We start from the raw sequence: 72,089 nt of genomic DNA, 5'->3' as shown, positions 1-72,089 counted from the left end.
AAACCCATTGCCCTGGCCTCTGTTATCATAGCCTGGAGTATTTGATCCCCACCTATTTATATTGGGCCAAAGTGGCCCTGGTGTTCTGGCCATTGGCCCATTCGGGAAGTTGTATTGCCCTAACCCACGGCTACTCATGGGGCGAGAATGGTTGTTGTTAAATCTGGGCCTTGTTTCCCCACCCCAGTGAGCAATTCTAGCGTTCCTTCTAGGCCTGGAGATGTTGGAAGAAGTCGCCATCTGGGTCTCAGTGTAAAAGAATTTCAGGGTAAGGGGAATTATGGATCCAGTTCTACGTTGTGGTGGGAGGATGTTAGCAAGAATGTTAGGGAGTACTTCTGCGCTAGCAAAATTTAATATTACACAGTCCCCATTGAACTTCTTAGTCTTATTCCCAATCCATGATACCCTCCTTGCCATGACAATTTCCCCAGCTAGCTGGTCAGCTCCCTGGTCTGCCATGCGCATATTATTGGTAAGCCAATATAAAGCTTTGTCCTTTAGTCCTTGGGCGGATTCTTTTTGCTCCTGAGATAAAACAGGGACATTCGCCAAAACCAGGACTAATGGTGAGGCTTCCAAAGTAAATTGTGAGGAATCATCCCCTAAGTGCAATGGGGTTGGTGCCATAGGTTGTGACGTGGGGGGCTCTCTAGTTACATCATGGGTGGGCGCAGGTGGTGGCAATTGGCCTTCCAAGATGGGCTGTTGTTGAATATCCGTAGGGCCTGGAACGACACCCAGATCTTCCTCCACAGCAACTACAGGTTTGCTAACTTCGTTGACTAAATTCTCCAAGTCATTCACCAACTTGCTTTGCAGCCCTCCCATCTTTTTTATTTCGGATGTTAATTTATCTATCTTCCCGATAAGAGGCTTGATGATAGTTTTAATTTTGATGTCTATCATGTCTGAAATCCTATTAAATAGATCATCATCGATGATTTGTCTGAGCTCATCAACATCTTCGCGCTCCACATTTTTTCCTTTGTGTCTAGGGGGTGAGGTAATCTTTTTCTTTCCTGGCTGTTTCCCCCCCCGTTTGGCTTGAGCTTTTCTACAATTTCTCACAGGGCGCATAACAGGGGAAGAAGATGAGGGAATTTCTGCAACAGTATTTTGCTGCTGCTCAGAGTCAGACACAACGTTTGTTGACTGATCAGCTAACAAATCGGAGTTTCCGTCATCTGTTTCCAAATTAATTAAGTTAGCATCAGGTATGAGAATTGTGGGGTCAGGCAGTGGGGTATCAGGAGTTTGTGCACTGGGGTCGGGACTCAATGGAAGCAAAATTGGCGATTGACTCAAACCTAAGGATTCCCTTCTGTTGTTATTTATTTTTTTAACCACTTGTACTAGGAAGGAGTCTAGGGTTTTAAGTGGTGCTGGGGTGACAGAGGCCGATTTTTTAGACATGATTACAAGTGAGTGAGAGTAGGTTCAGAGGTCACGAACTACACAGGTAAGTAATATAGGGTGATAAAAGCAGGCTACAGATCTAGCAAGACAAAAAATAAGACAGTATCATACAACATGTACAGTTTATAAGTTATATAAACTCAGATCCTGGGTCAATTAAAAGAAATGCTAGGGTTCAGATATGTGAAAATCTCAAAAGTAGCCTAAAATCAATCCCAAACGGTCTCAATGAGCCACCTGTAAGGCAAGATCATTCAACAAAAACATCTAGTTAAGACAAGGTATTCAAAATCTAGTCCTATTCTGTAGCGTTTACCCCCCCCCTACTAGACCTTGTACCTGGGCGATTCAGTAAGGGCTCCTAAAACCCTACTGACCCCCGTCTGGTAACGAGGAGAAGAATGGAGGGTACACTATAGGTAATGGACCAGGCAACAGTGTTCAGGGGCAGACAATATCGAAAGTCCGCAAATTTTGTCTCATAAAAAACAGTACCTTGGCTGTTCCGTAATGTGGGTGTTAGGGAGTGGGCCCAGCCCGGCCTCCTTCGGCCCCTGACGGCCACAGACGGTCCCGCCCTTGTCCCGGGCTTCTCCCGGCGCTATCCCACGCGCTCCCGCGCTGCGGGATTAACACTACCCGTATATAGCTGTGTGATTGGTCGCTGAGAGGGCGGGGCCGGCAGGGAGAGCAGCCCAGCTGGATACGGGCGCGCGGGGACTCCTGGTCCTTGGAGTCCGCCGCTCAGGCTCGCAGCCCTGCCGGTCTGTATGGAGCAAGGCCCTTGCAGGTAGTAACTGGCCGCTGCACACCGCGAAGCGGGACCCGCGAAGCGGGTCCGGCGAGGAGGGGCGGCTGCAGCAGGCTAACTCGGCGTTCCACGAAGTGCTCCTGTCCGCTTGGTCCTTGCGGAATTTGGGCGTCGTTTGTCTGGTAAGGCACTCCACTAAGTGATCTGGGGAGCGCAGCTTTAACCAGAAGGTGAGGGCAGGGCCGGCAGGGAGAGCAGCCCAGCTGGATACGGGCGCTCGGGGACTCCTGGTCCTTGGAGTCCGCCGCTCAGGCTCGCAGCCCTGCCGGTCTGTATGGAGCAAGGCCCTTGCAGGTAGTAACTGGCCGCTGCACACCGCGAAGCGGGACCCGCAAAGCGGGTCCGGCGAGGAGGGGCGGCTGCAGCAGGCTAACTCGGCGTTCCACGAAGTGCTCCTGTCCGCTTGGTCCTTGCGGAATTTGGGCGTCGTTTGTCTGGTAAGGCACTCCACTAAGTGATATGGGGAGCGCAGCTTTAACCAGAAGGTGAGGGCGGGGCCGGCAGGGAGAGCAGCCCAGCTGGATACGGGCGCACGGGGACTCCTGGTCCTTGGAGTCCGCCGCTCAGGCTCGCAGCCCTGCCGGTCTGTATGGAGCAAGGCCCTTGCAGGTAGTAACTGGCCGCTGCACACCGCGAAGCGGGACCCGCGAAGCGGGTCCGGCGAGGAGGGGCGGCTGCAGCAGGCTAACTTGGCGTTCCACGAAGTGCTCCTGTCCGCTTGGTCCTTGCGGAATTTGGGCGTCGTTTGTCTGGTAAGGCACTCCACTAAGTGATCTGGGGAGCGCAGCTTTAACCAGAAGGTGAGGGCGGGGCCGGCAGGGAGAGCAGCCCAGCTGGATACGGGCGCGCGGGGACTCCTGGTCCTTGGAGTCCGCCGCTCAGGCTCGCAGCCCTGCCGGTCTGTATGGAGCAAGGCCCTTGCAGGTAGTAACTGGCCGCTGCACACCGCGAAGCGGGACCCGCAAAGCGGGTCCGGCGAGGAGGGGCGGCTGCAGCAGGCTAACTCGGCGTTCCACGAAGTGCTCCTGTCCGCTTGGTCCTTGCGGAATTTGGGCGTCGTTTGTCTGGTAAGGTATAATGGGCCTCATTTATGAGGCTGTGCGTCACTTTTACGCCGCTGGTGTGTCACTTTTTGTGACGCACCAGTGGTGTAAAAAATGCGCCTTGTTGCGCCATATTTACAAAGTGACGCATCTAGGTAGTTGCATCACTTTGTAAACCCCTGCGCCACATTATACCTGTGCCAGGTATAATGTATGCAAGGGGGGGCGTATTGACGCAAGGAAGGGTCGTAGAAGTGACGTTGTGAAATCTATGAGATTTCACTGTGTCACTTTTAGGACGCCGTTGCGTCAAAATCTTGCGCCTGCCTCACAGCAGGCGTAAGACTGACGTAGGCCCTTTCACATGGAGCTTGCCCCATGTGAAAGGACGCATTGCTGGAGTTGAGTCACTTTTGTGACACACTCCAGCAATGCGTCACTTTTGCGCCTATAGATCCGTCAGAAATACTGAAGTATCTGTAACTCCTTGCAACATCATGCGCCATATTATAAATATGACGCATCAATCATGACGCAAGGAGTGCGCACTGAGAAGTGACGCATCGCTGCTTTCACGCAGCGATGCGTCACTTCTCATAAATAAGGCCCTAACAATCTCTGTGACATATGGGACTCTCAGGGGACCCTTAACACATTCTGCAGTTTGGTGGTACATCATTTTGTGTTACACCACTGGATTTGCGTTAGTTGTTAGGCCTGACGCTTGTGTGCACAATTGCTCTAGCCCGGAAATGGCTCATTAAAAAAAATAAAGTGAGTCAAGAGGTACCCAAAGCCAATAATCTGTTTTTATAGGTATTATTGACTATGCAAAAAAATACTTCATGGAGATCATTTCTTACAGAATTAAACTCGTGTCAAACATTAAAAACGAGTAATGGTCCTTCGGAAACTCACGAGGCAGAACAATTTACCGATACACGGGCTGTTATGTGAAACCTGTCAGGGACCTCTGGCAGGGCCGACAGATCATCCATACAGCCCTGAAGCAGGCTTTGCGTCCATGAAACGTAAATAGCTGGGAATGAATTACGGTCCCGAAATTATTCCTGGTTTGGCACTCTGCGCAATTTACTGGAGAAATAAATTCTCCGTTTTGAAAAAAATAAGTGCTTACTGAAGGGTGAAAGACAGATGGTATATTTTATTGTGCAGGAGCAGACAATAATTTCATTGTTCATGAAAGCGGATCATAAGACAGGCAAAATTAAAAAATGAATAGTAATGCACCTGTGACTAACTGATTCACGGTAAGGAATATTGTAGGCATTAATGAACTGAAGCAAGCGGAATAATCGGATCTCAGGTGAACAAACATTATTAGGCAATACAGGGGAATTCATTTTATCTGCTTTAGGAGAATGAATTGCTGAGCCAGCATTGCTTGGAGTCGAGCCTGTAAACTGCAGGTTACCCACTCATCTCTGAAGTGGGCTGATTTAGTTTGTCATTCAGTGAAGAGAAAGAAATTCCTATAGAACACACATGGTGTTTCTATAAAACACAGCAACTATATTTAAAGCTATTCTTCCTCTCAGTCAAATGTGTTTCTATAGAAACAGCAACTTCTTTGGAATGATGCACCCCCGCTTGTTGCTCGTGATTCACTGTTTAACATTGCAGGTTTTCGATAGCAAATGAAGGGGAAAAAGGATAGGGTGAAAAGAGACAGGATTGGAATTTTGATAAAACCTACTGCCAATTGTCTAATGACATTTAAAAAAAAACGCACTGACAAGGACAATATTTCGGGAATGAATGTGCTAAGACGCATTCAAAGAAACGAAGCTGTCCGCGAGAAATGCAATGTACCAATAGCCGCTGGCGTTAGTAGCTGACCAAACTTTTTCTCTGAATTCGGAAATTTAAAGTAGTAGACATTTTTTAAGCACCCTTAGAGCGCCGAGTTATGTCAGAGCATTTCGAAAAGTGTGATGTCTAGGTTGTAGTGGCGCAAACATGGTCTTCATCAAATGAAACATGTGGGCGGGGAAATGCTCCACTTCTCTCTACAATGATGCTGTGTGCTTCATACCTGCTGCCAGACAGCCAGGGTATCAAGAAGTACTGAGGGAAATGGGAGGGGCTCTTGCCTAATGCAGCAGATATCTGCCATTACCCCCTACGTCTGTCCCCCTCGTCATAGCCATTACCTATAAACAGGGCCACTGGAATTATGTGGTAAGAGAGGGACAAACTATGCGGCCGGGTTGATTAAATTATGCGCCAAGAAAAGGTCAATTATGCGGCGTATTGCACCACATTTTCTGATATAATTACTTAATTGTTTTGCTATTTTCACACTTGTTACCACTGCCCAGGCATAGGTTACACTTCATTAGTACCAGTTTAACACCCAAACATAGCAATAAGCCACAGAGAGTGTCCAGTGAACCTTTGTAAATGGCCTTCCAGTGTGCAGGAACACGTGTTGCTGAGATTTTAGTAGGGACAACTTCCTGCACATAAGTAATCAAAGACAATTTTATGTTTCTATGTGTGCTGCACAAGGCAGAACACATGGAAACTGCAAAAACGAGGAGAAATAAAGCATTTCTCCTCGTTTCTTCTGTTTAAGACCAGGTTTTCCCTGGTCTTAACTTTGGCGCTGCCTCCTCTTCATGCTGCCTTTGTATATAGGGAACAATGTCAAAATCAATGGGTGTTTCAGTGGAACGCCTACCACAACACCCACTGGCCACCCCTTTCACACTAAGTATAGCATGAAAGGTTGACTTATTTACAAGGCAGCGTTAAGCCATGCTAAGTGGCTTAAAGCTGCCTTGTAAGTAAGGTGAGGGCCCTATCGCCATCGCAACGTCACCAAAAGTGACATTGTGGTGCTGATAGGGGCTTGTAAATATGCCCCTTAGTTGTGAGGCAGCCAACTTAAACAGGAAGAGGCAGCTGGAGTGCATCTTCCAAAAACAATGGAGTTGATGTCCGTTTCTACGCAAGACAGAGTGCTGATGATAAAGTGCTCTCTGTTTCCACATGCGACTTGCTGACCATCATTAAAGAGTATGTTTTATCCGCCTTGGCTTATTCAGCTGCTAAAAAACAAAAACTGTCACCAGATAGTGAAGGTATTGAGGTTTCAAGACATGTTAAAACATGTAGGGGAAATGCTAGTGCACATGTGTGTACTGGAAACAGTGCACGATAAGCAGTATGGGCTGACATTCTGCCAGCCTCATTCTGCAATAATTGGGGTCCTAAGGGACCGCCCACAAGTGAAGCAAAAAAGCGTAACATTATGACGCAGCCCCCGGCATGTACAGTATCAGCCCTATACTCCAAGGGCAGCTTTACTATTATCATCTGCCTATTACCACCCCTCCCTTTCCCAAGTTGTCACAAGGTGATGACTTGGAAAGGAGAGGTTGCAGCATTTGCAAGATGTCTTGACATCACAGAGTCATGAGCCTCAACTCATGGCTCGGTGGTGGTCATGTGCTCTAAACCGTTAAACTGTACATACTTCTGTACCCCACATATTCTGTTTAGAGCAGAGAGGTGAGTTCAGGAACTGCAACTGGACCTCTTTGAAATGAATGAAATGTTGGTGTGCAGTGTCTCAGTCTACTGCGACACCGGAACACAGCACTACTGGGGAGAGTGGTCTTAAATGCTTCATCTTAAGTGTCATTCAGTATGTCTACTATGCTGTGAAACTGAAGCCTGGCCGACAGCTAAACAGGCCTTCCTGCTGGCCTGAAAGAAATGCAAATGTGGCTACAAATTAATCTGTGAATGTAAAGGATAATCTGCAAATGTAAAGGATGCTTTGGAGCCGGTAGTGACTTTAATTGATCAAATCACTCAACGGTTTGTGATGACAAAGATGTATTCTTTTTGACCAATAGAGCAAAGAATTAACAACTGAGCTGTGTAGTGTGTGCTTTGAATTGAAATTGCATTTATATAGTGCTGATGACCACAGGAGGTGTTGAAGGGACAGTTAGGTAAAAAAATTGAATTACATCAGTCTCTGTATTACTAAAACCTATGTTTTGGAAGCATCATGTTATCTTAAAATGTTTTGCACATTTTGTAGCAGTCTCTCTCATGCTGTGTGTGATGCAGGTTAAAAATAATGACTTACATTTTCACAGTGCTTTCTTTCATAAGCTGTGGCCTCGTAGCGTTAAAAATGCACAAATCACTATTCTCCACTGCACCAACCGATATTTACTTCTGTGGCTCTCTGGTTACACACAGACCTCTGCAATGTATTATCTAATAGACTTTCAAAATGTTCTATAGTGCAGTTGCTACTGGGTACCAACTTTTTACATTTATTTTTCATTTCAGTTGCACTTGATATTTTAAATGTAGATACCTGACAGTGAAACTTACAGAATATATTTCTTTTTTAGCCACACCTTTTGTATTACTAAAATTCTGAACTCACAATTCTATTAGTGCTTTCGTACGTGATAAAGAAGAAACTAGATTTTTGGTGAAATAAAATATTTGCGTAAGATCACACATTTTAGGTGGGGTAGATGTAATTCATCAATATATTCTGTATTCACTTTGTACAAATCAGCCACTAAATGGGTACCTATTTGTCTTTCATTATTAGGGCTTTGTTTTGAACCTCTATGTGCAGTTTTTGCATAGTGCAATCTTGACCTGAAGTATTTTAGCACTTTCATGAGCATCAATTACATTACACAAGACCATATTAATTTCTTATAGCCAAATGTGAGATTAAGTGATATTTCAAGATCCACAGGATATTCGCTCAGACAATTAAAGCTGGTTCCCCACTTCCTAAGTCACCAGCTCTAGCTGTAACACCACATCCTGGGAAGAGGGAGGGTGGCAAGCTGAAGTCAGTATAAGAACTCCTTTTTATGTCCATGTATTACAGAAATATTGCTGAAATTGCACCAAAATACATATATTTTCCAAACTTTCCTCTGGGGAGCCCCCCCCCCCCCGAATCCTTCCCCCATGAACATTGGTCTTGCTTGCGCTACAATTCATTCACTTGTTTTATGCCTCACCCCTTTAAAATTCCACCAGCTGCCACTGTTGTGCTAACATAACATTTATAGTTCTTTTAGTTGGAAGGAGTTGTACTCCAGAGATAGAAATACTTGGATCTACGCTTCCACCTACATCACCTGCACACACAGTATATGAGAAGAAATGAAAAAGGTTACTTTATAGATGTCTCAATAGAAGATTTTTCAATAAATGTTTATTCTAGATTACTTCAAGAATACACTCAAGCTTTATATACTAAGGATTGTTATATTTGCACAAGGGTACCTTCTTCAGCTGCAGAAGATGTGATATATCACCATATACCTATTTCATATCTAATTACATGCAGTATTTTACGTAGTTTATTTTATATATATTTCCTAAGTAACAATCACTATTGGAGTCGTAGTAAAAGCAGTAACTTGGACTGGCCAAGATTGCCTTTTTCTTACTCACAGGAACCAGACTGGGAAAATACCACAGAAGGTTGCACTCGTGTTTGGCATGCAAGGATGAGTGAATGCAGAATCAATGCAGATATGATCCTTATGATCACAAGGTATAATTAGCTAGTGTCAGATTCTGATGGTCCTGGATAAAGCCAGAGAGACCCGTTGAGAGCAAACTAGGGCTGAAACATGTAGACCAAAGTTGATGTGGGGCACTTAATCGAAACTCTCCAGACATCAACAAACCTGTTTTCTAACCTTGTCTAGGGGTCTAGAGAAATAATGAGACTACAAGAGCATACAGATCCCCCTTCCTAGAAGATAATTGACAATATAAGAGCTCTCTTGGATTAGCCCAAGGTTGAGCCCTCTCACATATATGTAGAATAGGTGTGACGAGGACTGGATGATGAAGTTTGACACTGGAGTGGTTATACAGTGGGCAAAAGTCCTTAACATAAACCAAAAGGTGTTCCCGGAAGAGTCATACTTTATGAAGTGCCTCCTTTAATTCATGGGGACACCTTTGTGATTTTAATACTTCAGGTGTGGAAAAAGGGTGTATCCAGGTATTGGCTTCTATTTCCCTCTTGTTTGAATAAAAAGGTAATATGTCAATACTTCAATTAATATTGCAATGAATAGCCTTATTGTACTCCTGGCTCTAGGTGGGATTCCCTGACATGTGGTACATTAACCAAACAATATTGCACCTCTAACCTCGGTACAAGACTTGCCCTTACCAGGCTTGCTGTTGTTTTAGTATGTTTTGTTTTCTATATTATTATGTCATGGATGACAATTTTCGATGTATCTAAGTTATTTAACTGATGCCATTTGGTGTCGAAAACTGAAAACACTGATTTAAAATTTCTCTTAATCAATGTTTCATTACAGTTATGTATAGGGACAATGCCCCAATGATTTTGCTATGTTGCCATACAGTGTTCTGTAGATGGAGGTAAAAAGAAATGCATAATAAAGTTTGTTTTAAAACAAAAATGATGCAGTGAGACGAGACTGTGCAATGGGGTTTAAGAGGGGCTACTGCCATTATAACCAAGGGCTAGGAAGGTGAGGAAAAGTGTGTCTTCTGTCAGGGGGTACAAAAGAGTAGTCTCTGAGTAGTACCAATCTGCAGATTGACTGTAAAGGGGGTCCTAAAGAGGTCCTGCATTGAAGCTACATACAGGGGAGTCAAATTATGGGTCTTACCTCTTGAGGCACACCGAATGCATTTTGAGTGGTCCCTTTGAATCAAAAGTATAAAGTGCCACTGTCAAGTACAAAGCAAAATTGAGGGCTTGGCACAGATGGACAAGCTGTTTGAGGACTCATCCTTACACTCAAACGCTGGAATTCAGTTCCCTCTCTTAGCTGTATATCAATTTGCATTCTTTCATTACAAACATATCAGTTTTTTCCCTACCTCTTCCTACATATGCCAGACTATTTTGAATTGTCACTGATACTCTGTCCTGATGAAAATACTGACTAAAACCCTGATTGGGGTTGGAAGTTTAACAATTGAAAGTAATGTTTGTTCTGTCCTTTCCCTGTTTACAGTCCCTGACAGAGTAGCTATAACGTATTGCTGATCTTTGCGTTTGTATTCTTATCTCTATGTCAATGAGCGTAGCAACACGTTTTACACTGAGCGATGCCCCATCACTTTAAATCCAATTTAATTATTGTTCCTGTAACACTATTGTTCTTCAATCATATGAAACATATGAAACAATAGTAGCAATATTTCCAAACACCTACCAAGGGGCCAAATCAGCTGTCATTCCTTCATATCAAACAACACTTGTGGGGCCTCCATTTTAATGTGGGTGCACCAAAGATTGACCAGTGCAGATGACATATGTTGAAGACCATGCTGCTGTAGAAAAGGCTCGAAGTCACGCATAACTTGCCAAATATCCTCAGCACTATAGAACTGATTAGTGACCAACTGCATAGCCTGTCTTGCTAGTACATCCTTCTCATCTGCTCCTACTTCAGAACATACCAACGGACCCATTCGCTCCCTGAATGTCACCAAATCTCTATCCTTAAACCCACGCACTGGCGTCTCAGCAGTCAAGAGTGTCGGAGGATGAAAAACCACAGGAGAAACAACAGGTGTAGCAGGTACAATCGTCGTTAACTACTGCACTGGAGGAGAAAGAACAGAAGACACAGGAGTTGGAACAGTAGATGTACTAGAGGTCACAGTCGTCAAAGAGGGCGAGGAGAAAGAAGGGGCAGGAGGTGCCATAGCCAAAGCCATCAAAACAACAGCCATTGATACGGGAACAGCCAAAGCAGATAAAACAGGTTGCTGTGTCTGAAATGGAACAGTGGGGTATATCCTCTGCGGGGCATAAGGAGGTGGAGGTTGAGTATCTAACAGTTTCTCCACAAAAGTATAATTTTCCTCTTTGGCCAAATAAGATTTATCAATGTGCAGCCGAAAACTTCAATTTTCACATTCAACTCCTACCTCCTGTTTTTCTCTATCATATGCTACAGCTTTCTGTGTCAATGTTTGCATTTTCCCTTTCTGTGCTTCTTTTTCCTTCTTAAACTGTCTCTGTCTAGCCTCCTTCTGCCATTTTCGAGAGGAATCAAACATCACCTGCCTACTCCGTCTCCTAAACAACTAATCCTGTAAAAATCCAATCTTTTGCTCATCAAAAGTGCCCCCCAAAGGCCATATCTACTCTGCTTTTTACCTCGTACATTTGAGCCATAATGTACTAAACATAATAGGGCCAAGACCATGTTACACATAAATATCAACATTAGGGCTGCCTTCAGAAGGCGCCGGCTGAGCCTCTTCCAATTGAGCATCAGCAGAACAACAACAACAGCACAAATTCCAAACTTTACTGAGGCCAGGCATTTTCAAAAGGATTAGTTATTTTTACTTGGTAAAGTAATTACAAATACTTTTTCTCAAGAAAATCCTCAGACCGTACCAAACTCAAACCACAATGGCACCATATCAACAAAGAACCCAAACAAACTCACCTGATATCAGTAGTACAAACAAACCATTTCTCCACTGCTGACTCTTTAGACCAAATGGTCAGAACCAAGGGTTTTGCTGTTTAGGACTCCAGTCGGGATGACCACTGGGCGAGGTGCCAACTGAAGGAAGTGACCCGTTTGGGGACACCAGGGTCACTAATGACCACCTCTCAGCCTTCCATACCAAATGAAGTGTCAGTCAGACAGTAGAGAATACAAACCAATAGCTATTTATTAACCTACACTCAGAGCTGAGCCTGGTCTGCCCAGTCGCTGGGAGTGCTGCAGAGAGGACTGAAATTTTCAAGCATAAAGATACATCATGTACGTTTTGTAACTGGGCTAAAAAACGCCCACAGTGGAATTTTCAAAGCAGTTGTAGCTAAAACAGTAAAATATAGTTTCAGCACTTCAATTTAATACAAAGTATTGTAATCTAAGGTCATTCCATCAGGAGCCTACGACCATACAAGCGGGAGAAGGCCTCTATCTAGTGGGAAAGCTATGTGCTAATATGAACGGCATGCTTATTACTAAAACACGACACGGAGGAAGAATCAAAACTTACAGGAGGGCATTTCTCGGAATTGAGCTGGATCTGTTTCGAACAGCCTAAAATGCCACCCGCAAATAAAATGGTGCAGCGAATGCTAACTTACATAGAGCAATACGTAAACATAAACATTTCTATTCTAACATGTCCTCTAGAGTTGGTGGTGTGTGTTCTGCTCACCTGCCAACAATGCGATACAAAAGGGGATTATGGACGGAGCGTTTGAGCAAATCAAATACTCACCCCCACTCAACTGATCTGGGTTTAATCCATCACCATTCTTTAGCTCACTCAGCCACCCTAGTTTAGACATGGCCATATGCAAATCAGTCTGACCCTGTGCCTCATGGGAACAGTTCTGCCCGAACTGCCAAGCCATGTCTTCCATGGACCGGAAACAAGCATCCTGGGACCGGTATCAGATTCATAATCCTCATCAGCCAGGCTATCTTGAATCCAGTGGCCAAGTGAGCAAGGGACTCACGGTTGAGCATACCCTGCCAACTTAGGGCGAACAAAGCAATACAAAAGTGGCTGATGGACGGAGCGTTTGAGCAAATCAAATACTCATCCCCAGTCAACTTATCTGGGTTTAATCCATTACCCATCTTTAGCTCACTCAGCCACCCCAGTTCAGACATGGCCATATGCAAATCAGTCTGACCCTGTGCCTCATGGGAACAATTCAGCCCGAACTGCCAAGCCATGTCTTCCCTAGACCGGAAACAAGCATCCTGGGACCGGTTTCGGATTCATAATCTGATTTGCATATGGTCATGTCTGAACTGGGGTGGCGGAGTGAGCTAAAGAATGTTGATGGATTAAACCCAGATCAGTTGACTGGGGGTGAGTGTTTGATTTGCTCAAACACTCTGTCCATCATCCCCTTTTGTATCGCTTTGTTCGCCCTAAGTTGGCAGGGTATGCTCAGATGTGAGTCCCTTGCTCACTTGGCCACTGGATTCAAGATAGCCTGGCTGATGAGGATTATGAATCCGAAACCGGTCCCAGGATGCTTGTTTCCGGTCCAGGGAAGACATGGCTTGGCAGTTCGGGCTGAACTGTTCCAATGAGGCACAGGGTCAGACTGATTTGCATATGGCCATGTCTGAACTCGGGTGGCTGAGTGAGCTAAAGAATGGTGATGGATTAAACCCAGATCAGTTGACTGGGGGTGAGTGTTTGATTTGCTCAAATACTCCGTCCATCATCCCCTTTTGTATCACCTGCCAACAACAGCTTGGATACTAACAGGAATTTGTGCCATGTTCCTTTCTCCAAGGTTACTTTCACCTTCCACAGTGTGTCGTCAGCGTCCATAGCTTCCAATATGTCTTACCGGGTGACGGCCAACGGACAGTCATGATTTTCCACCATGTTCACAAAACATTTAGTGCGTTTTTCATCCAGGGCTGTCCTCTCAGCTGCTTGTTGACTGGTGGTGCGATAGAAAATCTTTTGGGTTGCTGACATAGGGCCTGTAGTCGAGTATGCTTGGATCTGTATTGCCCACTGTTCTATACTTGGGGGGCCCAGGCGAGATGATCCACTGAACAGTGCCAGGAATGGCTTGTGATACATCACCACCCTGAACTGATGACCACAGAAGTAGAGATGGGAGTGCTGGCAGGCCCATCTGATGGCTAGTGCCTCCACTTTTACTTGGGCATACCTGGATTCCTTCTGAGACAGTGCCTGACTCGCGTAGACCACTGAGATGTACTCCCCTCAAGCATCCTCCTGCAAGAGGACGGCTCCCAGCCCCACAGAGGTGGTGTCTACAACCAGCTCGGTTTTTTTCAGTGGGTGTAAGTAGGCCAATGTAGTCTGCTCTAGAAGAAAGCAATGCTTTCTTGATGTCTTGGGATGTGACCCTTTCCTTTGGACCCCACGACTAAGGTACGCTCATCATCGTGAGTTGGCACAGTAGATCTGACAACGTGGCCAGGCTTGGTATGATTCGCCTGCAGTATGATACCATGCCAAGGAAACTGCACACTTCTGTTGTGTTTTGTGGCACAGGGGCGCTCCAGATGGTTTCTGCTTTCCTGGGATCAACTTGGAGACCCTCACAGGAGAATACGCATCTGAAGAAATCAACAGAATTCTGATATAATGAGCACTTGTTCGAGTGTAGGGTGAGGCCACAATCTGTCAGGTGCTGTAGCGTGGTGCACAGTCGCTCCTGGGGTTCTTCTGGACTCTAGGAATATATGAGAATGTCATCACTCAGGTTTATGATGCCCACCAGCCCTGAGAGGGTTTCTCTGATGGCATTCTGAAACACCTCTGCTGCCGATGAGATGCAGAAACTGACTCTGGTGTATCGCTGAATTCCCACATGCGTTGAATAAGTTGTGATGTATTGTCTTTCGGAGGCCAGCTCCAGCTGGTGGTATCCAGAATTGAGATCGAGCTTGGAGAACCATTATGCCCGGTTTAGATCTGCCACAATGTCATCCATTGTGGGGTTCACATGTCTTTCCCTCCGAACGTCCTGGCTGGGAAGCCTCATGTCTACACAGAGCCGGTAGCCCCAGGCTGCTTGGGTTTTGGCATGATGACCAGGGGTGAGACCTACGGGGTAGGCCCTGACACCTTCTTGATTACCCCTTTGTTTTCCAAGTCCTGCAACTCCTTCTCAACCAGGGGGCGGAGGTGAAATCGGACACGCCTATGCCTGAGGAGGTGAAATGGGACACGCCTATGCCTGAGTGCAGTGGGCTTTATGGTCTTGTCGATGTGCAGAGTTAGCTTGTGGTCCTTCAGTTTCCCTAGCCCTTGGAATAGTTGAGGGAACTCGCATAGCAGGGATTTTGTGTGCAAGTCGTGGATTTGCTTTGTGAAGAATATGAGTTCCAAGTCTTCAGCGGTGTGGCAACTGAGCAGCGTGGCAACAGTGGTTGGAGCTCCGTACCCCTCATAGGTATTCAAATTAATTACATTTACCGGTACCCAGTGTCAATTAGAGACTATCAGACATTTGTTACGTGCACTGTGCACAAAGGTGGGGGACGCCTCTTGTGACCAGAGTGTCCAGCGAAATAGATCACAAAGATGTCGTCCCTGTCATCTTCGAAGTGTGCTGAGGCTCCTTGGGAAGAGGATGTCCCTGGATTGATGGGGTCTTCTAGTGTCAAATGGTGGAGGTATGTGGTGAGCCCTCTCGAGCTGCCTCCTCTCAGCCGCCCTCTTCCACCACATCAAACACTAAGGTAGTGGTTGATCTTGCCACACCTTGTTGGGCAGTGGTCTGTTGGCTTGTTGTCAAAACCACAGTCATTTTTGGGGTGTTTCCCCTGAGAGCTCCGTGGTTGAGATGTGCTTGGGTGCCTTTGAAAGGTGTCTACTGTTGCCTCTTTAATGGTAGTTGTTGTTGTTGCCTGTGTTGCATTAGCATTCCTGATCCTTCCATTTTGTCTGCACAGCTGTTGGAGAGTTCATGCGACCTTGCGAGGATCAAAATTTCATCCCTGGATGTCAGAGTATTTGACATCGGAGCCAGAGGGATTTACATACAGGAATGATCTGTGTTCGGATCTCCTCATAGTGGTCAATGTTCATGTACGTGCGCACAAGCTTCCACAGCCTAACGTAGAACATGTCTACTTACTCCGCGCCTGTCTGTTTGGCTTGGCACAGCTTGAAACGCTAATAGTCGAGATTCATCTGCAGGTCAAAGCATCTATCTAGGGCTTCCACCGCTGCTTCGCAGTCACCATCTTCGTCTGTGTTGGGTAGTGCCTCGAAACGTTCGTACAGCTCATCGTCCCTGAAGTGCATCAGTAGCAATCGTTTTACAGCCCCATCAGTTTCTTGTGTGCTGTGAAAGTAGTGATTGAGGAGGCCTAGCCATCATTTCCATCAAGGTGCAGCTGTTGTGGGTCAAGCTAGCTGTCTGATGGTGGCAGTTGGGTGACAGAAGCGTCTGAATGTGGCCCAGGTGGTACTTGGGCCATTGCTGGTCTGGTGGTTTAGGAGGTGGTGTGTCCCCCATGGATGCTGTGGCTCTGGCAGTTGGTGTGCTTCAGACGGTGTGCAATGGGGTGCAAAGGGTATGCTGAGATCGGATCTTGCTGTGGTGGGTGTATGAAAGAGTGGTGTCTTTTCCTTGTGTCCCTTCATTTTTGTCATACCCTTTTCACTTCCAGGGGCAAAACCCCAAATTCGAGGTGTCACAGGCAGAGGAAGGAGACCCCTTTTGGGAACAGTCCTACCATGAATTGTTTCTCTACCTTCTACTTTCTTCTGCAGGAATCAGGTGTTCCTCTTTTCTGCTCTGTGAAGACCCTCTCAGGAACTCAGCGTAGGACAGCCTCCAAATGCCTCTTGCCTCACCTTCACTTGCTCCAGGAGGAAAGGAGACAACCACACGTCCATGCCAGGCAGCGCTGTAGGCCAGGGATAATGCCGCCTTTCGGGAGGAGAAACCACACCCCCTGTGATGTGGCTTTTCCCAAGGCTGTAGGCAGCCAGCAAACGCTGCGGGATGGAGCAGGAACGCAGCTGGTGTGTTTGTTCCACGCGTTTTCTCAGTGCTGAGTGTGTCTCTTCTTGATCAGTGGTAGCACCTGGTGGAAACCTGGGCTGGCAAGCGATATTGCCAGCAGTGATGGGCGCAAGAACAAGATAGTAGCTGGGTGGCAGCGAGGAGTTGACAGTCTCTCATCGCCAGTGTAGCGAGCAACACTGGGCCAAGGTAGGCCTGAAGCAGCGCAGCAAGGGCACTCCACACCAATACTGCGCTGCTCGACGAGTGATCACATGCGATCACCGCCTGTTTATTATCCCCTCGGACCGAGCCCGGTCTCGAGGGGTGTGTAGTGATACAAATTAGCAGAGAGGTCGGGTGGCTCTCTATATCAGATGAGAGATATCTAACAAATGTCTGCTCTATTTTGAGTGGATAGGGGCCAAATGCACCATAAATATGGATGGTCACAACAAAGAGCAAAATATTTAAAGGGAGGCAGCACTGGAAATGAGAGTCGGAAAGAGAAGATCTAATTTTACATCTGCTGCTATAAACAGGGGATTCGAATAGTCAGTACACCAGGCCCATGAGGAAAACAGTGTAAATTAAGGAAGCCGGCGTAAACACACAGAGGCAAACAAGATAGTGATATAGCAACAATTCATCAATTAAAACAGTGCCTTAGCATAGTATTCGTTCTGTGAGAAATTCTTGCATGAGGTTAATATTTTACTAAAATGCTGGTTGTTCTGTTTTGAGTTGTTGGTTCCTATCCAGGAATCTGCTGCTGGTTCGTAACATTTTTCAGGCTGTGACAATGAGAACTGATGATTTTACAGAGTATGCGCTAGTGACACAAAAATAACAAGGGGTGCAGTCCTGGTCCTGGCTGGGCAATTCTAGCCAGGCACAAAGGGTGCCCAAATTTTAGCGGGTGCCAGATCAATGTCACCAGCTGACCTAGCTAACCCAAACAAAGATGTTTTTAGACCTAAGCACAACAAAGCTTCTTATGGAGCAGAGGTTTGCTCAGATTTTAACAGATTAGCCGCACAAGTCATACCCGTGTGCCAAACACAAATAGGTGCAATCTGACTAGAAACTGAAAAGACTGAACACAATTTATACAAATTCAGACCTATCTGGGGTGATTACTTTGGATGGGAGTAGTTGTACTAGATTAATTTTAGTTTTTTTCCCATAGGGCGGTTTACGGTTGCGATGCTGGGAAGGACCAAAGTTCAGTCCAGAATGAATGATCCTGGCCAGAGTTGAGCTGTATCAATCACTTTTCCTATGAATCAAGGGGCAGATTTACAAGCCCCTTGCGCCACGTTTACGCCGCCTTGCGTGACGCAACAGCGGCGTAAACGTGGCTCACCCCTGCGAGGCATTTACAACATGACGCATCTAGGGAGATGCGTCACGTTATAAAGCCCAGCGCCACAATGGGGGCGTTCCCACGCAGGGTGGGCGTTCCGGCGCCTTACGCCTCGCAAAAGTGCCTGCGTGAAATCTACAAGATTTTATGCAGGCACTTCCGCGACGATGCTACGTCAATTCCTTACGCCTGCTTGAAGCAGGCGTAAGGACTGACGCTGCATGATCTGTATTGGGCGGCCCTGAGCATTGCTGGAGCTGTTTTGCGCTTGCGACGCGACTCCAGCGATGCGCCGCCCTTACGTTATAAGATGCGTCACGCATCTGCCTACCCTTGCGTCACGGCGCATTGCATTGTAAATGCGGTGCAAGGGTAGTTTTGCGTGACGCATTTGTTCTGGCGCATCTCTGCTGATATGCAGAGATGCGCCAGAACTCGTAAATATGCCCCCATGTGTGGGGGAATTTAAGCATGTGAAAATTGTCTGGTTAGAGGATCTATTTTTGGGTCATTGGGTATCTTGGCTGCAGAGGTACGTCAGAGGGTGCATTGTTCTTTTAATTGATTGGCATGCTACTTGTATGTTACCCCTGCCCTCACTGGTGCCAAGGAAGGTATCACCCAAAAGGAGCAATGGGCTCCCTTTCCAAAAGTCGAATGATGAGTCAGTCTGCATTTTGAAGAAGGTTTACTTTGGGATGGTAGTAAAAGTAGAGCTTTGGTCTTACATCGAGGACCCACTGACAGGGGTGCGAGTTCCTGAGCATTACACAGGAGGACATATCAAGGAGGGGGACAGACACCCTGGTGGCAGAAGATTGGGGTGGGGGTGGCATATTAGACTTGGTGGTACAGGTCCAGAGAAACAGATACATAACTCTGGAGGATACTGTATTAGAGAGCCCCCCAATTTCCACATTGGCATGTTGGCTTCAGATTTGAAGACTCCCACACGTCACATTGCACGGCAGGGTATGAAGGGGTTGTGCTCCTCATTCTGGCGGGCACAACCTGGGTTTGGGGAAAACAGTCAATGTCACAGTAGTACCTGCCTCATGAAAATGTAACCTGTCCAGTCAGTTCAATGGTCGACAACATGTGATATACTGTATAAATCACGTTGCATACCGCTTCCTGGTTGACTTTGTTGATGGCAGATGCAGCCTAAATTTTAACTATTAGAAACCTGTGGCTTCTTTGCCTCCTCACATTCCTCTGTGGTCCTTGAAAATGTGTTTAAGCTCTGTTTTCAGTTGCTCATTTGTTTTGGGAATTTGTGTAATCCAGATTTATTTGTTGACCTGACTCGATGGGTTCAGCAGGGTTCCTCATTCCTGTATAGCAAATATACACTCTAAGACACTTTAAACATGCCTAGGTGAAAGTGGAATACTCTGCTAAAACAGTTACCATTGATTTAAGGCTGTGAAGGAATGAGTTTGAGTAAAATAAAGGCCCAGAGTCTGAACACTGTCACGCAACATGTGTTGCATGACAAAGAGAGAGCAGTAGAGTGAGATATTCACAGAGAAATGGGATTCCTAGCATTGGTGCTGTGCACCAGGCTTGCCTAAGTCTAGCATAGGTTTTGCAGAGGAATACTACCCTTCCTGTACAAAATACCATGCCTAGACATGTCCAAAACCATTTCCTACTTGTATTTGTGTTGCACAGTGCAGCACGCATGCAAATTCGAAAATATAAACGTTTTCCAGTTTAAAGCCTGCTTTTCAGCTGCGTTGATTTTTGGCGCTAATCCTTTCCACTGATGTTAGTGAATAGAGTTTAGTGTCAAAAAGCATGCATGGTTGCATGGGACTGCCTGTGTACCACTCATGCAGCATCCCATTGACGCAAAGTAATGCAAAGCAGCGTTTCGTAATGTTTTGCATTACTTTTCCGAACAAACCAATGCAAATATTTATTTGTGTTGGTTTGTGAATCCCAAAATAGGTTTAGCATTGGGATAGCGTTAAAAAAGTAATGCTAATCCATTGCTAAACCTTTCAGTATCTGGGCTAAAGTGCCACAATAATGTCGCAAAATTGCCATTTTCATGCTGCAAAATTTTGCAAATCTATGCCGCAGGATCTTGGGGGACATGAATAAAGCCCTGAAATTCACAGCAGAATCTGAACCACCACTATGAAATCAACTGCTACTTAATATATGATCTGAGTAAAACATTTCCGAAAATTTTAATTATGCTTGAAAATCCAAGTTGCTAATGTCCTCCAAGAAGCATCAGATTCCTTCACCTAATGATGCTTAAATAAACCTACATAGCACCACATCTGAAGGAAACAACAGCTACACCTCTGTTTCATCGACCTAAAGGCGGCCTTCGACAGCGTGGACCGTAACATCCTATGGGGAAAACTACGCAGCTGGAACGTCCCGGATAAAATACTTAGAGGAATATTGCTCTTATACTCCAACGCTTGGATGAGACTAAAACTGAGAGATGGAGTGAGGCTATCAAGAAAAGTTAAAACCAGCAAAGGGCTCAAACAAAGATGCATCCTGACCACCCAACGTTTTATTCTTTTCATGGCAAACCTTGCGCCAAAGTCAACAAGATCACATCACACCCACCTAAACTAGGCACCCTACCCCTATCCCACTTATCCTATGCGGATGATGTCGTTTTGATGAGCCTAACCAAGATCGGCTTACAAAGATCACTTACAGGAATGTTGGAGTTTATAGCCAACAACAACCTAGAGATAAACATCACAAAAAGCAAAACAATGCTTATCACCAGATGACGGACTGCCAAACAACAGTTCCAACTGGAGGGCAAAAAGTTAGAAGTAGTATCTAACTACAAGTACCAGGGGTTCTACTTCGATAACCGGCTCATTTATCAGGAGCAAAAAGCTTACATTTCCCAGAGAGCAAATGCCTTATCATTCTTCTTCAGGTCCTTTTCAAAAAATCTCAAGGGGCCATCATTCAAACCCCTACTGGCAACAATAAAAGCCAAAACGCTACCTACGCTATCATACAGCAGCACAGCTCTCCATGGGAAAGACACTGGCCGACTAAACAAAGTACAAGTTGCAATCTACAAAAGTGTTTCAAATCCATAAAGGAGCTTCACCAGCGCAGACCAGTCTAGAATTTGGGGTAACAAGCAAAAAGCTGGGAAGAATGTATGCAACCATCAAGCAATGGTACAGCTTAAAAAAAAACATAGCAGTCTCGGCACTGAGTAAGGCTGTGTGGGACAAATTAGAGGACGAAGCAAAGTGCCCATACAATCAATACCTAAAAAAGGCCCTAGTAGACACTTGCACAAGAGAACTCTGGGAAACCAATCTGCCCTACCCGGCTTTCAAGCAAGCTATAAACAAAGCAGCAATGCTCCAATCGTTGCAAGCAGACAAAATCACTTTCAGCACGAGAAAACATGCCTGAATGGTAATATCCAAATAAAAATCACTCACCTCAGCACCATACCTAACTATCACGTTCTTGGCCAAAAGAAAACTACAACTAATGGCCCTGCAGCTGGGTAAATTCCCATCGACCATGTACCAGCCAATTTGGTTCCACAACAGGCTTAGAAACTGTAGACTATGTGGTAGCAGTAAAGAGGACCTTGTCCACCTTGTCTGCATTTGTCTGAATTTATCTCAAGCAAGAGTCACTTTCCTAAAACAAGCCAAGGACATTAGAGTCATAAGAACATGCAGATTGGCAATTCTGGTGACCTTGGACCCAACAGATACTCTATTGAATTGCCAACTGTTGGACCCAGCCTCGCAGCGTGGTCCCACTCCTCCCGCCTGGTGGGCCCTGGACGGCATCAACCCCTGACCTCCCCTCTGAAACTACCCTCTCCACCCTTCAACGAGAGCCGCCACCCCTGGCGTCCCCCGGCTTACCCCTTCAGGAACCCGGCGACTCCTGCTCGCCCTCAGCTGGTGCGGCCCCTACCCCGGGCCACCATCTCAGGCTCCGACCCCATCGTGGGCCCTCCACATCCGGACCACGTGGCCTTGGCCCAACCTCGGCCGCGGCCCCAGCAAAGCCCCGACATCGAGGCACCAAGGTCTGACCAGGGGGTAAAGCGGCCACTTGGCGGATCAAGGAGGAGGGGAGTTTCGATGACCCTCCAGCCAGCCCCTTTACGCCTGGTTTCGATCGCCTCCGGCCTCACTGGGCGCTGGCTCCACCCCCTGCTGGGTGTCTGGACACTCTCCTCCCAGCCCTCTGACCCCCAGGCGCGAGGGTCCGGACATCAAAGGATTTCAGTCCTATATCTGGGGCAGCTCTGGAATGGGTCGGCAGTTGTATCCTGGAGTCGAGAGACCTGCTGATTGAATCGCGGCTGACCCTACGAAGAACTCTTGGAACTTGGGAACCTCGGAGCCCTGCTGACGCTGTTGCAGCCGGACTCGCTGAACCATCCTCGGAGCCCTGCTGAAGCTGTTGCAGGCCTACTCGCTGAACCATCCTCGGAGCCCTGCTGACGCTGTCGCGGCCCGACTCGCTGAACCATCCACGGAGCCCTGCTGACGCTGTCGCGGCCGACTCGCTGAACCATCCTCAGAGCCCTGCTGACGCTGTCGCGGCCCGACTCGCTGAACCATCCACAGAGCCCTGCTGACGCTGTCGCGGCCTGACTCGTTGAACCATCCTCGCGGCCCGACCTCGCAGAACCTCCCCCCCAGCTCGAGGATTGAGAGCTGTGCGTAGGGGACCCCCCAGTGCCAGGCTGGTACTAAGACTGTCCCATACCCCCATCCCACAGTTACCGAGACATTAAGGATCCCGCGATGCGCTTGTACGTATTGCTGAGAGAACCTACGTTTATTGTTGATAAAGACTCTAAGAATCTACCCTCTTGTGTGGTGTCCCTTTGTAGTGGTGTGATTGCTCAACTGTTACAATTATAGGGAGGGAACCTCGCCAGGAGGCCTCTCGACGGTGCTTGGCCAACGTCAGAAGGAGAGGTGGGTCTCGGGGTGGTCAGTCAGACAGCGTCTGTCCCCCCCCCTTGGACCGCCATTCTAACACCAACTAATAAAGTTCCTCTCAGCTCTTGCACAAGCACTAAAAATGAACTCTGTGCACTACTCGCAAAAGCCAAATAAGACGACCTACTTAAGCAGACTGTACTCTCGAGCACAATGCAGCATAATATCAGAAAATTGGGAGGAACACTTTTCAATCTTACACACTGGTATAGGGATTATTCAATGCTTCAGACTTACTAAACTATGCACGTAAAAAATGTCTCAATTTTTTTTACAATGTTATTCTTTACACATATTTATAGTAGAAACAAAAGGCTTTTATGATTTTTAGGAAACAAACAAAAAAAAGGGAAACAATAATAATATTTTTTTTTAATCACAGCATTCTGTTTTAATAAATGTATTGTTATAGTTTTAATTAACTGAAACAATAAACTTTTTGACTTGACTTGACATAGCACCTCGTATTGTGAAAGACGGCAAAACAAATAATTAATGCAAGTAAAGCAGGTTAAAATAAAAAATAAGGTGGTTTCCTATTTTTTATCCAGCCTAAAAGTGAGTAACATTCTTAACCACAAGTGCGTGATTTCCAAAAAAGTAAAAATGAACCAATACATAATTGAAACTTCAAATCACAGCATAATATTTATTTCATTTAATAATAGTGTGCTTTCATTTACCTCATATTTATAGATTTAAATCACACTCTGCTTTCAAAACAATGGTTAGCTGATCACCACGTATTCATTTTGTATTTGTAGTTTTAAAACAAACACGTTGAAGACTAAGCTTTATCTACCTGTGTCTTCATTTTCCAAACAAATTAAAAGGTTAAGGAAAGCTGGAGCTACATCTGCATCTGGTTGCAATTTTCTTATTGCCCCAATAGCCAATTAAAGGCATGTTAAAGTTTTGCATTATCAAGTTTAAAGCTAGAGTGAAATTAAGGCTATTGTTGAATGAGCCCCTCTGGGCAGAACTTCCTGTGAAGCTCTTGCCAACTCACTGCTGCTCTACCCTTTTTATAGGCCCATGATGAGATGCTTAGCGTGAATGCTATGGAGACCTGCAGAACAGCACAGCTGCTCTTCAAAGGGAGAGTGTGCACTTAATACCGATATCTTCTGGATAATGTGTTTGCAAATTGCTAATCAAGACACAAGGAAAAGAATCAGCAACGTGGCTCCTGCATAATGAAAGGATTGCTGTGCTAATTTATAATGAGTTGCAAATGTATGCTTAGAAATGGATGCTGGAATTTTTATAGCCGAGATACCCGCCACCCCCTCTCAACACAATCCCCAAAAGGAGTGAAACCGGAAACAGTTCTTGAAGTTTTTGGAAGTGGGATGGAGTGACCATCCCGGCCGTATTTATTAAAACAAAATTAAAACATTAAACGTTTCATGTTATGTACAATTTCATTACCATATTGCGATGTTTGGCTAACCTTAACAGATTCTCTAATACAGAGGTTCTCCTAGCCGAACTAGCAACCTACAAAACATTTCTTGACATATTGAAATTGTACAACCTAACGTTTAAGGGCCAACGGCAAGGTCATAACCGGTGTCAAGATCCCTAACCGGACTTACCCCTCCCACTTGGGATGGGCGACAGCACAGAGGCGTGCCTCAAGTGCAACTACTACCAATTTCCCTTGACTTGACGGGGGCACCTAAAACTCGACGCCAGTTAAAGGTCGTTCGAATACTCGTGTGAGGTATCTATAAGGTATCGTGGCCCTTATCCCAACCCCACACAACTTACCGCATCTGCCGTCGCAGATGTCACTGGCCCCGGGAAATTCCCCAGGAGGGGGCTGTAACCCCTCCTACAAAGGAAGGGGCCTTGACCGCCTTTCCTTTACTTCCGGCGACCCATCCTTAGAAGGGACCGCCTCCCCATTGAGGGGCCAATGGCCACCTCTCCCGAGCGCTCCCATCCGTGTTGGGTGACGCCCACTCATAGGGATCTACTAATTAGTGCTCACCGATCATGACCTTACCGCCTACCAAAATAAATACGACAGTGCAAATTAACCTAAGAATACATTGGCCACTATGACCGAAAGAGCATACATCAAAATTCGACACTAACTGCATATCTTTAATGGCAAACATACTCAAAACGAACAGTCTTTATTAACTCAAAATCAACATGGCACTACAACCTGGAAACGAAAACGAAACAAAATTAATCAACTTTATTATACACAACTGGCTGTCTTCAGGGGCTGGTGGGTGGGTCAAAATTGGCTCTTCGTTCTGTCCCGAGCTCACGTGCAGCGAGGAGGTGCAGCTTCAGAGCACAAGAACAAGAGGATGTCTTCTGGTCTTGCGTCCCTTTTTATCCGTCTTCAGGGCGGGCGTATACCCGCCCCTGCCTGCCCCTGAGGGCGTGGCTGGCTGCGTCGGTGTCTAGGCCAGCCCACTCTAGGGCGGGAACGAGCGCGCCCCAGCTACGCCGCTTCGGGCATACCAGCTGAGACGCGCCTCCCGCCCAAAATGGCTTCCCGGGGGGATCGAGGCACTCGGCCATAAGTTCGGGGGGACCGATTCGGTCGCCCCTTTCCATATAGCCGAGATACCCGCCACCCCCTCTCAACACAATCCCCAAAAGGAGTGAAACCGGAAACAGTTCTTGAAGTTTTTGGAAGTGGGATGGAGTGACCATCCCGGCCGTATTTATTAAAACAAAATTAAAACATTAAACGTTTCATGTTATGTACAATTTCATTACCATATTGCGATGTTTGGCTAACCTTAACAGATTCTCTAATACAGAGGTTCTCCTAGCCGAACTAGCAACCTACAAAACATTTCTTGACATATTGAAATTGTACAACCTAACGTTTAAGGGCCAACGGCAAGGTCATAACCGGTGTCAAGATCCCTAACCGGACTTACCCCTCCCACTTGGGATGGGCGACAGCACGGAGGCGTACCTCAAGTGCAACTACTACCAATTTCCCTTGACTTGACGGGGGCACCTAAAACTCGACGCCAGTTAAAGGTCGTTCGAATACTCGTGTGAGGTATCTATAAGGTATCGTGGCCCTTATCCCAACCCCACACAACTTACCGCATCTGCCGTCGCAGATGTCACTGGCCCCGGGAAATTCCCCAGGAGGGGGCTGTAACCCCTCCTACAAAGGAAGGGGCCTTGACCGCCTTTCCTTTACTTCCGGCGACCCATCCTTAGAAGGGACCGCCTCCCCATTGAGGGGCCAATGGCCACCTCTCCTGAGCGCTCCCATCCGTGTTGGGTGACGCCCACTCATAGGGATCTACTAATTAGTGCTCACCGATCATGACCTTACCGCCACAGGCCCGGATAGTTGACCGGCTATCCGGGCCCCCCACCAAAACTCCTAGCTAAAGGTCATGCTCCAACGTTTTTAACCATGCTAAGAAGTCTCCTATGAGTAACTCATTTCCCACCCGAGACAAATGCACACCATCCCCCATATACATACTGTCATCATTAATACAACCGTGCGAGATAGAATGCAATGTCCTGGAACGGAACAACCTACTCATTTTGTTATTAAGTTTCCTAACAGAATGGTTCAAAGCAGGGATCGAAATAGCCCCCCGCCACACTTTTCGTGGGATCATATGAGACCACGCAATTATGCACCCCGGAACTTTCCTCGCCAACCAACTTACGGTGGAAAGCATTGCCTCCAGGAGAAGTCGTCTACCGGTGGTGACCAAATCATTGCCCCCTAAATGTACTATGACTATAGACGGCGGTGACCTCATCCGCCCTAACAAACCCTCAAAGTAAGCTTGAAACTGGTCAATACAGAGACCGCCCCTTCCGTAGAAGGACATCCTGTACCCGTATTCCCCAGCTACGTGAATCATGTCACCTGCTTTGAATACGTCTGCGGCACGCCTCACGTATGAGTGGCCCACGACCCACACCTCCTTTCTCACAGCCGGTGATGTCTGACCGCTGGCCCGGTGTTGGGTCGACTGCATAGTCCGCCCCGCCTCGAAGGCTTGCGTAACTGAAAACCAAACAAAAGACAAGAAGCGTGAGTACATTGTTACAGCTTCACAACATGTGCAACCGCACATACCTCTTATAACAACTGGAGGACCAACGCCCCACTCGTTTTACTTGTTCCACATTAAGACCCCTGGCTGCAGCTTCAGTGGCAGCCCCTATCCGAAAGGAGTGGGTCCCAAACTCACCCGGGTCCAAGCCTGCTGCGGTAATTGACATCGCGAGCACCCGCTGAAACTGAAACTTTGTCAGTGGGGTGGCGTCCGCGTGTCTCAACATTGTCCCCTCCCATGATGCCACCCTTTGTGCTAGGTAATCCTCTAAACACCTCACCGGACACATGGAGGACCCTGGAATCCTGCGAATGACTATGCAGTCTCCCACCCCACTTTGATCGGTTTTCGACTTGACAAAGGATACCGTCATAGTCTCACCCCTGATCTGAACGTGTTGCCGGCACAAACCCCCCGCCACATCCCGCTTGCTCCTTGCCACCAGCTCACTTATCCTCATAGCCCCGTGAAATGCAAGCGTAAAAGCGGCTCGGAACAAACAGGCCTCGAACTGAGACGAGCATATGTCGGGGAGTGTGGCCAGCAACTGGGACAACCTATCCAGACCTATCGGGCGCCTCTCATCTACTCTGCGACCCTCAAGGCGTTGCCACCCACGCAGCGCTTTCTGTACAGCAAAAGACGCTGTCGGGTCCTGGATATTATGAGCCCTGGCAACAAAGGAGATGGCAGCACGATGCCTCTGGGCTGTAGCCACCGACTTCCCAGCCTTACGCAAGGACATCAGAAAATGTACTACCCAATCCTCATGCCCCCAAAGTCCCCCTCTCTCAGTCCCCAAAAAGGCCAAATAAGCCCGAAACGCCCCTTCGTATGCCTTCCTCGTCCTTGGTGCTAGACTCTCTCCCACGAGGTAACGAAGTTCGGGGCACCGAGAGACCAGAGAGCTTCGGGAAAGGGTGCTGGCTCGGGGTCCGCTGAGGGAAGGAAACCCGAGAAAGCCTGCATTTGAAAACGAGACAGTGCATCAGCAGCCTGATTCATCACCCCCGGGACATGTTTTGCTCTGAATACCACGTTCAGTTGCATACACAGTAAGACAATTTCTTTAAGCAGCCTCAAAATCATTTCACAACGTGCTGCCTGACTATTAATGCATTCTACGACGGTCATATTGTCAGACCAAAATATGACAGAATGATTTCTGAATCCGTCGGGCCAGGATCTGAGGGCCACCAAAATAGGAAACAGCTCAAGGAAAGCAATATTACTCGTCAGCCCCTCATCGTGCCACCATGTTGGCCACTTTTGTGCCGACCATTTTGTGCCGAAGATGGCGCCGAAACCCATGCTTCCCGCTGAATCCGTCCATAGACCAAGCTCTTCAGAGGACAAGGCCGGTTTGTTCCAGACGACTCGACCATTGAAATCCGCCAAAAATGCTAACCAAATACGCATGTCTTGGCGGACCTCGGCCGATAACCTCGTGCGATGGTGACCCTCCTTTAGGCCGACCATCGCCTGTGCAATCGAACGGGAGAAGGGGCGGGCCATCGGGATCACCCTTAAGGCAAAATTCAACTTCCCCACCAATTGCTGCAATTGATGCAGCGTAACTTTAGATGCAGTGATACACATTTGCAGGGCTGTCTTGAATTTCGATACTTTGGAAGCTGGTAAACGAAAACAACCCTCACTAGAGTCCAACTCGATCCCGAGGAACTCGAGGCAAGTCGTGGGACCCACAGTTTTACCTGGTGCCAACGGCACGCCAAATTGATTCATTAAAACACAAAATTCAGTCAAGGCCCGGGCACATTCATCATCCCCAGCGGCCCCAAGGAACAGAAAGTCATCGAGGTAATGCATCACATTCCGAAAACCTGTTTTCTTCGTGTAAACCCATTGCAGAAAACTACTGAATTTCTCGAAATAAGCACAAGATATCGAGCACCCCATTGGCATACACCTGTCCATGTAATACAAACCTTGAAACATGAATCCCAACAAACGTTGGTCATCCGGGTATACCGGGAGCAAACGGAACGCTGACTCGATATCTGATTTCGCCATCAGCGTCCCGGGCCCCAGGCGATTCAAAATGGCTACGGCCTCATCGAATCATGCGTACCGCACCGAACACATTTCTGGATTAATTGCATCGTTTACAGAAAGGCCATGAGGGGCTGATAAATTGTGAATCAATCGAAACTCACCCGGGTCCTTCTTGGGGACCACCCCTAACGGAGAACAAACAAAGTTCGGTACCGGGGGAACAGGAAACGGGCCAGCAACCCGACCTCGGGTAACCTCTTTCCGGATCTTATCCTGTACTACAGTAGTATGCTGCAAGACGGAAAGTTGATTTTTGCACGTCCCGACACCCTGAAAGTTACCCACCGGGATGCGGAAACCATATGAAAAACCGTTTCGTAGCACCCCAGCAGAAGTACGATCTGGGTATTCGCTGAGCCAGGGAATCATCGCCAGGGTATCAATCGGGGTTGGTAAAGGCGCCCCTCGGACTATATTAGACCTGTTTAGCGCCTCCTCTACCCCCATTCTCACCCGATTTGGCTCTGCACGAGGACTCAGGATGGGGTGCCCCACAACCACTACATTCGTGTTTGAACTTACAAGATCCCGGGGGCCTAGTACATTTGCTTCTGTTGAAATTGTAACAGAACCCCCTCTTCCCTGTATTGCCGGCGGGTCTCGGGTAATCGTCTGTACCCGTACCCGACCGAAAGGGCGTCCCCCCATTTTGGCGGGAGGACTCACTAACAGCACTCCCCACCAATGGCACTTTCAACATTCCCGACTCTTTCATCTTATTCCATGTTAAAGAATCGTAACAGTCCCAGGTTAAACTTTTGTTATGCTCCATCGCTTTCCTGAAAAGGTTGTCATAACAGAACCATTGGTTACCTTGGTGTGATGTCGAGTACCCCATAATTCGTGACTGATATACTGGAAATTCAGGGAGCAAATCAGGCCTACGTTCCCCCAAAATTGCCGTGAAAATTCCCCAAGCATTACCCCAGTTACCAATATTTTCATTCACTTTAAAGGCGGCCATTTTTGCGCGCCAAACACTCGGATGCATCAGATCCTTTTGACCCTTAACAGTTTCGACCTCATAGTGATCAACGAGCAGGGAGAAAATGTTAACGTATTCCCCCGCCCAAATCTTTTCCTTTATTGGCAAAGGAACATGTTGCCCCAATCTTTCTCTACGAGAGGGTGTTGACTCATCCCTTGCAATCGGCAATGGCCGCTTACCTGCACCGGACGCTGCTTCCGTCCCTCGTGGCTTGTCTATCGCCGCATCCGGCGCGGGCACCTTGGCTGTATCACGTTTCTCGCGCAACTGCTTTATGAGTGCTTGCGCTTCGGTAGCCATGGCGCCCCCATTACTGTCCCCCAACCATGCTGCTAACTGCGCCGCCAACTCGGGAGGCATATCTCCGGCAGACGTCGGGGTGACTATCACGGGAATCGGATTCCCCTCGTCCGGTACCGGGGCCGGTACCGGGGCTGGCGCCTCGAGCGGAGAACAGGGAACCGGGACGTCTCCCCCGACCGGCCCCCTTCTCGGCCTCTTTGGCTTCCCTCCGGCCGGTGGACGCCCCGATCCCTCCTCGCCGTCTCGCTCCGCCAACCGCTTCTTAATTTCGGACATGTCCTTCATGAGTGCCCGAACCAACTGGTCAGTCGACATTCTCTTTGCTCCTTTCTTGGGCATCCTTTCGACGAAGTATCTAAAAGACAAAGAGAGAGATTAAAACGCTCAAAATTGGCTCTTCGTTCTGTCCCGAGCTCACGTGCAGCGAGGAGGTGCAGCTTCAGAGCACAAGAACAAGAGGATGTCTTCTGGTCTTGCGTCCCTTTTTATCCGTCTTCAGGGCGGGCGTATACCCGCCCCTGCCTGCCCCTGAGGGCGTGGCTGGCTGCGTCGGTGTCTAGGCCAGCCCACTCTAGGGCGGGAACGAGCGCGCCCCAGCTACGCCGCTTCGGGCATACCAGCTGAGACGCGCCTCCCGCCCAAAATGGCTTCCCGGGGGGATCGAGGCACTCGGCCATAAGTTCGGGGGGACCGATTCGGTCGCCCCTTTCCAAATGTTTTCTTGGCACCTACATCTCTCAAGCAAAAACTATAGTACGATGCTAGCCAAGAAAAATGGGCGTTGCGTTGTACAACCTTAAAATGCATGTATGTATTTATGTATTTATATGGTATTTCTATATTGCAACCCTCGCAAAAGGGAGAAGAGTTTGTACATGGTCAAAGGCAAGAATAAAATCAATTAGTAATAGGAGAGGAAGCTGGGTTGTGGATGATTAATGCATTATGATATAGTGTGGTTTTATTAAAGATGTGAGCTTTCATCTCTTTTCCTACATTGGGGCAGTGTTGGGGAGGACCTGATGGACACATAGATGTTGTTCAGTCAGACCTTAGTCACATTGTTGCCTCCTGTAATACACTAAACAATCTAAAACAAGAGATCACTAGATTCTTCAAGGAGGCTTTAGAAATCGACTGCTCCCTCTCTACGACCTTGATCGTCTAGGGGTATCACAGGGCATGCAGGGCAAGCCTGGTGAAGAATTAGTATTTATCGGTATGGCGATCCTTCGCTTATGTCTTGCATCTGCCTGGCTGGATCCTAATCGCCCCGGATTACAGCAATCGCTCTCTCGGCTATTAGCGAACTATAATTTTGAAAAGGCTATTTACACAAGAAGGGGACTGCGTTCCCGAACAAAAGGCTTGAAAATCTGGGCACCACTAACTAGATGGATCGAGAAGTATGGGTAAACTATAATGTGAAAGTCAACCTATAATCAAACTAAAGATAATAGAGGGGGATGGGTAGGCGGGGGAAAATACAAAAACAAAATAAATGCATTACTTTGATTTTTCTCGCACTTTTTCTTGTCTTCAGCTTTTCTGTGATATATATATATATATATATATATATAGATAGATAGATAGATAGATAGATAGATAGATAGATAGATAGATAGATAGATATATATATATATATGCGTTTGAAGCTCCAAAGTGCCACTTTCAAATCCACCCAGGAACGGCGAAGCAAGCAAGGTAGGAGGCGGACCACTCAAGTTCACAGGTACTTTATTGCAGTGCCAGCTGGTGAAACAGGAGGTCAATACGCGTTTCGGGCTCCACGAGCCCTTGTTCACAGCGTGAAGCTGCACCCGCCGCAATGTTAAAAATAAAGGATGTGACTGCCACCCTGGCGGTCACATCCTAATCTGCACGGAGGGACCGCTGCTGCCCCTGCGGACGGTCCCTCCTACTCTATGGTGGCGGACGGACTCAGGTCCGTCCGCCATCATAATCGGCCCCATAGTTAGTAGAGCTAACTATAACTCGCTCCCCCGCAATACACTGCTGACGACGTCACATATTACATCACTCATGACATGGTCAGTGACATCATTGATGACATCACTGATTACATATCAAATGACATCACTGATGACATCATCCAGTGCGTTTCTATAAAGTTTAAATGTTGAGCTCATACTTGGCGCCTGTTTTGCTCTGTTGGGTCTTCTGCAGAAATTTCTGTTCTTTCTGACCAGATCTGCCAGACAACAGGTGATCCAAGCTCTGATTATATCCAGGATCGATTATGGGAATGGACTCTAGCTTGGCATGCCTGTTTTTTGCTGGACAGGCTTCAACTTGTCCAGAATGCAGCAGCCTGTACCATCTTTGAACTCCCTCGAATTTTGCTTGTGTCACACCTTCTGTGGAGCCTGCACTGGCTCCCTGTAAGGAAAAGAATAATTTTTAAAGCTTTGATCATCACACAGAAAGCCCTTTATGGGGAAGGACCAGGTTACCTTAAAGGTAGCATTTCCTTCTACTCTTCTCGTAGAAATCTTCGCTCCACCGATCTTTTGCTGGGCAGTGTCCCCCATTTTAGAAAGTCCAGGCTAGGTGTTAAGTGTCTCTCTTTACTGGGGCCCTTCCACTGGAACAAAACGCCTCTTCATCTGAGAAGCATCAAATCCACTCCCTTGTTTCAGAAAAAAATGATAACATGGCTTTTCTCTTGCCTCTAAGTTTCCTTCTTCCATGCTGCTTCCATTCAGCTTAGCACCAGGGCACTCTTTTGGAGTAACAGTGCGCTCTATAAATATCCCCACATAGACATAGACATAGAAATAAAATTCATGGGGATAATATGTCTGCAACCCAACCCTTTTTCTTGGCACCCATTGATGGATCATTCTGAAACTTTTTTAGCAAACCCAAAAATCCATTTCCTAAAGAAATGCATCCCTAACTATAACTACATATCTTCACAGAAATGCTCCCTTCTTCATTACCTGTGAGGCCTTGATGGGTGATTGCTATATTTGTATGGAAGGCACAGAATGAAGAAGACCAGAGATATTAGGAATTATTAGGGTATTTCTCTGGTCTAATTTTTTGGGATTCTTATCCTAATGACTTTTTAGGTTCAACCATTCATCTTGTCTGAAAACACATCACATACTTTTTGATTTCAAGAAAATTTTATTGATAAAGAAGTGATAAAGAATAGATGGATCAAAATACAATACAAGTGATACAATTGAATCAAGAGAAAATATACAATCAGGGACCTAACTTGAGTATTAAGCAAAATAAATGCATATAAAAGTAAAAAGTAGCCTTTTATAGAGTATATAATTCGATTAGGTGAAAGCTACTATCAAAGCACTAAAACAAACGTATCACTATCAAATCTGGAGATGGGGCAGGGGAGGAAAAAGAATAAAAGAAAAGGAAAAAAGGAAAGAAGAGGGAAAGCAATAGAAAAGATGAAAAAGAGTAGAGGACAGGAAAGAGAAAAGAGAAGAAGAAAAAAAAGGAGAAAAAGAAGGAGGATTCCCACAGGACTAACCCAACCTAGAAATTATAAGACAACAATTAGACAGACAGATCAAAAGGAAACTGAGGAACCAACCCTTTTGAGGATAACTCCATATAATCATCCAAAGCTTTCCAAACCCCACTAGAAATAGATGGAGAGAGGTGAGCTTGATCCACCGAAGTGTGAGCACTGTGTAAAAAGGAGACCCAAGCCCACCATGTATGATAGGAGACCGAAGAGAAGGATTTCCACTCCATAAGAATAATTTTCACCGCAACAGTTAGGAGAAGATCCAACAATTGCAATTCCAATGGATCTAATGGGAGAGGAGTGGGGGCTGCCAGTGGACCCAATAAAATTAAAGGGAAAGAAAGTTGGAACTCAATATCAAAAATAAGAGAGAGATGTTGATGGACGAGGTTCCAAAAAGGTTGAAGCAAGGAGCAACCAAAAAACATATGCTGAAAATCGCCGGCCAACAAACCACAACTCCAGCATAAGTTGTCATCTTTAAGATTAAGCGAATGAAGACGCACAGGCGTCCAATCGAGGAGATTGATAGAGAAAAACTTAGACTGCATTAAAGATGGTGCAATTTTATTACGAAGAGAAAATTTACCAATTAATTGCCAAGTGTCCGAGGAAATATGATCTGTAATGGCATGATCAAAATGATGTAACCATTTTTGTTGAGCAACCGTTTGTGCAGGTAGTGAGGCAGATGACAAAAATTTATAAATTTTGGAGGCGACATGACCAGATTTAATCCAGATATGAAAAAGTGAGATAGTAGAAGAGGTAGGATGAAGACGAACTTTAGAAAGGGCCACTTTAATTTTAAGAAAAGTATAGAAATCAAGATTTGTTAAAGAATGTCTGTGAGCCAAGGTGGAAAAAGGTAATGGCTCATCAGAAGCACCATATAAATGTTTAACAAGAGAGACCCCCTTATCTGCCCAATAGGACATAAGGCTAGGAGTAATGTTGAGTTTAATTTTGGAATTCCGCCAGATAGATGACCACCTAGTTTTATGTAAAGGGATTGCCACCTTCCTGTCTATCTTCCTGACCGCAGCAATAGTATCAATAATGATAGACCGAGAGAACAGGATATGTAAAGTAGAGGCAGTGCAAAAAGAGGCAGTAGGCAAGGGGGATGCTAATTCTTGTTCTATGAGCAACCAAGAGGGAACATGAAGAGATGGAGGAGAGAACCATAAAGCACCTTGGGAGGCCAAAAAGGCAGTTTGGTATTTTTCCCAATCAGGAAAATCACAACCTCCCATATCGCAAGGACAACGCAAAAATTTGTATGCAAGTCTAGCACGTTTGTCATTCCATAAAAATTTTGATGTCAGAACATCGATTTCGCGAAAAAAGGAGTCCGATAACTTTACCGGAAGCATAGATGAAACAAAATTAATAATCGGCGTGATCATCATTTTGAGAGTCTGGAGGCGACCCCACCATGAAATATGTTTTGGAGACCAAGGGCCCGATGTAGGTAGGCCGTTACCGATCGGTAACGGCCGAAAATACCGATTTTTGGCCCTTACCGATCGGTATACTGCCATCGAGATGTGGGGCAAAGAAAAACGTCCAAATCGGTCCAAAAACCGAATCGGAATGACGACCGAATAGAAAATAATCCGATACGTACATACCGAAAATCGGAAATGTAACGATTCGGTAACACACCGAATCGGATTCAAATACCGATTCGGTCCATGTACCGAATCGGTAGTGACACCGATTCGGAAAATATCCGATTCGGTCCATGTACCGAATCGGTAGTGACACCGATTCGGAAAATATCCGATTCGGTCCATGTACCGAATCGGTAGTGACACCGATTCAGGAAATATCCGATTCGGTCCTTGTATCGAATCGGTAATGACACCGAATCGGACATAAGCCGAATCGGAGAACCTACCGATTCGGTAGAATCACCGATCGCGAAAGTCCCCGATTCGGACAGATGGGGAGATGTAGGGAAGCACAGAAACACCGATTTAGGCTCAAAATCGGTAGTATTCACTCGGTATTTACCATGGATTACAATCAGGTGGTAACCAACTCCAACCCATAAAAACAGACCCAAAATGCATTGCAACTTGCAGGATGGCAGCTTTTTATGTCATTGCGAGTCGGCTATGGCTACAGCAGGAAGGACAGAGGGAATGGCAAAGAGAGGAACAGGTCTACAGACAGAGGATAACCCTGTTCATGCTGACAGAGGCAGAGATCCTACAGAGATACAGGCTGGACTCTGACACCATTCTTGAGCTCATCAGGGACCTCAAACCATTGTTGGACCACCCCACCCCAAGGGCACACGCCATCCCAGCACACGTCCAGGTGCTATGCAGCCTACACCTGCTTGCGTCTGGCAGCTATCAAAGTGGAGTTGCAGCGGTAGGAGGGGTGACCCAGAGCAGCCTGTCAAGGTTCTTCCACACATTCCTTGACGCCATGATACACAGGATGGACCAATACATCTCTTTCCCTGCAACCCACGCAGAACTGCTACAAACTAAAGCTGACTTCTACCAGATGGCACAATTTCCCCAAATCATTGGCTGCATAGATGGCACGCACATTCCGATTTGCCCCCCAGCTGACACAGAATACATATACCGCAATTGGAAGTCTACGTACACCATCAACGTGCAGGTGATCTGCAATGCGAAGTGCACCATCACAGACCTGGTAGCAAAATTCCCAGGGAGTACCCACGACTCCTACATTTTTCAACAGAGCGGCATCTATGCACGGCTGATGGCTGGCGAATTTGGTGAAGGATACCTCCTAGGTGAGTCACATCATCAGACCCCCATAACACAAAGTAGCTAGGTGTAATACATGTATGCATGTGAGTAATGTCACCCCTTTTCCTTCCAGGCGACAGTGCATATGCCCTTCGCTCTTTCATACTCACCCCCTACCTCTGAGGTTCCGTGACGATTTGAACCCGTGTTTTCAAGTTTGTCGGAAATACATAATATTAGTATCAGCGAACCGCAAATGATCCATTTAGCATATCCTGGTGTTTTCGCTACGATACGAGCAAGAGCACTCTTGTTATGAACACATTTCTGATCTACCTATGGCATCCATCTTAGGTCATGGCCGCCATTTTGTGTTTCCTTGCCCTCACATATGCAATAGCCTCTGATCACTTCATTCACTTCACTTTGATTAAGGACACGTAGCCTTAGCCGGAGATTCACCTCTTTCATGACACGTACACCTTAAACCAGATCACGCTGAAGCTGCATGACTCGACAAAGGCTGCCTCCTCTGCCCGAGGCCAGCCCACCTGAACTGGTTTTCCTGTCCATTGTCCTGATCATGATTAGGCGGCCGAAGCCGGTAGCCTAGCCCATTTACAACCCACAAACATCTCTTATCCCGCTCTTCTATCTTCTGCACCTGGCTCTGCTCCTTTCCTTCTGGGCCTTTATTAGGGGGAGGTAACGAACTTTACGATGAGGCGGTCCGGCTCTTGAATGCAATATTGACAAGGGATTGTGATGGACTAGTGGGAACCCCTCTTCGTGATGTTTGGCATCAGATATTATCGACAGTTCCTGTGTAACGCCAAATATTTATTGTTTAAGACACAAAGGTTTGGGAATGTACTGACATGTGAAATATTTGCCTGAAGCACAATTTTTGGTATATAAGGAGCAACCCACAATGTACAAATCGAACAGTCTCCTAGATTCTGCCCGTGTGTAGATTCTGTGATTTCTGTGTCCCTGCAGTAATAAACCTTTGGTCTTTGACGCCACCTTCGAGAAGCCCGTGTTTCTGTTCATTTGCGCACCAAGGCAGGTGGAACTCCGGGGTCTTTGGGTGTTGTTCCCTGACACCTCTGGACGGAACCAAAAGGTCCAGAACTCCAATTGGCGCCCAACGTGGGGCGACGTCATTCGGTACCGGTCCAAAAGCCTGAAGAGTTCGAGAAGCTTCGTGTGAAGATTCCTGAGGGAGGCGCCCCACTTCATCGATCCCGGCATATCGCAAAAGTGGCCCTGAAGTTCTCTTCCACGAGGGTTTCCGTTCAGGACGGCTGCAGTGGGCCGTTGCCTTGACCGTCGCCCTGTCTTGGACCCGAGGTGCAGCCTTAGTACAGCGAAACGTGACGGGTTTCTCCTTGGTGACGTCTTCAGTGCCTCAGTTAAGTATTTAGTGATAGCTAGCTGGTTACTTTGTGAGGATTGTTAAAAATCCTTGATCGGTTCTTGGTTTGGTTTGGTTTCGTAAGATTATCACTAGTTGTTCTGGATACGATAATCTATTTGGTCAGTTTGGGTATCGATACATTAGTTTGGTTTTGGTAGGCCTAAGTTCTTGGTTCAAGTGCACATATCTGTTTCGTGTTTTGTTTGTTTTGTGTTCCAGACTGAAAATGGTAAGTCGGAAAATGTTGTCTTGTTTTAGTTGCAACAGTGACTCACGATTGGAGGATTCTTGTTTGGTTCCTCCGATTGGGACTCCCCTTTATGACCTATATTGCAAATTTGGAGTGGGTCCTATATCCTATAACGAGGTGTGGGTCCGTTATTGTAAGAAGGACGGTGTCCTTAGTTGGCCACTACATGGTAGTTTTGAGCCCGAGATCCTTGATAATTTAGAAGCGAAACTGTTTAGTAAGAAAGCCCGGCCGGCAATGTTTGATTCTTTCCGTTACTGGCGAAAAGAATCTAAACAGAGGGAAATGAAAAGGTTGAAGAAAGAACAAAAAGAGCAAGAGGAGTTAACTCTAGAGCAAGCAACTAAACAACTGCAAGATAATGAGTGCGAAAAGGCTATAGACGTAGCAATTAGAGAACGTAATTTAGCGATTGACAAGTGCTACCCTGCCTTGCCATCGAAAACAGCTAAGATACTGGAGGATCACGAAAACGATCCTCTGTTGTCTTATCTGTTACGTTCACCTCCACCGTACGCACAAGGTGCTGCGGCTCAACTTATACCGAATGTTCAATTGCCGGTTGCTGGACAACCTGGTGTTCTTGTTCCTCAGAATCTAGTTCCTGTACCTCCTGTGGTTAATGTGAATGTTCCTACGGCTCCTCCTCCTCCTGGGTTGCCGACTTCTATACCTGTATCTGTCTCGCTTACACCTACTAGTTCACAAACTATTTTCATCGATACTCCTACTGCTTCGCAATCTGTTCCTACCTCTACTGTGTTCTCTACGTCTGCGAGTATGTTAACTCCACTTTCTGTACGTCGAAAAATAACTGATTCTGTTGCTAATATTCTGTCTCCTTTATATAAATCCTTAATTAAGACTCCTACTTCTGATTCAGTTCAGAGACGTAGTCAGCTACCAAGTACTGAAGAACGGGGAGTTTTAGATTCCACGGCTCTCAGATGGATTACGAAAGTTAGAAGATATAATACGAGAGATGTATTAGATACATTTATGCAGTGGAAGGAACCAACGCAACGATACGTCTTCGATGAGATGTGTTCGTTGCTACGTGAGGAAATAGAGGAAGATGATGTCGAATCAGACTTGGAAGATTTAATTAAGGTGCAAAAAGAGTTTGCTGCAGGAATGATAGTGGGTGATAAAATACAGGAAGCGATGGAACTTATTTTGAGTTTTAGGAATGATCCATCTCTTCGTTCACCGAGAGATTTAGAAAAAAGTAAAATGAAGCTAAGTCGCCAATATCCTATGAGGGAGGTTCCTCCAATTTGGCGCGAAGCCGTGCAAGCTGATGCGGTTGCGGGTATTGCAGCTGCTCCAGCACAGTTCCAACGAGTGTGGATACACATTCCATGGAAGCGAGCTGAAGTACTAGCAGTGAAACAGGCCTTACCAGATCCGCGTAAGAACCCGGCCGGATATTACAAGGAATTGACACAGACAGTTGAAGCTTGTATAATGAATTTGGCAGACATTGACATGCTATTTGGCAATGTAGTTCCACAACCAGTGTGGGCTAAAATTCGTAGAGAGGATCATCAAGCAGCCTTAGGTGGTGATTGGGCAGCTATCACTGCAGCAGATGGTCAGCAAACGGGTGGTGCAAAACCCGAACCCCTAATTGCTAATCTTCCAGGTAGAATAATTGATTTAATGAAGACTCTGATGCCCGCATTGCGTGTTAATTGGGATAAATTATCCGCATGCAAGCAAAAGAAAGACGAAAGTGTCTCCGACTTCTTCACGAGGTTCGAAGAGACTTTTGTAGACCATAGTGGTCAGGATATGAGTACTGAAGGAGGACAGAGACTGTTTGTCGATAAATTTGTGCATAATTTGTTACCTGAATTATGCAATAAATTAAAAGATTCCGAAAGTGCGTGGGCTGTATCTACGACAGCACAAATACTTGCGACTGCACAGTACTACGAAAATAGGGATAAAGAGGAAAAGGAGAAATCAGAGAAGAAAACGAAAGATTTAAAGACTAAAGTTCTTTTACAGCAGGCGTATCCGCCTCGCACGAATCAGACTAATATGCAACAGAATTCGTATCAAAGGACAGATTATAATTCAACCAGGCCTCAATATCAGTGGAATCAGTGTGCGTACTGTAAGAAAGAGGGTCACTACAAGAATGAATGTCCGATTCTAGCGCAAAATAATGCAGCAGCAGCTCAGAGAGGTCGTGGTGGTTTTGCGCAGAATTCTAGAGGTCGAGGGCGAGGTGCTATGCCTCCGCAAACGAATGATCGTCCCTCTAATTACTTTGATCAACGAAACGTACAGTCGGCTCAACAGAATAGATCTCAGCAATATCTTGTTGAGGATTATTGTGAAGTTGATGAGGGATTCCAGCAAAATGGGTACTAGGACAGCCATGGACAGAGAGAGGGAGTAGTATCAGTTCCAGTGGATCAGAGTGGGCCTTATGTCGCAGTAGCAACATCAGGTGTAGTCGAACCGTTTCTGTTGGATACTGGTGCCGCAAAAAGTTCTATAATTCATGCGAAACTCCCTGGCGCACCTTTGTCTGGCTCAACGAATGTTTCCGTAGGTTTTTCAGGCGCCCCTGTTTACAACCCGATATCTAATCCTTTGTCTATTTCTGTTGGACCATGCCAATTGAAAGCACCCTTGATTTTGACGACAGGTTGTAATGAAAATCTGCTTGGTTTAGATTTGTTAAAACGACTATATGCGACATTGTACTGTTCTCCAGAAGGAGTACAGCTTACTTTGGGTAAAAGACTCACTTCTCCGATGTACTTGTCAATGGACGCACTCCCGCCGGAGCTGCGCTCACTCCCTGATTCTCTTTGGGCGACTGGTCCTAATGATGTAGGCCTTTTGGAAATACCACCGTATGTAGTAACTTTGAAAGCAAATGTAAAATTTCCTAGCATTCCTCAATATAAAATATCAAGTGAAGGAGAACGTGCACTTTTATTGATTGTGCAAGATTTGATTAAGAAAGGTGTGGTTGAAGAAACTCGAGGAAATGTTTGTAATAGTCCTGTATTGCCAATTCTGAAACGAACTGATCCTACGAAACCTCCAGTATATAGGTTTGTCATAGATCTTAGAGAAGTTAATAAGATTGTGGTTCCGCAGTTTCCTGTGGTTCCAGACATTACTGCCTTGTTAACATTGATTCCTGCTACAGCCAATTGGTTCTCAGTCATCGACTTGAAGAATGCCTTTTTCAGCATTCCGATAGCCGAGGAAAGCAGGGATATTTTTGGCTTCTGTCTAGGAGGTCGAAGCTTCAGATTTAAACGCGCTCCACAAGGCTACTGTGAGAGTCCATCTATTTACAGTCAAGCATTAAAAAGTCAGCTAGATTCTTTTGTCCTTCCTCCAGGTTCTGCCCTAGTACAGTACGTAGATGATCTTTTAGTGGCTTCCGATGACAAGGAAACTTGCAAAGCAGCTACGGTATTGTTGTTACATCATTTGTCTGATTTGAATCACAAAGTATCACCTTCCAAGATGCAATACTGCTGCCAAGAAGTGACCTACCTAGGTCATCTCTTGTCAAAGGAGGGAAGGAAGTTGACCCCAGAAAGAATAAAAGCAATTACGCAAATGAGTGTTCCACGCACACAGAGAGAAGTACGTGCCTTTTTAGGTATTACCTCCTACTGTAGGCAGTGGATTCCAAATTTTTCTCTTTTAGCAAAATCATTTGTAGCTTTGACTGGGAAAAATGTTCCGAGTCCGGTGCCATGGTCTGATGAATGTCAAGAGAGTTTTACTGAATTACGAAAAGCCTTGTGTTCAGCTCCTGTATTGGGTACACCTGATTACAGTAAACCATTCACGCTCTACGTTCACGAGAGAGAAGGTTGCGCGTTGAGTGTCCTGACACAGAAGTTTGGTGATAAACAACGCCCTTGTGCGTATTTCTCATCAACATTAGATCCGGTAGCTAGAGCGTTGCCTAGTTGTTTGAGGGCTACAGCGGCAGCTGCGGCTTCCATTCGGCAATCTGCTGGTTTGGTGATGAATAACATGCTAGTGGTCATGGTTCCTCATGCAGTGGATACACTCATGAACCGAACGAAGACACAACACCTTACCAGTGCGAGATTATCTGGTTACGAACTGACACTACTAGCGAGTCATATTCAGATCAAAAGATGTAATGTATTGAATCCAGCAACACTGTTGCCGACTGATCAAGAGTCGAGTGATTCTGAGCCACATGACTGCTATTTTAAAACGGAGGAAGAGACAAAAGGGCGCATTGACCTTAAAGATACTCTGTTACCCGATCCGGATGGTACGCTATATGTGGACGGGTCATGTTTTAAATTGGAGAATGGTGATGTGACTGCTGCTTATGCGGTGACAACTTTGAAGACGATTGTGGAGACTGCAAGAGTGAGTCAGAATTCTGCCCAAGCTGCAGAATTAATAGCTCTAACGAGAGCATGTGTTTTAGCTGAGGGAAAGAGAGTGAATGTGTTCACAGATAGTCAGTACGCATTTGGCGTGGCCCATAGTTTTGGCCGGTTGTGGAGAGAAAGAGGTTTCATTACGTCCCATGGGACTAAGATTCAACATGGTCAACTAGTTAACGACTTGTTGGAATCTCTAACCTTGCCGACTGAAGTTGCGATTGTGAAGTGCAGTGCTCATAAAGCAATCACGGATGATGTTGGGCGTGGGAATGCTTTCGCTGATGAAATTGCTAAACAGACAGCTAGAGATGTGATGAGTAGAATGTATGTTGCAACGTCTGCAAGATGGATCGCTGAGTCTGGGATGTGTGAAGATACAATGGAAAGTGTGAGGGAGATTCAGAGAGAAGCGACTGAGAAAGAGAAACGTGTATGGAGAGAAAGTACGGGCAAGTTGGACTCGAATGGATGTTGGATTGATTTGACAGAGCAACAACGTTGGATGTTGCCGGATGCGTATGTGCTTGCAGTAGTGACAATGGCGCACGGAGTAGCGCATATAAGTTCTAAAGGTATCTGTAAGATGTTGGCTCCGGTCTGGAAGAATGATGGGATCAGTAAGTGTGCAGAGAGAGTGGTGAAAAATTGTATGGTGTGCTTGATGCATAACCCTGGTAAGGGAACTCCAACTCCAGCTGGTCATTTCGCTCCTCCTTCCTGTCCCTTTGAAGTGATTAAGTTAGATTTCATTCACATGGAACGCTGTAATAACTTGAAATACGTCCTGGTGGTGGTTTGTGCTTTTTCCAGGTGGATAGAAGCATACCCACTGAAGGACAATACCGCCTTATCAACTGCCAAAATTCTTCTCAAAGAATACTTCCCTAGATTTGGAATGCCACGGATTGTATGGTCAGATAACGGAAGTGAGTTTGTAGGGAAAGTTATGCAGAGTGTATGTGCAGGCCTAGGTTTGAAACAAAAATTTCATAGTGCGAACCATCCTCAGTCAGCTGGTCTAGTGGAGGGTTATAATGGCACCCTCAAGCTGAAGATAGCCAAAATACAAGCATCCACAGGTTTGGCTTGGCCAGACGCACTTCCTTTGGCCTTGTTATCAAAGAGAGCAACAGTGCATTCTAGAATAGGGCTTTCTCCATACGAGATTGTGTTTGGCCGCCCGGCAAATATTTGGGGTGTGCCAAGGCCTAAACAATTTTGCTCCATTGAATATCCTATGTTGATAGACTACCTTTACGACTTGACTGCTAAATTGAGTCTTATTCATCAACAGGTTTTTGATGCACTACCAAAGCCTCCGGAGAGTCCAGGGCATCAACTGAAACCGGGTGACTTCATTGTGGTCCGGAACTTCGCGAGGACAAAGAATCTTCAGCCTCGCTACATCGGCCCCTTCCAGGTCCTGCTGGCAACGAGGACAGCTGTACGTGTTGCTGGCCGGAAGAACTGGATCCACGCTTCTCACGTAAAGCGTGTTCCATTGCCGCTGCCTTTTGACGACTGGGTGAAGAAGGGAATTGGTGCCTCCGAATTTGAAATCACCCCGAAATTTATCCCTTTCAGTGATGCCGATTTGATTACTGACACTTTGAAACCTGACTCTCCTCCTGAGAAAACTCTTTCGAACATTGAACATTTGTCTCCAGCATCAGAAGACACTTTGTTACCTGCGAACTTAAACTCTGCAACAGCTGCTAGTGATACACTATTTTCCGATCAGACAGTACCAGCGAAGAAGAGATACAACCTTAGAAGCCATAAAAAGGACTAATAAAGCAGGCAACTGCATATTGTAATTTTGATATACTGAACTTTTGCTTTTCAGCCAGGAAGTTTGCTATTGTTTATTGTTTTTAAATTGCCTTGCCGTCTGGGTAGCCGTAGGGTCGTGGCTGTGTGCCTAGTTTGAATTTGCAGGGGTCTGACACAAGGTCGATCTTTCTGTTGGTTTTGGGAACTCCCAGGGCTGACAGAGGCATTTTCATCTACGTACACATCATCAGTGGTCGCGAGCGGATTGTAGAAGATGGAGCTTCCTGCGCTGCAACAAAAAAATGTGATTTATGTTCGCAGAAACAAACTGTACAAAATTCTTCGTAGCAAATGCTTTTTGATGCAATGTGCCGTTACATTTTTGATTATTTTAGCAACATTGGTGGGTGGAATAGTCTTTGGTATAAAAATGATTTTTGTGCCAGTTACTACAGTACCTCCCCTTGATCCTGTTACTTCTACTGTTTCTTCTATACACTCATTTCACTCATTTCCAGGACATGAGCAAGCTCGACGCTCAGAATTCATCAACAACACTTTTGTACAGCTCTTGCACCAACACCAACTGGTAGTCAACACTACAGACTGCTGGGTGTGTGGCTTGATACCCCACACTATGGATAAAGGTATTCCCTATCTGGTTTTGCCTTTCAGCTACAATGGATCATTTCAGGCCCTTCAAACCATCTTTGCTTATGCCCTTGAGACCTATCCTCCACGTCCACCACGTTCCACTAAATATAACTCTGCCAACAAAGCTTTAGTCCAGGGAATTATTGACATGATCAAGGATGCCAATAATACTCCATCATACCCTAGAGACGAACTACGAGTGTATTTGAGTTGGAATACTTCAGAGTATCGCCTTAGTTTAGGAGAAAGCAAGCGTAAAAGCTCAACTCCAATCTGGGTCGTACCTCACCGAGGTCAGGTCTGTTTGCAAGGTAATGGGAGAAATCCGAGAGCTCAGCTAGGGAGGAGTGAGTGCGTTGAGACTTATGTGTTTCCGGCTAACTTTTCCCCTGCCTTCCTCACTGCTAGGGGTACCTATTTCATTTGTCAAGACCGAGCTTATACATGGTTGCCTGCTGACTTTTCAGGTTCATGCTATATTGCTCGATTGTTGCCTCCAACATACACTGCTTCATCTGATTACCACAGAACCAGAGTAGCGAGAGGTGTCTTCAGCAAAGAAGATACTGCTGGTCAGGAAGCTGGAGACTTCTTCAAAGGCTTTCTTCCGTTTTGGGGGCCTATGGCCAATAGTAGAAACATACGTCAGCTAACACGGGTAGTTGAATCTACTATTACCGAAACTGCTGGTGCCCTTAGCAATCTAACAGCTGAGCTTCAGGCGGATAGACTCATGACGTTGCAAAACCGTATGGTCTTAGACGTTATCCTTGCAGACCGAGGTGGGGTATGCAGAATGATCCAATCGAGCTGCTGTGTCTTTATTCCTAATAATGCTCCAACAGTCTATGAGGCGATCTCTAAGCTACACAAGATTTCCGACTCTATACATGTAGACAAGGGAAACTGGTCCTTTATGGAGTGGGTTTGGACTCTGATCTCAGCGTGGGGATGGAAGGTTCTAATGGTCATTGGTGTCATATTAGTATTCCTCTTCTCATGCTGCCTGATTATCCAGTGTGGTCCAGCCCTGTGTGGCCTTTGTGCTGCAACCTGTTTTAGGAAACCACCTGCGTTTGGAGAAAAGGCACGAGAAAGGATGATGATACAACAACATGTCACTGACCTGATGAGTATAGAACTAGACTCTGATATAGACTGAGTAATTGCCTATGTAAGGGCAAAAGGAGGGTCTGAGGTTCCGTGACGATTTGAACCCGTGTTTTCAAGTTTGTCGGAAATACATAATATTAGTATCAGCGAACCGCAAATGATCCATTTAGCATATCCTGGTGTTTTCGCTACGATACGAGCAAGAGCACTCTTGTTATGAACACATTTCTGATCTACCTATGGCATCCATCTTAGGTCATGGCCGCCATTTTGTGTTTCCTTGCCCTCACATATGCAATAGCCTCTGATCACTTCATTCACTTCACTTTGATTAAGGACACGTAGCCTTAGCCGGAGATTCACCTCTTTCATGACACGTACACCTTAAACCAGATCACGCTGAAGCTGCATGACTCGACAAAGGCTGCCTCCTCTGCCGGAGGCCAGCCCACCTGAACTGGTTTTCCTGTCCATTGTCCTGATCATGATTAGGCGGCCGAAGCCGGTAGCCTAGCCCATTTACAACCCACAAACATCTCTTATCCCGCTCTTCTATCTTCTGCAACTGGCTCTGCTCCTTTCCTTCTGGGCCTTTATTAGGGGGAGGTAACGAACTTTACGATGAGGCGGTCCGGCTCTTGAATGCAATATTGACAAGGGATTGTGATGGACTAGTGGGAACCCCTCTTCGTGATGTTTGGCATCAGATATTATCGACAGTTCCTGTGTAACGCCAAATATTTATTGTTTAAGACACAAAGGTTTGGGAATGTACTGACATGTGAAATATTTGCCTGAAGCACAATTTTTGGTATATAAGGAGCAACCCACAATGTACAAATCGAACAGTCTCCTAGATTCTGCCCGTGTGTAGATTCTGTGATTTCTGTGTCCCTGCAGTAATAAACCTTTGGTCTTTGACGCCACCTTCGAGAAGCCCGTGTTTCTGTTCATTTGCGCACCAAGGCAGGTGGAACTCCGGGGTCTTTGGGTGTTGTTCCCTGACACCTCTGGACGGAACCAAAAGGTCCAGAACTCCACCTCAACCCCTCCACACCCAGCCAAAGGAGGTATAACCGGGCCCACAAAAGCACAAGGAATGTAGTTGAACGGACCTTTGGCATCTGGAAAAGTAGATTCAGATGCCTGCACAAGAGTGGAGGTGCAAGGCAGTATACCCCCATCACCTGCTGCAAGATCATAGCTGTCTGTGCAATGTTACACAACCTTGCGGTGAAGAAGGGCACTGAGGTGGAGTTGTCTGACTACGAGGACCATGACGACGACGATGCTGTGCCACTAACACAGCCTGCTGGGGTGTCTACGCCAAGTGATGGCAGATACAGACGTGAGGAGATTACAGAAAACTATTTCTGAGTGAGTACAGATGCACAGACAGGTAAATGGTTGTGGGGAAAAGCAAAATTTAATAATGTTGCAACACCGTAACTGCACTGATGTGCAACAAAATAAAATGTAAAAGTAAAGAAAACAAATGTCTTAGGTCCGGGTTGCCTCACCCGCCCTGGCAAGCCTACTTCTTGGAGCGCTTGGCAGCCCCACTGGGGTGTGCCTCACCCCCTTCCGAATGTCCTGCAGCTTCTGCGGAGCGCCTGGTGCTCCTGCGCGGCTCCGACGCAGCGCTGGCCGGGCTGCTGCCGCTGCTGCTGTCCCCAGCATCCCCCAGGTCCAGGGCTGGATTGGCGGCAGTGTTGGAGATTATCATAGCCTCCATAGCTGTAGTGATGCGGGCCATTCCCCTGGTGACCTCCGCGGTGTTTTGGGTTAAACTTGCCTCCATATTGGCACCGCGCTGACACAGTTGCGCGGTTGCAGCAGCAAGGCGGCTAATGGAGCGGTTTTGCACGCGGGCATCCCGCCTGCGCGAGACCTCATGCTCCTCAACTCTTCCGCATAACTGTGTTATGGCTGTGGTCAGCCTGCCAAGACCTGCAGCAACCTCCTTGTTAGTGTTTACAAAAGCCTTGAAACCTTTCACCATCTCGCCCATCTGCAGGTTGTGCTGGCGGAGCTGGCGCTGGCAGGCCATGATGGACTTTGCCTGCTGCCGTTGGATTTTCACCATGCTGCCTTCAAGGCCCTGGAAGACACTGCCCTCCGGTGCCGGCGCTGCAGTGCTGGGAATGGCACGCCTCCGGGTACTGCTGCTGCCGCCCTGCTGTGTGGGAAGTGGTGCCACTGGTGTGGGTGTGGTGGTGGCCGGGGCCTGACCCCCTGCTCCCTGGATTGGGTTTACTGGAGCCACAGCCATAATCGTGGCAGGAGGTGTTGGAGGTGCAGGGTGGGCCCTCGTCGGTGAGTTCTCAGGGGAGAACAGCAAGGGGGGAGTGCCTGACATTTGTGGGGAGTGAAGTAAGTCATAGTCAATTACCAAGTCTCCCTCACTACCCAGGCCAATGGTGTTGTCCTCCTCCTCCTCGGCAGCCTGACTCGTGCTAGGCCCTGCCACTGCACTGGTAGTTGGTGCTGGTGCCTCTGCAGCTTGTGGTGCTCCGCCTGATGGTGCCCCTAGGTATAAAGAAGCATTTGTAAATTGAGTGCCGATGTATTACAGTAACTACAATTAAAGCATTGCACATGTCCTTGCATCTCCTTTGAATGTGTTCCACTCTTTCCTATCTTGTGAATCTGCACTGCCATATTTTGCTAACTTCTGCGGACTACATTTACCATGATGCTTTTCTCTTGTATATTGGTTACAGTACTCGGCTGGGGTTTGGCTGTGCATTGTGTCTAAAGGGGAGGTGTCTGGTAGGGTGTGTCATGATGCGCATGCTTCTTACCTGTAGCTGTAGCTCTGGCTGAGCTGTCCAGGGTCCCGATTCCTGTCACGCACTCCCTCTCGATGGTGCTGGACACCAGTTCCTCCAGCTCAGTGAGGGATGGCGCCGGGTTCCTGCCTCCACCTGTCAGTCCTGCTTGCCTCTGGATCTCAGCCATCTTTCGTTTGGTCAGGCTGCGGATATCGTAAAAGCGTTTTTTAAGGTCATCAATGGACCTGGGGGTGACACCTACAGCGTTGACCTTTTCTGCTATCTCACTCCAGAGCCTCCTCTTAGTGCTGTCCGGCACAGTGAGGGACAGCCTCCCGAAGAGCTGCCTGTGCACCCTCACCACCTCCTCCACCAACACCTGCAGCTCCATGCTACTGAACTTTGGCTTTCTCTTCTGGCCAGCCTTCTGGCTCTCACTGGTGTTTGCCATCTTGCTCTCCACAGTTCTCTGCCTCCTGCTCCCACTGCTGCTCACTGTGAGTGTTCAGCTCAGGCTGGCTCTCCAGAAAGTTCTTAATGAGCTGCACCTGCCAGGGTTGCCACTCCCTGCTTGGGTGGGGGAGGGGGGATCCACCTCATTGGCTGTATCGGATTTTACCGAATCGGATTTTACCGAATCGGATTTCACCGAATCGTTTTTTTTCCGATTCGGATTGTTCAATGCATTCCTATGGGCTTTTTGGCCATGGGTGTGTTTTCCGACCTCCGAATCGGTAATTGCCGAATCGGATTTTACCGATTCGGCTATTTCCAATTCGGTGGTATCCGATTCGGTACTTTCCGATTCGGTCCGTGCCGATTCGGTACGTACCGATTCACAATACCGATGCCTACCGAATCGGTTTTTTTTGATGTTTTTTTCCTACATCTCGTTTTCCGATTTCAGAATACCGATTCGGCCCGCCTCGGTATTTTGAAATCGGAAAATCCCTTTTACCTACATCGGGCCCCAAGTATCCAAACGACAACGCACTTTAAGGAGAGTCTGGGATTCATTATAGGTAGTGGTGGCATAGAGAGTATAGCAAAAATAAATCCCTAAGTATTTCAGGTGTGTAGACTGCCACTTAAAGCCCGCTGAGCCCATATGAGAAGGAAAACAATAGGCATTCAAAGGGAACATTTCCGTCTTATCTTTATTTAAGTTATAACCTGAAACTGATGAGAAGAGGGAAATGGTATTTGAGATAGCAGGGATTGCCAAGGCAATATCATCCGAAAAAATAAGAACATCATCTGCGTATGCAGCAGTTTTAATACAGTGAGGCCCGAAAGAAAAACCTTTAATATCAGGATGTAACTCAATCAATCGAAGAAGAGGATCAATAGATAATAAAAACAAAAGTGGGGATAAAGGACACCCCTATCTAGTGCCCTGACGAAGATTGAAAAAAGGTGACGTAGCGCCATTAACTCTAATGTTAGCTTTAGGTTGAGAATATAAGGACATTATCATATTAATGAAGGAGTCACCAAGGTTGTGCGCGCATAAAACAGCACGAAGAAATGGCTAAGAGACCTTTCCGATTGCTTTTTCCGCATCAAGGGCCAAGGCCGCGGCAGGAAGTTGAGACCGTTTAGCAGCACCGAGAATATGACAGAAAGTGCGTATATTGTGTCGCGCAAGACGACCCTTCACAAAACCAGTTTGAGAAGGATGAACAAGATGAGGGATAAAGGATTCCAATCTTTTGGCCAGGATTTTAGCAAAAATCTTAGCTTCCATGTTAAGGAGAGAAATAGGACAGAAGTTTTTGGGATCCGAATGGTCTTTCCCTTCTTTCGGGATCACTACTATGGTAGCTTCAGCAGCTGTACCAGAGACAGACCCATCCCTAACAAAAGCGTCAAAGACAGATTGTAATTTAGGGACAAGCGTAGGAAGAAAGGTTTTATAAAATAAAATTGGATAACCATCAGGGCCCGGAGCCTTGCCAGAACGAGTAGCTTTAATTGCAGAAACGATTTCCTCAGGGGAAATAGGCTTATTTAAGAAAGTACAATCATCATCAGAGACCGACTGGATCGGAATAGATTTTAAAAAATCCTGACATTGGTGAAAAGAAGATTGAGTAGAAGGAGTATACAATTTATTATAAAAGTCACGAAAAACTTCAAGTATTTCCCCTGTTTGGAATTTTTTAGACCCCGTGTGGTCAGTAATAGAAGAGATCTGCGAGGACTTGAAAGAGAAATCTTGAAATTTTAATGTAGCAGCTAAAATCTTTCCAGCTCTATTTTTTAGCAACAACTTCTTGGATTTCTGTGCTTGTACACCAATATGAGCTCTTTTAGTAACAATAGAATTATATTTGTATTTTAGTAGTTTTATTTGTTGTAAACAAGTTGGGTCCTTAGAGTGCCTAAAGGAAGCTTCCAGAGTTTTTATTTCAGATGACAAATCTGTAAGTTCCTTTTTAATTTCGGAATTTCGTTTGGACATACATTTAATGGCTTGACCACGGAAAGTGCATTTAAAGGAGTCCCATATAACGATTGGGGAAGAGACAGAGCCTTTGTTTTCATGGAAAAAAGTATCTATAGCAACACATCACATACTTTTAAGGTTACAGAAAGAAAGATTTGTATGTGGGGATTTTTTCATGTAGGTAGGAGAGAAATTGTTGTTTTTGTTATGTATATTTCAAAACCTGCCCTGGCAAGATTGTGATTCAAAGACCTATGGTCAAGCTGGGAGTATATCTAGTTGGTGAATAGCACTGGGCAGTTTGTAGATTATCCTGTAAGTTTCTCTGTGACTTGAACACTGATATCATCCCTCCTTTTTTAAGTCTTTTCACCTAACCCCCCTGTTTTCTCAGATCCAACCACATCTTCTCATAAATCCTCAAGAGAGTAGTCTTTAACAAATGTCCCAATATGTTTTCAATAGGTTTGTCAATACCCTGCAATCGGGATCTTGTCAAATGCACCCCACAGATATTAATCTCCTACACATGATGTAATGTTTATCTGTAGCTCACTATTGTCTTTCACCTTCATATTTGCAGCCCTCTCCTCTCGTCTTCCTTCGATAAATTATTCTAACAGCTTGTTTTTGTACTTCATACAAGATTATGTCATTTATGAAAAGCATAAATAGTTGGTGTTACCATTTTCTTTTGTAATGGTGCTCAAGGGTGGAATGTTGAGCTGCTCTTGCCTGCATTCAAAATGTGTAACCTGGTGATCACAACAGCTGTCAATGCTGGTTATATGTCACAAAATTGAATACAGACATATCATACTACCAAAATATCAAGGCCAAAGTATCATGGATCAAATATTGAGAAAGTGAATATAATTTTTCGTAGGTTAGGATGGATTTTCTTGAACTCCAGAAGCTACCTTCCTTCACAATATTTTGACCTTAATATTTTATTTATAAAGTTCAGGGAAGATGATACTCAGGTGGAATACTCTCATCAGCAAACCTTTAACTCACTGAGTAATCCTAATTATGAAACCATAGCTATCCCGGTCACGAGCTCTGAACCCACCCCTCTATCTGTGGCCGTCCTCTGGCGCTCATTATGAAGCCCATTATAACCTAGTTCAACATCATTGCTACCAGCTGGATAATGTTTACAGGATTCTATTGCACCCTCCTTGATCAATGTAAATGTAAATGTATTTTGATTTATATAGTGCACTATTACCCAGGGGTCTCAAGGCGCTTGCTTAGGGAACCCGTCCTGGTATTCCCCTGTGAGATACCCCGGCCGGGTATCCACAAGGTGAAAGCCAGGCATCCCGCCGCGAGGGGCCGTAGTGGAGATTAAGCAAGCTATTGCCCAGAGTCGCAGAGTGTGACACCGTGAGTCGAGTAGGCACCAGAGCAAGAATTGTCGACTCCGTGGAATTTTTGAGCCTGAGACCCGCTGAGGTGGGGAATCGAACCCTGGTCCACGGCCGATCTCAGCTTCTGGGTCTGCCGCCTCTAACCACTAGGCCACGCTTCTCCAATGGAGAAACATAATTTTTTACCCATATTTTGATCACTTTCAAGGCATTCTGGGAATAGAAACTTGATGGGATGTGGGCAAGACACACCACCCTATATTCTATAGGATTATGATATTTAAGAAATTCCCAGTTTGTTGCCTTCCCTAGGTGACGGCTGAAACTGGATCTGAATGATGAAGCTACTCTCATGGATTGTGGAATTATATTGCCTATTTTTATGTGTAGGTTTGCCATATGCAGGTCATTCCTGGTTAGAGAACGTGCTGGGATAAACACAAGACACATCACACATGGTTCCCAAGGATGCCTTGTTTTCGGAAATACTTTGGGATTTTTGGGTAGTTGACTGTTTGTAGGCATAGCTTTGACATTTTCAGGGCATTCTGGGTGAGAAAATGTGCAGGCATCAATGCACGCCACACTACATTGTCCTGGGTCTCTAGGTCCCAGAAATGTCCTAAATTGGATTAGTTTCATGGTTGCTGGTCAATTCCTAGCCCAATGCTACAGCCACCCTCCACAGAACATTGGAAGAAATGGAGCTTTCTTTGATCATAGGTTGACATTTTGGACAATAAACAAGGAGTCAACCTCACCAGAGGAGCAGAATGACTGGGACATGGGGCATGGGTATGATCCAATGCCAGGACCGTCCAGCCCCAACATCCATTCCATTTTTTTCGCGTTTGTAGAAAGCTGGCTTTGTATATACTATACCAAAGTGAGGAATGGGGTGCACAGAGTCCAGTGGAACCGCAAAGGTAGGCAGAGTTAAAGTTAAATAGAACCATACTCTCTATTTGTGGTAGTTGGGTTGAGCAGTAAGGCAGTATCAAAGGACAGTGTTAAGCATTTGTTGTACACACTTAGTCAGCAAATGAATTCACACACTCAAAGACTGAACTTCAGATCAATCTTTCTATGTAAACATATTCTTTTAGTTATTTTATTTTCTAGAACCAAGCAAGCCTGGCACACAGAAGGAATGAGTACTTTAAAATAGTAATGCAATTGAAATACCATTTGAATGATAATTGCATATGCACTTTGATTTGATTTACAGTATGGATGTAGAGAAAGGTAATACTTAGTAAATGCAGTACATTGACTTGAATAGGCTTTTCAGTAAAATAGTAGGCAAGTAACATTTGAGCTTACTAGGCTTACACAGAGTAGTATACCTATATACTTTTCCTGAAAACAGGTAAGTAAAATAGTTTTTGTTAGAGTATGTAATTTTGAAGAATTTCTCAAACTCCACACTTGGAAACTTTTCACAGAAAAACAGTCGATGTTATCCTATGGAGGAAAATAGCGTTATTGGTTTTGAGGTAAGTATTTGGTAGTGGGAGTTGATGATTTGGAGTTGGATCTTCTTACCAGCTCCTGGTAACCGTTATGGGGGCCTTCTGGGTTTAGACCGCAGGCATCAACCGGAGGTTTGAGGCAGGTCAGGGGTCACCGGATCTCGGGTCAGGATCACCAGGGTGACCTCCTCGTGGTGTTTTCCCACTCGAGCTCGGGTGGCAGATGAACAAATCTGGTGTTCCTGGGAGACAAAGTCTTTGTGTAGGACAGCAGGCAGGTCCTCCGGGGTTTTCGAGATTGCTGGCTGCAGGACACACCGGGATTTTGCAGGAGGTTCGAGGTGGAGACAGGACAGTAGGGCTGGGTCCAAGTCAGTGGGTGTCTTCCTCTTTTTAGCTGCTGCATGGCTGTTCGGTCCTTCTTCTTCTTCTTGTAGTTTCTTCTTGTCTGAGGAAGCAAGGTTCAGAGGTGCCCTTAAATATTAGATTTAGAGGTGTTACATGTAGGTAAAAAGGCAGGGACCAATGTGTCCCTTCTCTGGGGTGGGTACCCCCCTATTATGCCACCCTCCAGTGGGAGGGAGGCATGCACATGTCTCTTGTTGGCTGTGTCTTCCCATCTTCAAGATGGTGTGAACTGAGAGTTGTGCATTGTTTCAGGCCCCAAAGAGTAGCAGGTTTTCGACACAGGGGTCCAGAAACATGTCTGGTGCTGGCAGCTAAAAGCAGCCACTCAACCTGGACACTAGTGGTAAGTTTGTTTTCAGGGGCATCTCTAAGATGCCCTCTGTGTGCATTTTTTTATTAAATCCCACACAGGCCTCAGTGTGGGTGTAATGTCATGAAAAATTTGCTACCAAACTTCTCAGTTTTCAGTGTAGCCATTATGGTGCTGTGGAGTTCGTAATGACAAACTCACAGCAGCATATACTCTGAATGGCAGCACTCCACTTACAATGTCTAAGAATGGACTTAGACAATGTAGGGGCACAGGACTCATGCATATGTACCCTCACCACTGGTTTAGTGCACCCAGCTAAAGGGTTGACTGACCTATGCGAGGGCAGTGGGTTGAATGCATGGCACACAGGGATGTGTGCCATGTCAACTCTTCACCTTGTTCTGCACCAAGACATGCAGCCTGCAAAGGCAGTGTGTGTGTGTAAAGGTACAGGGCCTCTAAGGGTGGTACAATAAGTGCTGCAGCACTTGGAGGTCTTCCTCGGTCACGGTGCCCTGGGTACCTGTAGTATGAATGAATGAATGAATGAAAGACATCTTATATTGGGCAACTTAGCCCAGCGGGCATCAAGGCGCCTAACAAAGAATAATTATAATATAGGAGCCAAGTGCCAGATTACAGATATGCCTCGGCGAAGAGCCATGTCTTTTATGCTTTCCTGAAAAGCAAGATAGAGGGTTGAGCTTTCCGCTCAGGGGGAGGGTGTTCCAAAGCTTAGGGGCTAGGGAGGAAAAGGCCCTTCCTCCCCACCTGGTTCTGCGAACCCGAGGGACAAACAGAAGATTCTTGCTGGCAGAGCGAAGGTTTCTGCTGGGAGCGTATGGAACCAGCAGAGATTTTATGCCTTCAGAGCTTTCGCCAGACAGACTCTTAAAAGAGATCCTGGCCTGAATCAGGAGCCAATGCTGGCTCTTCCTAGCTGCTGTGGCAGAGGAAAAACTGGGGACATCAAGCACACACCTAGCTGCCGCGTTTTGGACAGTCTGCAGGTGTTGTATCAGGTCTTTATTGATGCACGCGTTGCAATAGTCTAGCCGTGAGGCGGCTAAGGCAACCACAATCTGTTTGCGGGCTTGTACGGAAAGGTAGTGGGTGATTTTCCTCAAGATCCTGATAACACCCCAGCAAGTGGAGACCGTTCTATTTACCTGCTGGACCATAGCAAGTGAGGTGTCAATCATCACGCACAGATTCCAGGCAGATATCGTGGGCAATGGGCAGGCTCCAAGAGAAGGGGGCCACCAGTCGCTTGGCCAGATATCCTGATCTCCACCGAAAATCAGGACCTCGGTTTTCTCTCCGTTCAGCTTCAGTGAATTCAGGATCATCCACTGTGAAACTGCCTCCATGCAGTTCCTGAAGCTGAGAGCGGAGGTACTCACAAGTGGGAGAGGGACACCATAATTTGGGTGTCATCGGCATATGACACCACCTCAATCCCAAAGGATCTTACTAGCCTGGCAAGTGGGGCCACATAGATGTTAAAGAGCGTGGGGCTCAAGGCCGACCCCTGTGGGACCCCACATTGCACAGGTGTAGCAGGGGACAGGAACTCTCCCATCTTGACCCTCTGCTCCCTCTGATTGAGGAAGGAGGTCAGAAGGCTCAGTGCTGGGCCCTCCACCCCTATCTCCCTAAGGCGATTTGTTAAAATAGAGGGAGACAGGGTGTCGAAAGCTGCTGTCAGGTCAAGCAGGACCAGAAAAGTGGTCTGGCCTTGGTCGACCTTCGTGCGAATGTTGTTTACGACCACAGTGAGAGCTGACTCAGTGCTATGGAACTTCCGGAAACTGTGTTGTGACAAGTCCAGGTGCCTAGAGGTGTCCAGAAAGGCCGTTAAATGTTGGTTGAGGTGTGTCTCTAGCATCTTTGCTGGAGCCGGGAGCAGAGATATTGGGCAAAAATTCTTTAATATCTCTGGATCTAGTGTCAGCTTTTTCAGCAAAGGCTTGACCACTGCCTTTTTCCAAGAAGATGGAAAGATGCCTTCCTTCATAGCGCAGTTCATCACCTCGAGGAAGAGGGGCATCAAGACTTTCCTACAATCCTTCAGGATCTTGAGAGGGCATGGGTCCAGAGGAGATCCAGATTTAGTCCTATTTAGAAGCATGTCTAACTGCTGAAGGGAAAGAGGAGGGAAATTGGACAGGCTCACACGAGGATCCGTTTTACAACATTCTATGAAAGATGGGGCCAGAGGGAGAGGAGAACCCAACAAATCCCTTTGTGATTCAAGAGTGGCATAAATGCCAACTATTTTTGAGTGAAAAAATAGAGAGATCTTATCGCACAGCTCTTGAGAACCTACAATGGGGTCAGGAGTTTGCAGGGTGCACAGGGAATCAACAATGTTAAACAGTTCCCTAGGGGAAGTGAGGGAGGCCATTAGATTGGACAAGTGAGCCTGTTTTTCCTTGATTACCTTTGCCTTATACTCTCTAAGAAGGAGGTTGTGTTTTTCCCTTTCCCTGAGATCCCAGCTCATTCGCCAGAGCCTCTCCAGTTTCCTACAGCCCTGCCTTAGGAGCCTAAGTGTTTCTGAAAACCAGGGGGCTGAGGGTCTCTTCCTAGCGGATTAGCGATATGAGGCAGGGGGCCAAAAGATCCGCTGATTCTGCAATGGAGTTAGAGAGCGCCGGTGCAGCACCACTGACATCCCCCATTGGGGCTATCCTGGCATTGGAAATTCTCCTATAGTTCCGCTTGGGTTCCCTTATCCTGGGATCACTCGGCAGAGTGAAAGGAAAGGGGGGTTCAAATTCAAAGGGGACAGCTAGGTAGTCGGACCACACCAGGGGAATGGGGGGACCTGTAGTGAGTCTGGGGTCGTTGGAAAAAACCCCATCTAATGTGTGGCCAGCCCGATGATTAGGGCTGTCTACCATTTGCCGAAGACCGCATGCGGCCAGGGAATCCACCAAGAGGCGGGTTTCACTAGAGTCTAAGTCCTCTAAATGAAAGCTCAAATCTCCCCTAACAGTCAGATTGGAACTACCAAAATAAGGTTCTAGAATTTTCAGTAAATTCTGACTAAAATCAGATCTAGGGCCCGGACATCTAAAAATCAGAAGACCAGAGAAAGAGACCGAGGGGGAGGAAGTTATAGAGAAATTAATGGCCTGAAAGAAATCTAAAGGGGAGGAGAGTTTTGACGTGACAGATGGAGGAAACCTTATACAGGATACCCAGTCCTCCTCCCCTACGTCCCACTCTGTCCATCCTGGCTAACGCATAGCCCACTGGGATAGCGTTCACAAGTTCAAGGCCAGAGGAGTCGGAGGCCCAAGTTTCTGTAATGAAAACCCATGTGGGCTTTCCTAAGAGAAACAAATCGCTAAATGCGATATTGTTCTTTACCAATGATCTTGCATTAATTAAAAAGCCCCCCTCCGATAATGCGGTAGATGTAATGGAGGGTTTAGCTAGAGACCGCATATCGAGATAATCAGCTATTTTAGGCTCACTATTTCTGGTATAGCATCGGTATCCGGGAGACCCAAAGAAGGCCTCAGGGGGAGAATGTGATGGCAGGACAGAATCGTGGGTTTCAGTGCAGCAAAGTCCTGATAGGAATAGGTCAAACTTACTCGAGGGCCGATGGAACTTTCAGCCTCCTCCCCGTCTAACGGGCGCAGACGGGCTGGACTTTGGCGCGATTTCGGCGCACGCCCGCTGAGCGCGTCCGCTGTTCGCGGAGAAAGACATCCGGGTTAAATAGCTGTGGTCCTACGGAGCAGGGCCCACGTGACTCTGTACAGCCCGGCAGGACAGGGGAGGTAGATATTTGCCGTCGCCCTCCACAACAAGCGAGATATCCCGTGGTGGAACGGGGCGCTGGCAGAGGCAGTGAGGAGGCGGTAAGGAGCGCAGATTTGCACAAAGTCAAGGTCACAGTTTTGCCAAATGTTAAAAATTCCTATGCAACATATTAATCATGTAGCACGCAAAATTTAAAAAAATTATAGCAGCATAAGTACGCAACAACATTAAAAACAAGGCAAATACGCGGCATCTGACTCATGCACCAGGCACCATCTAATCAACCATTTACCATTTACCAGTTGTTGCCCTGTGGCTAGAGAGGCGAATTGTGTAAGTTTTTGGCAGGGTCCCAGGGCACATCAAGTCAAAATGCATCAGTAGTCTGGCAAAACGTGGGGGGTGGGTTACTGCAACAGAAACCCACTTTCCTACACAGTTCACTGGTGCCCAGTGGGTGTTCTACTCCTCTGGGTCATAGAGAAAGGGATAAACCCACAATCTGCATTAAGAGGGGTACACAAAGTCTCTTGTGCTTGGGGTGTGAATGTGTAGTCCAATGCGAGGATGAGCCAGTCCTCTATCTTGATGCATGTTTGATAGCAATCCCAATTGTCCAGAGTCTTATGTGCTTCCTGGGTAGGCAGATTTGTGTAAACACCCCATCTGCCCACTAAGAGAGGTAAAAAAATACTGTTGCCTTTGATGGGGGTGAGACCCAATGAATGAACATGTTGTTTCCCAATCCTTTGATAAAATAAAAAATATTCTCTGGTAGTGAGTTTTCTTTCTGCTCCTGGCACAGCAGACTGTAAGTAAACACTCCAATGTTTCTTTCCAATTGTGAAGCAACATTGTCTTGTGACCATGCTGGGGGTCGGGCCCAAGATTTGGATGGGCTGCACCCCAACCCTCTAATTTTTTTACACTAATACCTGACATGTAGAGGGCTCTCTGTCAATTAAATAGGCAGCTAGAGGTCAAACCCTTAATATGTACCCCGGAAATTGTAGGGAGACTGTCTGGGGCTCAGGATTTCCCTGGTGATCTGGCATTTCTTTTGACTCTCCAGTAAGAGCAGATTAGAGGTAAACCTCACTATCTGACTCCCAAGGGATCAGAAACTTTGTATGGGGCCTAAGGAATTCGGGGACCACCTGATGTCAGGACAGGCTGGTCCCACCCCATTGTTAAACAGAAAACCCTGGTTGTTTAATGCACTTATTGCCCCCAGCTACGCAGAAAATGGTCTATCTATTACATTTCGATCCAGGGATTTAAATTTCCCAGTCTGCACTCACAGAGGGAGAGACCGACCTAAAGAAAAAAAAGCACAAAACACTACTACCATTTTGCTTTTAATTTTGCATTGAATTTTTTGTTGTGCTGTTGTTGGCATGTTGTTTTGGTGTATCTTTGTTATTTTCATGTGTTGCATTATGTTGTGGTGTTTGTGTGTTGCTGTGCAGTGTTGTTTTGTTGTTTTTTGCTTCATTGATTTTGCTTTCCTGGCCTGTTGAGTGTATTATTGTGTATTGTTCTGCATATTGTTGTGATCTGCTTTGCTATTGTTTTATTGTTCTGTCTAAATTATAGTCTGTTTGCCTAAGCATCCATACATGTATCTCAATATACCCAGCAATAAACTCCCATTTTCATCATGCAAAACATGACTGCTTGCCTGGTCTAAACCCTTGTTTTAAATGTTAATAAATCTCCCCTAAGTCCTTAATTCCCAATATGGCAGGGTGCATGTTATTTAAAAATAGAAGATGTATAAGAGCAATGTGAACAAAGCCCCAAAAGCAGTATAGCTGAGTGAGCTAATCCATAGGCAAGGATTAGATATATGAAAATGTAATGTCTCCACCCAGGAACCAGGTAAAAAGTTAATCCTAGGATTACAAGGTCAAAATATTGATAAAGTCGGATTTGTAATACATATTTTATAAAATGTATTTTTTTAAAGTCACCTTTAACTTGACAAAAGCTTCTCAAAGCCCATATGCATGTGCTGAATACCTAATGGATGAGGTGAGAACTTGCTCCCAGAGCTGAGGCAAAGGCCTTGGTTGTGGAGAGCTGTTCTGTTTTTTCTGGCAGGATGCTATTTGGGCAGTGCCCAGGAACGTAATTAATTTTACAGGGGCCCAATCTCTCACAAGCAGATGTAGCTAACAACTGGGATTGCCCTCTTTCTTTGTCTCCAGCCAAATATGCACCAGGCCTATTGGGAGAATTGCTGCTCCCAGAACTGTTTTTAGGGACCAAATTGGGGTTGCTCATTTCCTTGTTCACACCTTCAGGGTCTGTACAGGAGCTTTGTACAGGGGAAGAAAAGTTCTGACATGTTGGATTTAGGTAGCGATAGGTGCTGTGGGACTGTTTGCAATAGGTATAACAGGAAGTGCTGCAAAAGCCTAGGAACGTTTACCTTATTTTGTTATGGAGTGGCCAGGAGTCACCCCCACAGTCTAGTGTCATGCATAAATGTGGAACCCTCTTCAAAACACTACTGGACCTGTGGGAAACAGAAGAAGGACTGGACCTACTGGTGGGATCTGTGAGGAGATCTCTATGGGTTGGACTTTCTCCTACTTGTACCCAGTACAAAGAAGTAGATTCTAAGGGTCAGTTGGATGACCTCCTGTTAAAATAAAGATACACAAAAGCTGAATGAAACCCCCTGTCTTTAACAGCCCATCTGACTGGTTTCAATTGAAAATGCCCTGGACCTGCTGGTGGTCTCTGTTGAAGTGAGTCCTCTCCACAAAGTGCTATTCTGGAGGTTCTGGAGTCAGGTGTAAGAGTTTAGTCCTCCTACCAATCCTACTACCTGGACGCTTAGAAACATTTTGATAACTTTTGGCTCGGCCTGTAATTTAAATGCTGCAAGTGGGCCTGCAGCACTGTTTGTGCCACCCACTTGAGTTGCCCTTTAACCATTTCTCAGACCTGCCATTGCATATCCTGAGTGTGCATTTTACACTGCCATGTCGACCTGGCAACATAAACCTTTTGCCAGGCCTACACCTTTCTTTATTATATATATGTCACCCCACATGTAGGCAGTGGACAGCCCAGTGGGCATGGTGCAGCGTATCTAAATGACAGGACATGTACTTTAAGTATTATATGTCCTGGTAGTGAAAAACAATCAAATTCATTACCGTATTACATTTTATACGTTTAATTCCCAGTTGGGAAGAGATAAACCTTTCAGGTGTGGTGCCTCTGGAATCCTAATTTAAAATCCTAATCTAGGGTAAAGTTGGAATTTAAATACCAATTCTGAAAATGTCACTTTTAGAAAGTTGACATTTTCTTGCTTTAGCCATTTGGTTCTTTTAGCCTATCTTCGATCACATGACAGGGAGGTTTTGGCAGTTTGGTTTTGTGTATTCCTCCTGGACAGCCACATACAATGGAAGGTTAGGTGTGTCTCAATCGGCCATCTCTGGCAGGATGGGAAGGAGGATCTGGGCACACCTGAAGTGGTTGTGTCCTGTCCACACATAAAGGGCTGCATACCCTTTGCAGTGAGTCTGGAGCCAGGGCAGGAAGGGAGGACCTCTGTGCATTGCAAAGGAATATCTTTGAAGTGTTCCTCACTTCAAAGGAACCACGGAGTATAATTACTGGAGCTCAGACACCATCAAGACAGTATACTTCTGGACTTATGGATTCTCTGCCAGGAAGAAACACTGCTGTGCTGCTGAAGGACTACCAATCTGCAGGACTGTTGCTCTGCTGGACTATTGCTTTGCTATGCTGTCCTGTTGGCCAGCTGCCCTCCTGCTTGGGGGAGAAGGACTGGTCCTGCATCACTTGACCCCAGACCTCTGAGTGATTCCAAGGGCTAGTTGGCTTGCCTCTTGATCTGAAGCCTCAGGGACATAACAGGTTTCCAACCCCTGCACCTGGACTCTGTCATCTGGGAGTCTGCCCTGCCAAGTGGTGCCAACCCACTCCTGGACTCTTGGAAGTGGGCCTAAGATGCTTGCCAGTGGAACCGATGCATCTTTTCTGCTGAAAGATGCTTGCCTGAGCAGAATCAACGCATCTTCTTGCCTGAGCGCCACATCCCCGACAGAACCGATGTATCGCTGTTGCTGCATGGATTGGACCCATCACCAAAGACTCACATTACCGCTGCCTCCCGCATTGCCTTCAGAACCACCGATGTGCGTACCAGTGCAAGCTCTTCACATTCTTTGTTGAAGGCAGTGCTGACAAAGCGAAACTAAACATCAAACCTTCACTGCTCATTGAAACAGACGAATCTCCCTGGCTGCACCTCGCATCCTTGACCTCGGACTTCGCATTGCAAGCTCAGTCTACAGGATCCTCAAGAATGGCGCAACAAGACCCAAGACTGAAGCCTCACTGCATCTCGGAATCAACACATCACATTTACTGCACGACGCATCTTCAACATGGAGCCGTACAATGCTCTGTAACCAGGATTAAAGGGACTTTGTTTAGTGGGCCTAACTGGATCCCTGTAACGGGCCCAGGCTCTTTCGTGGTCAGCCTGAACATATGAAATTTGTCCCTGTTCAGCACGACCAGATATCCCTCAATAGTGTTTTGTGCTTTTTGGAGCTATTTTTCACTATATACTAAAAATCAATATTTCTGGTTCTACTATTTGGATTTTTGTTATTTTGGTCTTGTTTTATTTATTAAAATCTGCTATATTTTTACAAACTACCTTTGTTTTTCTCTTGATCCAACTCCCCTGTTCCCCTTCAGTTGTGTTGAAAATTCATTGTAAATTTTGGCTCTAGATGAACTTGGAAGGTCAAGGAGAGAATTAGCTTTGATGATCATGGTGTGCCTGTAGTGGAATTAAGTTCCACCATTTCTGTATTGCGACACAGTCTTTGTGAGATAATGTGTAATTACACGGGGGTACTAACAAACTATTAAAAAGCTCCTTGCTTAGAACAAAAATACACATTGTCAGTAAAAGAACCCTGGCCTTAACTCTTGGTCGCAATGGCAAAAAGCAGTAAACCTTCCCCAGACAAATGCACTTAAAGCATTTAAATTGTACCTTGATTACATTAAAGTAAAACCACAAATAAAACAAATTGCCAAACTAATTCACACATAAAAATAACATTTATGAAGAAAATGACGCAAAACTGATCATAATCAGTATAAGTGAAAAAAGATCAGAATTTTAGAGTTTTAAAAGCATGATAGAGCGCGCAGGTCACCCAACTAGGATTTGTACCAATACTCATCTGGGCCCATAATTCCAAATCGTATACCTTAACATTTATTTAGGTAACTCACGCTCTGCTACCAGTATATTTTAATTTCAATCTCTGATTCCTATACCAGCAATTTACCAATCCTTGTCACTAGATACCTAAACACGATGAATCAGGGAGTTAAATTAAATGAAAGGAACCCAAAAATACCATAACTTTCGTATTTTATGTAATAACCACAGACTCAGGGTAGGTTCAAACTCTTTATCTAATCATCATCATCAAAAGTCATAAGCCACAGGTTAAATGCAATTAAACTATCAATAACCAAGATCCAAAACAGCGTATAGCTATGTAAAAGGTAGATTATGCCAACCCTTTAGCAAACTTGAAATAAATGGAAGGTAGAAACAAGGAACACACAAAATTTAGAAAACAGACTTCCGCAACTTGATTAAAGGAGGGTAAAGAAAGGGAACATACTAAACCCAAGAACTTTCGTAATTCATTGGCAGTTTAGAAGGAGAACACAACTTTTGCAATTTGATTATTCAGAATTTAGCTCAATAACTATCGGGAAGGGAAGATTTTGGAACATACTCTAAGTTCAGCTTATCTCCTCAAAGGGAGGGTGAGAAAAGGAACATATACTAATATAGAAACATTTAGCATTGACTAAAGGTGGGTTGAAAAATTGGAACACGCTAATAGACGGTAATAAATGAAAATTTCAATTCCCAAGGGGCGGAAAGAAAAAAGGAACATATGTAATCAAAGCTTTGAAAAATCAGGGAAGGTAAGAAATGGGATGCAAGTTATTTGACAAATCACCCACACAGACTTATATTTACCTAGAAGAGTGTGTAGACCAACCCTGGCCATGGGTCAGTTTGAAAAGACAGGAGGAATCCCCAAAGACTTCAGTGCAGGAGGCAAGCAGGTGCAGCTCAAGGAAAATCAGGACAGGATAACCCCAGAATTTGGATCAGGACCGGACCACCTAAGGTTAAGAACAGCACCCACAGTTTCGGTTGAAACGCCTGCGCTACTCCCTCTCTGCAAGGACTCTGCCAAAACCCCGATTGGGTTATAAATATTTTCAGCAAAGTGCTTCGTCAGCACTTTCACTTCTCAAAACCCCGATTGGGTTCTCGAACCTCCCAACAGAGTGCTCCGCAGCTCTCTGCTTTGAGTCACCTATTGAGTGCATTGGGTCAGTGACAGGTCAGCTATTCAGACAAGTCGGACAATTTCTCTAGCTAAACCTACGCTAGTTATACTGTTTTTCAGGTCAGTGTACCACCCTCCAATGTTGCAAGTGTAAGGATCCCCAATTTTGATAGGACAAAGGAGGAGGACAGGTCATCACACCACCTAAATTTTAGACTTTCTCTATCTCTTTATTCAAATTCCGTCTACGCCCCTTAAATTTCAGGTTCTCATGGCATCTTTAGTCCTTCAAACAAGGGATGTTCTATTTACAAATACAATGTATTTGTCCCGGGATCATGAGGGCAGCTTCCCAGGAGCATCTTCTAGTCAGTCAGCTCCTTGGCAATAGTCCTAAGGTCTGCTCGGAAGACTTGCGATTCTCGCGCAGTCGCAGTTCCAACAAAGATGGAGCACAGCTTTACACCACAGGCCAAGTTTCACAGTGTAACATGAAATGAAAAAGAAACAGTTTTAGAATGCAGAATGAATGATTATACTGTATGCCACGAACTTCTATACTCTACCCATTACTTTATAATAAACTATAGCATTAGGATTAAGCAGAACGAACAGCTTAGCAAAAGCAGCAGTGCAAGCCTCTCGCATGTGAGAACACAGAACAGCCATTTTAGCAGTAGTGCGCAGATGCGAAAGGGTTCCCTCCAAAGCTGTGAGTACGTCATGTCACGTGGGTATGAAAGACACATGCGCAGTACAAATTCCTGCGTAGCAGCAGCCATATTAGAAGCAAGCGTATTAGGATTAGAAAACACATAAGCAAGCTTCTCTCGGATTCCCCATGTAAGTGTAAGATGTGCGAAATTAGTAAGACAAACAGGTTGGTTATTTTTCGTTATTGTTATTCGAGGTTCATGAATAGAGCAAGCCGCTTCATATGCAAATCTTTGCTCCATCAAGAAAAAAGCAATAAGATAAACAAAGAACCAATGTCAATATACATGGCTGTCAGAGCCACCACTCACGTTTTAAGGCTGCTGTCTATTTTGGAGTGACTAATCAACAGCATGTCAAAATGGTCAAGTGGGACAAGGTAAAATGGTGTCCCTGGTAATGGTTGCATGATGTTAGTTAATTTGAGCTGGGCCCTATTGAAGCCTTGAGATTTTGCTCCAGAACCTCAGAGAGGGATAACCTTAAAAAATCTACACATCTAAGTCAAATTGCCACTGCATTCATTTTGTCATTTTACCCTTCCAAGTTTTATTATTCAGAAAATGTAAATGTTATAGAGCTTGTAATGCTACAGATTAGGAGGCTGAGAGCTGGAGCTGTAGGTGTTCATGAAGGTGCTTAGGTTCACTGTGAGGTACCACCAAAGCTCTTTTTCATATACCAAAAACTTCAGGGTAGGATAAACCGGCAAATCTTGCCTGCCAAGATCGGCCTTTCAGCGGTCTCTTCGGCACTTTGTCTTTTTCCTCAAAAGGCTGGAAGTCTAAACTTTTCTTGCTTGATGATGTTCTTTTTCATGGTCACTCCTGGAGTTTCCGCAGCCTCAAAGGCAGCCTGTAAGGATCCGGGGCTCATACATCAGTGTGAGTCAGGCTCAACCACTCACTGCAGCCAGGAATCACACACCTGCCCCAGTGCTCACTAGTATGATGGTTCTTCCAGAAAATATATCAGACATTATCTGCATGTTGTCACAAGAGGCTAATTTCACTAACCCTTGAGAATCACTTCTAGTTCTTGAGTAAAAAGGAGGGGTAATCTAGCCATCTGTCCTCTTACAGGTAGATATAACAACATGTTCTTCCTCTTCAGTGTCTTTGCCAAGTCCATATGTGCTATGATGTACAGGGAATAGAAATCCTTTCATATAGGGTGGGCTAGTTATTTATTAGTGATAGCTCCAAATCATATCACATTTAATTTTGCCTGTTAGATTTTTGATACATATCAGAATGATATTTGGCTTACTTTCCTAACTTCTTCCTCAAGTGACATAAAAATGTGTTTGATGAAAATGTTCATTTGCAGTGCATGCAGTGAAAATATTTTTTTGATCTTGTAAATGTAAGGACAATCATTCCACTTCTCAAATTTAATTCTTCCTAAAATGTGCACATTATTTTCCAATACGTTGTGAGCTTCAATGTACTACTCATAGTTGACTTGGTTAAAGTTAAATGCAGGCTTTTATGCTTGTAAAATGTGTCCCTTGGAAATTGTCTCCTACAGCCTTGCTCCTAGTAATTCAGAACTGCAATGTTAGGCCTGATGTCATGGTTTTTAAATAAAGCATGTGTGCAGCTCACCTGTGACATTTAACTTTAATGTGGCTTTTGCACTTCCTGCACTATACAAATCTGATCCTATTTAATGGTTAAATGCATCAAATGTGGATAGCCAGTCTTTCACATGTTAAAGGATCAAAGCATGTGCCCAGATTAATGTTTTGCAGTTTCCTAGTGTCATAGGTCAAATTATGCTAGTATATCCAGTCTAATAAAAGCAAAATATTTGGGGCAACCAAACAAAAGGGTGAATTTATTGTAGGTGCTGAAGTTATGTAGCTATATTTTGTAAAACAAACATTTTTAAATATTTAGCCTATAGTCCATTGCTGGCTCTGGATGATATTCCTAGCTATCATTACTACATTTACATAACACACTTTACAAAATGAATAACCTCTGCAAACTGATAAAAGGTGTGATTACTGCCTACCTAAATAGCACTCATGTATTCAACCTTGGTAAAATCAAGTACTGAGGGGACATGGTGGGTTTCAAGAAAGAGGCTTATAGGATACTCACAGACACTGTGATGAATATATTAGTCCACCATGGCATCTTACTTGACATCCCTTTACCATGCAAATACCTTTACCACACATGTACTTGCCACGCAAAATGAATATAGTTAAGGTACATTAAACCCCCACCTTTAAAAAAAAATGAATTATACATTAATTTATTTTCTCTATGGGGAAATCTCCCAACACCCACTTTTTAAAATTACCATTCATATTCCCCTCCCCTCACCTAAACCCTTAACTTACACTTGCCACCCTATACCCCTTCCCATCCATAAAATCTAAAATTACCTTTAAAAACCTAAACCCTTAACTACCCTTAAACCCAAAAATGCCCTTACCATCCTATACCCCTACCCACCGCAAACCCTAAAATCACCCATACCACTCTGTTAAATGTCCACTCCTAAACCCTAAAAATGTCCTTGCCACCCAATACCCCTACCCACTCCTAAGCCCTAAAAATACCCTTACCAACCCATAAAACCTAAAGTTACCCTGACCACCCTTTACCAATACACATTCCTAAACCCTAAAATTACCATTAGCATACATAGATTTGGTACCGAAACGCGTAGCGGTTAAGGATTACAAACATATAGTTCAAGCAAGCAGACCTCTAAGAGTGCGTTATTTGCTCTTTTCATATCTGCATATATATATATATATTACCTACTGGCGGTCGCCAGTAGGTATATATAGTTAGGATTTTTTTCCTATGGGATTTCTGAAAATTTTATGTCGAATAACTTTGGCGTTTGTGGACGAAATTGGCTGAAATTTTCAGGAAAATGGCACATCTTGTTTCTGAGCAGCCCCTGAAAATTTGGGGGGTTTCGTCAAGGGGGGGCCGAGAAATAAGGGGGGTCCCAGAACGCGTTTTCCCATTCATTTTTCCATAGGGCGGTTGGAATCACTTTTAGCTCGAACGGCTGAATGGATTTACACGAAACTTGGCAAAATTGTAGATATAGTTTGCCCGACTTGCATTTGCTATGTCTCAATATATGTGGTCCAGTGGATTTTGAGAAATTAACGTTTTAAAAAACAGATATATCTGTAACAGCGCTCCGGTTAGCGCCCCGGTTCGCGTACCTGACGCGTAACGGAACTTCGCGAAGCGATGCTGATTGGCTCTCCGGTGTCTGTCAACATTCTAAACAGTCCGGAGCAGCCGCCATCTTGTCTCTCGGTAGGATCGAGAGACAAGATGTGGTGAAAAACGAAGGGGGAAATGAAGGAAAGGGGGCAAGGTAGACCCCTCCTGACCCCCTAGGATTGATGAGGGGGATATTAAAGTGCCCCGCGGGGCAAAAAATAAAAAATAATTTTTTTTGCGATTTTTCGCCGTAGAGGCGCGTCCCGGTACGTGAACCGGGCAGCTCACCGGGCAGCTAACCGGGCAGCTAACCGGCAGCGTAACGGGAGTCTGAGGAGAAGCTGATTGGCTGTCAACATTGTAAACAGTCCGGAGTGGCCGCCATCTTGTCTCTCGGTAGGTTCGTGAGACAAGATGTGGTGAAAAACGAAGGGGGAAATGAAGGAAAGGGGGCAAGGTAAACCCCTCCAGACCACCTAGGATTGATGAGGGGGATATTAAAGTCCCCCGCGGGGCAAAAAAAAAAAAAATTTGCGGTAGAGGCGCTTCCCGGTACGCGAACCGGGCAGCTAACCGGCAGCGTAACGGGAGTCCGCCATCTTGTGTTTTTGGAGTGTCCGGTTCGCGTACCGGGTAGCGTGCCTGTAAGCGTAACAAGGGGAAAACCAAGAGAAACAGTAAAAAAAAATTAAGGGAATAGATTTCCCACAAACTTGGCAAAATTGTAGGGATTTTTTGTTTGATGTGCCTTTGCAAGGCCTCAAGATATGTGCATGTGTGGATTTTGTCTAATTAAGGTTAAAAAAAAAATATATCTGTAAGCGTGCTCCGGCGTGCTTACGTTACGGGTTTTGTATGCGCTGCAGAGCCGATACGTCATGGTTATGCGACACGTCATGAGGCGTCTCACGTGGCTACGTGATGCGTCACGTAATAAAAAATATATTTTACAGCTATAGATATTAGCTTTTAAAAAACCAATGAAATTCACTGAAAAAACCATAGGTTATAGACCATATATAGTTAGGAATTTGCATTTACAAAACCTTGAAAATTCACTGAAAAAACCATAGGTTAGAGACCATATATAGTTAGCTGGACATTTTATTTACATAAAACCAATGAAATTCCATATATAGTTAGTTGCACTAACTATATATCGCGCACCCGCAATCCACTGCTGATGATGTCACATATTACATCATTCATGACATGGTCAGTGACATCACTGATGACATCACTGATGACATCTCAAATGACATCACTGATGACATCACTGATGACATCTCATTTGACATCAATGATCACACCACTGATGATATTCTTTATGTGATAATACAATGCACCTCCTTACACTCTAATATAACCTCTGTTACACCTAGTGTAAAATACAGAGTATCATTTATGAAACCATTGACACACCAATACCAGTTACTACATACGCACACACTGATTCCTACGTCTACACACACATTCACTCATTCACCCATACAATTACTCATACATACAGTCACTCATTATTACAACAATATCATATGCACTCATACACCTATGCAAACGCTCACACACTGCCACTCATCCATGGAGTTACTCACACACCTAGTCAGTCCTGTAAAGAATCAATCCCACTTCCATTTCCTCATCTATACAGTTAAACACATATACTAACACATACTTACTCTCTTATACAATCACTGATACAAGTACACATTGATCTGCACAGAGTCACACACCTACCAGCCAGCCACACACACACTCAGTCTTCAATACAAATACTTGGCCAACCAATCAATAAACCAAATAGACACTCATATAGCTACTGATCAACACATGCAGCAGCTTGCACAACAACAGACTTATTGATGCACACTTTCAGACAGTTTAGTCACTAACCCATACATTCAGTAAGACACATTTATTCACTCACTCAGTCAGTCACGCACCTACTAAATACTTTATCCAGACACTTATACATCCACTCATTTTTCAATATGTAAAACATATTTAAACTTTACAGAAACACACAGTCACTGGATGATGTCATCAGTGATGTCATCAGTGATGTCATTTGAGATGTCATCAGTGATGTCATCAGTGATGTCACTGACCATGTCATGAATGATGTGTGACATCATCAGCAGTGGATTGCGGGTGCGCGATATATAGTTAGTGCAACTAACTTTATATGGAATTTCATTGGTTTTATGTCAATAAAATGTCCAGCTAACTATATATGGTCTCTAACCTATGGTTTTTTCAGTGAATTTTCAAGGTTTTGTAAATGCAAATTCCTAACTATATATGGTCTATAACCTATGGTTTTTTCAGTGAATATATATATATATGTATGTATGTATATATATATATATATATCCACACAACAGAGTTCACCCCTATGAGAGAAACCAACAGGAACATGTCAATAGTCGAATTTTTATTGATTGAAGGCAGCTTAAGCAGGCACAGGGCAGTAAAGTCCATGCAAAACAAAGTATTTGACCTCTGCCAGACGCGTTTCGGGAATGCCAGTTCCCTTCCTCAATGGCTCAAAGTCCCGCTGATACTGCAGCACTTGTTCTTTGCACACTTATTCGTTCCCAGGACTGCCCCAGTGGGCGGGGCCAATCGCTTGGCTTGCTGGTCCTGGTAGTACAAAAAAGTATATATTACAACTCCTGTGAGTGCGTTGCATTGAGCAGTCTTAAAAATCACATTTAGCCCATGTGGATC

The sequence above is a fragment of the Lissotriton vulgaris genome, chromosome 9 (genome assembly GCF_964263255.1).
Source record: "Lissotriton vulgaris chromosome 9, aLisVul1.2, whole genome shotgun sequence".
Taxonomy (NCBI): Eukaryota; Metazoa; Chordata; class Amphibia; order Caudata; family Salamandridae; genus Lissotriton; species Lissotriton vulgaris.
Note: the sequence above shows the minus strand (reverse complement) of the source record.